The following is a 72,089-nucleotide window of genomic DNA, read 5'->3' on the forward strand; positions in this document are numbered from 1 at the left end:
ATATATATATCTTAACCACGCCCCTAACCACGCCCCCAACCACGCCCCCCGATCACGCCCCCCACCCCCACCCCCCACCTCCCGAAATCGGAGGTCTCAAGGTTGGCAAGTATGAACTAGTATATCATAGAAAAGTGCAGATCCAACCATTGAAAAATACTTTGTATAGTTCAAGACTTCCCGTAATTTGAAAACATCATAATGGCAGCTACAGTTTCCATCTTAAAGTTCTAAAAAAAAGATTGAAAAGCTTAACGGGCCGTTTGTGGCCCCCGGGCCTTAATTTGCCCAGACCTGCTATAGTTATTATCAATTGTGCTGAAGTGGTATTTTTCTTTGTCTGTGCAAAGCTGGCAATCCAAAAGATTGCAAGCCAGTCTGCGTCCAGCTGACTGCCAAGGCTGAACACCGCCGTGACACAGACAGAGCAGAGACAAGGCGATATCACCAGTGTCAACACATTTGTATAATCATATATTGTGTCTAACTGGAGCTGTCGAGATTACCCCCTTCCCTCAGCGACAGCTTCAGTGATGTAACCAGGGACTTCCCAAATAAATAGAGGAAGCACGTGGGCTAGACTTTAGAGCAAAGTTTGGATCTGTAACTCGAGTACAGCCCAAATAACCTCAATTGAGCAAAATGTAACTCTGTCTCTGCATGATTCCTTGCTTCTCGTCTGTTTAATAGATGTCATCAGTGTTTGAACCTGACAATTGTTAGTTTTTAAATCTCTTAACGGATTAGCTCCACAATATATGTCAGACCTTTTAAAAATGTACCTCAAGGTCTCTGAGGTCAGCTGATCAGTTTCTTCTTGTGGTCCCAAAAACCCATTTAAAATCCAGAGGTGATCTTGCATTTTCTGCTGTGGCTCCAAAACTTGGGAACAATATTCCTCTTGCTATTCGTACGCCTCCTTCTTTAATGACTTTTGAATCACGTCTTAAAACATATTTTAACTCTTTGGCTTTGATTGAGATTGATTGAGACTTTTAATAGTAGATTGCACAGTACAGTACATATTCCGTACAATTGACCACTAAATGGTAACACCCCAATAAGTTTTTCATCTTGTTTAAGTCGGGGACCACTTAAATTGATTCATGGTACAGATATATACTAGAATCATAATACAGTCATCACACAAGATAATCATCAGAGTATATACATTGAATTATTTACATTATTTACAATCCGGGGTGTGGGGTGTGGAGGGGTGGGGGTAGGTTTGGTTGGTATCAGCACTTCAGTCATCAACAATTGAGAACAGAGAAATGGATATCGAAACAGTGTAGGTCTGACTTGGTAGGATATGTACAGCAAGTAGTGGACATAGAGAGAGAGATCAGAAAGTATAAGAATAAGTGGCTACATTTCATTGTTTACATTTGATTATTTACAATCCGGGGAGGTGAGATGTGGAAGGGAGGGTGTTAGTTTAGGGTTGAAGTTGCCTGGAGGTGTTCTTTTAGTGCGGTTTTGAAGGAGGATAGAGATGCACTTTCTTTTACACCTGTTGGGAGTTTATTCCATATTGATGTGGCATAGAAAGAGAATGAGTTAAGACCTTTGTTAGATGGGAATCTGGGTTTAACGTGGTTAGTGGAGCTCCCCCTGGTGTTGTGGTTATGGCGGTCATTTACGTTAAGGAAGTAGTTTGACATGTACTTCGGTATCAGGGTGTCAGAGTTTGTAGGTGCCGAACCCCAAGATGCAGAGAAGGCTGAAGGCATTGTACGAGAAAACATGATTTAATTAAACACTAAGGCAAAACACTATACTCTATACTCTCGGCAGGGTCCTTGAGGGTGCATGGGAGTTTGCCCAACCAGTCTACATGTGTTTTGTGGACTTGGAGAAGGCATTCGACCGTGTCCCTCGGGAAGTCCTGTGGGGAGTGCTCAGAGAGTATGGGGTATCGGACTGTCTGATTTTGGCGGTCCGCTCCCTGTATGTTCAGTGTCAGAGCTTGGTCCGCATTGCCGGCAGTAAGTCGGACACGTTTCCAGTGAGGGTTGGACTCCGCCAAGGCTGCCCTTTGTCACCCATTCTGTTCATAACTTTTATGGACAGAATTTCTAGGCGCAGTCAAGGCGTTGAGGGGATCTGGTTTGGTGGCTGCAGGATTAGGTCTCTGCTTTTTGCAGATGATGTGGTCCTGATGGCTTCATCTGGCCAGGATCTTCAGCTATCGCTGGATCGGTTCGCAGCCGAGTGTGAAGCGACTGGGATGAGAATCAGCACCTCCAAGTCCGAGTCCATGGTTCTCGCCCGGAAAAGGGTGTAGTGCCATCTCCGGGTTGGGGAGGAGATCTTGCCCCAAGTGGAGGAGTTCAAGTACCTCGGAGTCTTGTTCACGAGTGAGGGAAGAGTGGATCGTGAGATCGACAGGCGGATCGGTGCGGCATCTTCAGTAATGCGGACGCTGTATCGATCCGTTGTGGTGAAGAAGGAGCTGAGCCGGAAGGCAAAGCTCTCAATTTACCGGTCGATCTACGTTCCCATCCTCACCTATGGTCATGAGCTTTGGGTTATGACCGAAAGGACAAGATCACGGGTACAAGCGGCCGAAATGAGTTTCCTCCGCCGGGTGGCAGGGCTCTCCCTTAGAGATAGGGTGAGAAGCTCTGTCATCCGGGGGGAGCTCAAAGTAAAGCCGCTGCTCCTCCACATCGAGAGGAGCCAGATGAGGTGGTTCGGGCATCTGGTCAGGATGCCACCCGATCGCCTCCCTCGGGAGGTGTTTAGGGCACGTCCGACGGTAGGAGGCCACGGGGAAGACCCAGGACACGTTGGGAAGACTATGTCTCCCGGCTGGCCTGGGAACGCCTCGGGATCCCCCGGGAGGAGCTGGACGAAGTGGCTGGGGAGAGGGAAGTCTGGGCTTCCCTGCTTAGGCTGCTGCCCCCGCGACCCGACCTCGGATAAGCGGAAGAAGATGGATGGATGGATGGACTAAGGCAAAACAACAAACGAAAGGGTAACAACAAAAGGCGCGCACAAGGCGGAGAACAAACTTGGTTATGAACTAAAATAGCACAGAGGCTAACTTTGGACAAGAAACAAAAACACTTACTGTGACACGAAGGAACTAGGACATGAGCAGAGTGAAACAAAAGTAGACAGAGCTACAACGACAAGTGTTAAGAAAGGTAGTAATGACAATGACAATGACAATAATCCAGCACAGGGGAAGGCAGGTTTAAATAGCAGCTGGCTGATTGACACCAGGTGTGGCCAGGTGCCAATCAGCCACAGCTGAGGGGAAGCAGCACTCAGGGAGACAATCAGGAATTGAAGACAAAATAAAAAGCGCTGACAGAAAACAGACAAACGCAGAGGAAAAACTAAAACACAGTCAAGCTGTCAGGGACAAGCCTGACACAGGGAGGTGTAGCAGATTTTATAGACTAGGCTCAGTGCAAGTTGTTTGACTCAAACCAGCATGAGAGTTGTGTGATTGTAGTCTATTTTGTTTTCTCTATTTATTCTATTATAGTTAAATGTTTCATATTACTGACTCTCCTAGTATGGTGTGTCTCAACTTCTGTGCAGCACTTTGTGAAACTTCTATTGTTTTATAAATAAAGTGGATTGGATTGGATTACATGTCATGACCTGAATATTGCAATATTCCAGGAATGTAGGCTTACACAACTTCTCTCTCTGTCTTGTCTTTAATGCACAACGCAACCACACAACGAACACCAGTGTGCGTCTCCTCTGTTTTCCCGGCAATACTCGTCACTTCAATAAACGTCACTTCCCTCCCCCTCGCCAAAGCCATTAAATAAAACCGCAAAGCCGGCCGTTACATAATTAGCCAAATATCAGTGACTTAGTTATTATAAGAGCCATCCAAATGCAGCTGGGATCGGCTCCAGCACCCCCCCAATAGAATCGAATTCTGCTAAGGGCGCCAATTCAATTTGGCCTCGGGGGGCCTGAGTTCATTAAAGGTGAAGGTCGAAATCACCTGCCTCTGTTGACGTTCCCATACACACATCCATCCTGTCCGAGCTTAATACTTGGACGAGGGCGCTGTGAAAACTTGACTTGGCCGTACTCCACCTCCACCTCTTGTCTGGCTTTTATCTGCTGCCGCGGCTGTGTCATGATCCTGACGTCAGCGTACGTCAAATCCTGTTCATCTACTTATCAAAGACAAAAAAGGGCAAATATGAAATCCTGTAGCGCAAAAAAGGCTTGAAAAAAAATTATTTTCTACCTTCACGTGTGTCGCTTCGCTTTTTCTTCAGAGATAAGACAGTCGCCACGGAAACCACGAGGAGGAGGAAGAGTGCTGAGAGGACGCCGCCCATTACAAGCAGAAAGTTCTTACTTTGAGGGGCACCGATTCCTTTGATTTGCTCATCATCGCACAAACTTCTATTGGTTTCAGGCAACCACTGAGATATGAGAGTCCCGTTTGAGGTGCAGTTGATGAAAACTAGACACAAACAGAATGAGCATTAGCGTATTACCCAGCAGGCCCGAGACGTTGATACAACGTTGATTATACATGCGTGTTCTTTAAAACTGACTTTGAAACAACATTGTAAAATAGTTATGTTTGTTAACTGAGACAACGTTGACGTCCAACGCTGGATCCACGTTGTTGGTTGGGAAATGACCCAAATTCAATGGTACTAATCAACCTTACATTGAATAAACGTCGTCAAAAGGCTTGTTGTTTCAACGTTGTATTTGTGTTGTAGAATTTTGGTTGGGAAATGACCAAAATTCAATGGTCAAATCAACGTCACAACCCAACATTGATTAAACGTTGTCAAGAAGCATGTTGTTTCAACGTCCTATTTTTGCTGTAGAATTTTGGATGGGAAATGACCAAAATTCAATGGTAAAATCAACATCAGAACCCAACATTGGTTATACGTCATCAAAAAGTATGTTGTTTCAACGTCGTATTTGTGTTGTAGAATTTTGGTTGGGAAATGACCAAAATTAAATGGTCAAATCAAAGTCACAACCTAACATTGATTAAACGTTGTCAAAAAGCATGTTGTTTCAACGTCATATTTTTGTTGTAGAATTTTGGTTGGGAAATGACCAGAATTTATGGTCAAATCAACCTTTCAATCTGACATTGATTATAAGTCGTCAAAAAGCATGTTGTTTCAACGTTATGTTTGAGTTGCTCAACGTCCTAATTGAATGGTCAAATCAAAGTCACAACCCAACATTGATTAAACGTTGTCAGAAAGCATGTTGTTTCAACGTCATATTTTTCTTGTAGAATTTTGGTTTGGAAATGACCAAAATTCAATGGTCAAATCAACCTTCCAATCTGACATTGAATAAACGTCGTCAAAAAGTATGTTGTTTCACGTTATATTTGTGTTGTAGAATTTTTGTTTGGAAATGACCAAAATTCAGAGGTCAAATCAACCTTTCAACCTGACATTGATTATACGTCGTCAAAAAGTATGTTGTTTCACGTTATATTTGTGTTGTAGAATTTTGGTTGGTAAATGACCAAAATTCAATGGTTAAATCAACCTTTCAACCCAACATTGAATAAACGTCGTCAAAAAGTATGTTGTTTCACGTTATATTTGTGTTGTAGAATTTTGGTTGGTAAATGACCAAAATTCAATGGTCAAATCAACCTTCCAATCTGACATTGAATAAACGTCGTCAAAAAGTATGTTGTTTCACGTTATATTTGTGTTGTAGAATTTTGGTTGGGAAATGACCAAAATTCAGAGGTCAAATCAACCTTTCAACCTGACATTGATTATACGTCGTCAAAAAGTCTGTTGTTTCACGTTATATTTGTGTTGTAGAATTGTGGTTGGTAAATGACCAAAATTCAGAGGTCAAATCAACCTTTCAACCCAACATTGATTAAACGTTGTCAAAAAGCATGTTGTTTCAATGTTGTGTTTGTGTTGTAGAATGTTGGTTGGGAAATGACCAGAATTTAATGGTCAACCTTTCAATCCGACATTGATTATAAGTCGTCAAAAAGCATGTTGTTTCAACGTTATGTTTGAGTTGTTCAACGTCCTAATTGAATGGTCAAATCAAAGTCACAACCCAACATTGATTAAACGTTGTCAGAAAGCATGTTGTTTCAACGTCATATTTTTGTTGTAGAATTTTGGTTTGGAAATGACCAGAATTCAATGGTCAAATCAACCTTTCAATCTGACATTGAAGAAACGTCGTCAAAAAGTATGTTGTTTCAGGTTATATTCGTGTTGTAGAATTTTGGTTGGGAAATGACCAACATTAAATGGTCAAATGAAAGTCACAACCCAACATTGATTAAACGTTGTCAAAAAGCATGTTGTTTCAACGACCTATTTTTGTTGTAGAATTTTGGTTGGGAAATGACCAAAATTCAATGGTCAAATCAACCTTTCAATCCGACATTGATTATAAGTCGTCAAAAAGCATGTTGTTTCAACGTTATGTTTGAGTTGCTCAACATCCTAATTGAATGGTCAAATCAAAGTCACAACCCAACATTGATTAAACGTTGTCAGAAAGCATGTTGTTTCAACGTCATATTTTTCTTGTAGAATTTTGGTTTGGAAATGACCAAAATTCAATGGTCAAATCAACCTATCAATCTGACATTGAAGAAACGTCGTCAAAAAGTATGTTGTTTCACGTTATATTTGTGTTGTAGAAGTTTGGTTGGGAAATGAACAAAATTCAAAGGTCAAATCAAAGTCACAACCCAACATTGATTAAATGTTGTCAAAAAGCATGTTGTTTCAACGTCATATTTTTGTTGTAGAATTTTGGTTGGGAAATGACCAGAATTTAATGGTCAACCTTTCAATCTGACATTGATTATAAGTCGTCAAAAAGCATGTTGTTTCAACGTTATGTTTGAGTTGTTCAACGTCCTAATTGAATGGTCAAATCAAAGTCACAACCCAACATTGATTAAACGTTGTCAAAAAGCATGTTGTTTCAACGTCCTATTTTTGTTGTAGAATTTTGGTTGGGAAATGACCAGAATTCAATGGTCAAATCAACCTTTCAATCTGACATTGATTATAAGTCGTCAAAAAGCATGTTGTTTCAACGTTATGTTTGAGTTGCTCAACGTCCTAATTGAATGGTCAAATCAAAGTCACAACCCAACATTGATTAAACGTTGTCAGAAAGCATGTTGTTTCAACGTCATATTTTTCTTGTAGAATTTTGGTTTGGAAATGACCAAAATTCAATGGTCAAATCATCCTTCCAATCTGACATTGAAGAAACGTCGTCAAAAAGTATGTTGTTTCAAAGTTGTATTTGTGTTGTAGAACTTTGGTTGGTAAATGACCAACATTAAATGGTCAAATGAAAGTCACAACCCAACATTGATTAAACGTTTTCAAAATGTGTGTTGTTTCAATGTTGTGTTTGTGTTGTAGAATTTTTTTGGTAAATGACCAAAATTCAATGGTCAAATCAACCTTTCAATCTGACATTGAAGAAACGTCGTCAAAAAGTATGTTGTTTCACGTTATATTCGTGTTGTAGAATTTATGTTTGGAAATGACCAAAATTCAGAGGTCAAATTAACCTTTCAACCCAACATTGATCAAACGTTGTCAAAAAGTATGTTGTTTCAATGTTGTGTTTGTGTTGTAGAATTTTGGTTGGGAAATGACCAACATTCAATAGTCAAATCAAAGTCACAACCCAATATTGATTAAACGTTGTCAAGAAGCATGTTGTTTCAACGTCGTATTTTTGCTGTAGAATTTTGGTTGGGAAATGACCAAAATTAAATGGTCAAATCAAAGTCACAACCTAACATTGATTAAACGTTGTCAAAAAGCATGTTGTTTCAACGTCATATTTTTGTTGTAGAATTTTGGTTGGGAAATGACCAGAATTCAATGGTCAAATCAACCTTCCAATCCGACATTGATTATAAGTCGTCAAATAGCATGTTGTTTCAACGTTATGTTTGAGTTGCTCAACGTCCTAATTGAATGGTCAAATCAAAGTCACAACCCAACATTGATTAAACGTTGTCAGAAAGCATGTTGTTTCAACGTCATATTTTTCTTGTAGAATTTTGGTTTGGAAATGACCAAAATTCAATGGTCAAATCAACCTTCCAATCTGACATTGAAGAAACGTCGTCAAAAAGTATGTTGTTTCAAAGTTGTATTTGTGTTGTAGAATTTTGGTTGGTAAATGACCAAAATTCAAAGGTCAAATCAAAGTCACAACCCCACATTGATTAAACGTTGTCAAAAAGCATGTTGTTTCAACGTCCTATTTTTGTTGTAGAATTTTGTTTTGGAAATGACCATAATTCAATGGTCAAATCAACCTTTCAATCTGACATTGATTATAAGTCGTCAAAAAGCATGTTGTTTCAACGTTATGTTTGAGTTGTTCAACGTCAGGACCTAATTGAATGGTCAAATCAAAGTCACAACCCAACATTGATTAAATGTTGTCAGAAAGCATGTTGTTTCAACGTCATATTTTTCTTGTAGAATTTTGGTTTGGAAATGACCAAAATTCAATGGTCAAATCAACCTTCCAATCTGACATTGAAGAAACGTCGTCAAAAAGTATGTCGTTTCAACGTTGTATTTGTGTTGTTGAATTTTGGTTGGTAAATGACCAAAATTAAATGGTCAAATCAAAGTCACAACCCAACATTGATTAAACGTCGTCAAAATGTGTGTTGTTTCAATGTTTTGTTTGTGTTGCAGAATTTTGTTTGGTAAATGACCAAAATTCAATGGTCAAATCAACCTTTCAATCTGACATTGAAGAAACGTCATCAAAAAGTATGTTGTTTCACGTTATATTTGTGTTGTAGAATTTTGGTTGGGAAATGAACAACATTCAATGGTCAAATCAACGTCACAACCCAACATTGATTAAACGTTGTCAAGAAGCATGTTGTTTCAACGTCTTATTTTTGCTGTAGAATTTTGGTTGGGAAATTACCAAAATTCAATGGTCAAATCAACATCAGAACCCAACATTGGTTATACGTCATCAAAAAGTATGTTGTTTCAACGTTGTATTTGTGTTGTAGAATTTTGGTTGGGAAATGACCAAAATTCAAAGGTCAAATCTAAGTCACAACCCCACATTGATTAAACGTTGTCAAAAAGTATGTTGTTTCAACGTCCTATTTTTGTTGTAGAATTTTGGTTGGGAAATGACCAGAATTCAATGGTCAAATCAACCTTCCAATCTGACATTGAAGAAACGTCGTCAAAAAGTATGTTGTTTCAAAGTTGTATTTGTGTTGTAGAATTTTGGTTGGTAAATGACCAAAATTCAAAGGTCAAATCAAAGTCACAACCCCACATTGATTAAACGTTGTCAAAAAGCATGTTGTTTCAACGTCCTATTTTTGTTGTAGAATTTTGGTTTGGAAATGACCATAATTCAATGGTCAAATCAACCTTTCAATCTGACATTGATTATAAGTCGTCAAAAAGCATGTTGTTTCAACGTTATGTTTGAGTTGTTCAACGTCAAGACCTAATTGAATGGTCAAATCAAAGTCACAACCCAACATTGATTAAATGTTGTCAGAAAGCATGTTGTTTCAACGTCATATTTTTCTTGTAGAATTTTGGTTTGGAAATGACCAAAATTCAATGGTCAAATCAACCTTCCAATCTGACATTGAAGAAACGTCGTCAAAAAGTATGTCGTTTCAACGTTGTATTTGTGTTGTTGAATTTTGGTTGGTAAATGACCAAAATTAAATGGTCAAATGAAAGTCACAACCCAACATTGATTAAACGTCGTCAAAATGTGTGTTGTTTCAATGTTTTGTTTGTGTTGCAGAATTTTGTTTGGTAAATGACCAAAATTCAATGGTCAAATCAACCTTTCAATCTGACATTGAAGAAACGTCATCAAAAAGTATGTTGTTTCACGTTATATTTGTGTTGTAGAATTTTGGTTGGGAAATGACCAACATTCAATGGTCAAATCAACGTCACAACCCAACATTGATCAAACGTTGTCAAAAACTATGTTGTTTCAATGTTGTGTTTGTGTTGTAGAATTTTGGTTGGGAAATGACCAACATTCAATAGTCAAATCAACGTCACAACCCAACATTGATTAAACGTTGTCAAGAAGCATGTTGCTTCAACGTCGTATTTTTGCTGTAGAATTTTGGATGGGAAATTACCAAAATTCAATGGTCGAATCAACATCAGAACCCAACATTGGTTATACGTCATCAAAAAGTATGTTGTTTCAACGTTGTATTTGTGTTGTAGAATTTTGGTTGGGAAATGACCAAAATTCAATGGTCAAATCAACCTTCCAATCTGACATTGAATAAACATCGTCAAAAAGTATGTTGTTTCACGTTATATTTGTGTTGTAGAATTTTTGTTTGGAAATGACCAAAATTCAGAGGTCAAATCAACCTTTCAACCTGACATTGATTATACGTCGTCAAAAAGTATGTTGTTTCACGTTATATTTGTGTTGTAGAATTTTGGTTGGGAAATGACCAAAATTCAGAGGTCAAATCAACCTTTCAACCTGACATTGATTATACGTCGTCAAAAAGTATGTTGTTTCACGTTATATTTGTGTTGTAGAATTTTGGTTGGGAAATGACCAAAATTCAGAGGTCAAATCAACCTTTCAACCCAACATTGATTAAACGTTGTCAAAAAGCATGTTGTTTCAATGTTGTGTTTGTGTTGTAGAATGTTGGTTGGGAAATGACCAGAATTTAATGGTCAACCTTTCAATCCGACATTGATTATAAGTCGTCAAAAAGCATGTTGTTTCAACGTTATGTTTGAGTTGTTCAACGTCTTAATTGAATGGTCAAATCAAAGTCACAACCTAACATTGATTAAACGTTGTCAGAAAGCATGTTGTTTCAACGTCATATTTTTGTTGTAGAATTTTGGTTTGGAAATGACCAGAATTCAATGGTCAAATCAACCTTTCAATCTGACATTGAAGAAACGTCGTCAAAAAGTATGTTGTTTCACGTTATATTCGTGTTGTAGAATTTTTGTTTGGAAATGACCAAAATTCAGAGGTCAAATTAACCTTTCAACCCAACATTGATCAAACGTTGTCAAAAAGTATGTTGTTTCAATGTTGTGTTTGTGTTGTAGAATTTTGGTTGGGAAATGACCAACATTCAATAGTCAAATCAAAGTCACAACCCAATATTGATTAAACGTTGTCAAGAAGCATGTTGCTTCAACGTCGTATTTTTGCTGTAGAATTTTGGATGGGAAATGACCAGAATTCAATGGTCCAATCAACCTTTCAATCTGACATTGATTATAAGTCGTCAAAAAGCATGTTGTTTCAACGTTATGTTTGAGTTGCTCAACGTCCTAATTGAATGGTCAAATCAAAGTCACAACCCAACATTGATTAAACGTTGTCAAAAAGCATGTTGTTTCAACGTCATATTTTTCTTGTAGAATTTTGGTTTGGAAATGACCAAAATTCAATGGTCAAATCAACCTTCCAATCTGACATTGAATAAACGTCGTCAAAAAGTATGTTGTTTCACGTTATATTTGTGTTGTAGAATTTTTGTTTGGAAATGACCAAAATTCAGAGGTCAAATCAACCTTTCAACCTGACATTGATTATACGTCGTCAAAAAGTATGTTGTTTCACGTTATATTTGTGTTGTAGAATTTTGGTTGGTAAATGACCAAAATTCAATGGTTAAATCAACCTTTCAACCCAACATTGAATAAACGTCGTCAAAAAGTATGTTGTTTCACGTTATATTTGTGTTGTAGAATTTTGGTTGGTAAATGACCAAAATTCAATGGTCAAATCAACCTTCCAATCTGACATTGAATAAACGTCGTCAAAAAGTATGTTGTTTCACGTTATATTTGTGTTGTAGAATTTTTGTTTGGAAATGACCAAAATTCAGAGGTCAAATCAACCTTTCAACCTGACATTGATTATACGTCGTCAAAAAGTATGTTGTTTCACGTTATATTTGTGTTGTAGAATTTTGGTTGGTAAATGACCAAAATTCAATGGTTAAATCAACCTTTCAACCCAACATTGAATAAACGTCATCAAAAAGTATGTTGTTTCACGTTATATTTGTGTTGTAGAATTTTTGTTTGGAAATGACCAAAATTCAGAGGTCAAATCAACCTTTCAACCTGACATTGATTATACGTCGTCAAAAAGTATGTTGTTTCACGTTATATTTGTGTTGTAGAATTTTGGTTTGTAAATGACCAAAATTCAGAGGTCAAATCAACCTTTCAACCCAACATTGGTCAAACGTTGTCAAAAAGTATGTTGTTTCAATGTTGTGTTTGTGTTGTAGAATTTTGGTTGGGAAATGACCAACATTCAATAGTCAAATCAAAGTCACAACCCAATATTGATTAAACGTTGTCAAGAAGCATGTTGTTTCAACGTCGTATTTTTGCTGTAGAATTTTGGATGGGAAATTACCAAAATTCAATGGTCAAATCAACATCAGAACCCAACATTGGTTATACGTCATCAAAAAGTATGTTGTTTCAATGTTGTATTTGTGTTGTAGAATTTTGGTTGGTAAATGACCAAAATTCAGAGGTCAAATCAACCTTTCAACCCAACATTGATTAAACGTTGTCAAAAAGCATGTTGTTTCAACGTCGTATTTTTGTTGTAGAATTTTGGTTGGTAAATGACCAAAATTCAATGGTTAAATCAACCTTTCAACCCAACATTGATTAAACGTTGTCAAAAAGCATGTTGTTTCAACGTTATGTTTGAGTCGTTCAACGTCAGGACCTAATTCAACAAGTTCTCAACGTTGTTTCAATGACTTGTGCCTGCTGAGTAGTCAGCATATTTAGCATCACTTAGATTTCTCTCACCACAAGTCCATATCCACTTTTCTTCCAAGAAACGACTGACATTATTTTCCACATGGCAGCTCAGCTGTCCTGCCTCGTGCTGCTTCAGGGTGACGTTTGCTTGAAACCTTCCAGAGAGGAGTTCAGTGACCTGCAGTGGTTTTCCGGCCAGAGTCCATTTGTACCGAGGATTGTCCCCTCCTACAGCTGAGCAAGACACCTGCTGCTCTCCCTGGGATAGACACTTGGACGCAATCTGGACGGAAATGACAGGAGCTGCGAGAAACAAGGAAAACTTTGAACAAAAAGTTGGTTTTAAGTCTGATGGTCCCCTCCTGACCAAGGCCAGATTTACTATCCTGTGGTGTGAGGTTTGAAAAATGATATCGTCTTGTAAATGCTGGTTCAACATTTGCACAGAAAAAAAATCATGTGGAGCAGAGGTTAATTGGTTAATTTGAAGAATATCTACAAACACAAAGAATGTTAATTGAAAAAACAACCCATCCATCCATCCATCCATCTTCTTCCGCTTATCCGAGGTCGGGTCGCGGGGGCAGCAGCCTAAGCAGGGAAGCCCAGACTTCCCTCTCCCCAGCCACTTCGTCCAGCTCCTCCCGGGGGATCCCGAGGCGTTCCCAGGCCAGCCGGGAGACAAAGTCTTCCCAACGTGTCCTGGGTCTTCCCCGTGGCCTCCTACCGGTCGGACGTGCCCTAAACACCTCCCGAGGGAGGCGTTCGGGTGGCATCCTGACCAGATGCCCGAACTACCTCATCTGGCTCCTCTCCATGTGGAGGAGCAGCAGCTTTACTTTGAGCTCCTCCCGGATGACAGAGCTTCTCACCCTATCTCTAAGGGAGAGACCCGCCACCCGGTGGAGGAAACTCATTTGGGCCGCTTGTACCCGTGATCTTGTCCTTTCGGTCATAACCCAAAGCTCATGACCATAGGTGAGGATGGGAACGTAGATCGACCGGTAAATCGAGAGCTTTGCCTTCTGGCTCAGCTCCTTCTTCACCACAATGGATCGATACAGCGTCCGCATTACTGAAGACACCGCACCGATCCGCCTGCCGATCTCACGATCCACTCTTCCCTCACTCGTAAACAAGACTCCGAGGTACTTGAACTCCTCCACTTGGGGCAAGATCTCCTCCCCAAACCGGAGATGGCACTCCACCCTTTTCCGGGCGAGAACCATGGACTCGGATTTGGAGGTGCTGATTCTCATCCCAGTCGCTTCACACTCGGCTGTGAACCGATTCAGTGAGAGCTGAAGATCCTGGCCAGATGAAGCCATCAGGACCACATCATCTGCAAAAAGCAGAGACCTAATCCTGCAGCCACCAAACCAGATACCCTCAACGCCCTGACTGTGCCTAGAAATTCTGTCCATAAAGGTTATGAACTTAATCGGTGACAAAGGGCAGCCTTGGCGGAGTCCAACCCTCACTGGAAACGTGTCCGACTTACTGCCGGCAATGCGGACCAAGCTCTGACACTGATCATACAGGGAGCGAACCGCCACAATCAGACAGTCCGATACCCCATACTCTCTGAGCACTCCCCACAGGACTTCCCGGGGGACACGGTCGAATGCCTTCTCCAAGTCCACAAAGCACATGTAGACTGGTTGGGCAAACTCCCATGCACCCTCAAGGACCCTGCTGAGAGTATAGAGCTGGTCCACAGTTCCACGACCAGGACGAAATCCACACTGTTCCTCCTGAATTTGAGGTTCGACTATCCGGTACACCTGAATATACCTTACCGGGAAGGCTGAGGAGTGTGATTCCACGATAGTTGGAACACACCCTCCGGTTCCCCTTCTTTAAGAGAGGAACCACCAGCCCGGTCTGCCAATCCAGAGGTACCGCCCCCGATGTCCACGTGATGCTGCAGAGTCTTGTCAACCAAGACAGCCCTACAGCATCCAGAGCCTTAAGGAACTCCGGGCGGATCTCATCCACCCCCGGGGCCTTGCCACCGAGGAGCTTTTTAACTACCTCAGCAACCTCATCCCCAGAAATAGAAGAGCCTACCACAGATTCCCCAGGCACTGCTTCCTCATAGGAAGACGTGTTGGTGGGATTGAGGAGGTCTTCCAAATATTCCCTCCACGGATCCACAACATCCGCAGTCGAGGTCAGCAGAACACCATCCTCACCATACACGGTGTTGACAGTGCACTGTTTCCCCTTCCCGAGGCGGCGGATGGTGGTCCAGAATTGCTTCGAAGCCGTCCGGAAGTTGTTTTCCATGGCTTCTCCGAACTCCTCCCATGTCCGAGTTTTTGCCTCCGCAACCGCTGAAGCCGCACACCGCTTGGCCAGTCGGTACCTGTCCGCTGCCTCAGGAGTCCTATGAGCCAAAAGAACCCGATAGGACTCCTTCTTCAGCTTGACGGCATCCCTCACCGCCGGTGTTAAAGCTTTCCAGTTGGAACATGAAATATCTTGTGTTTGCAGTCTATTCAATTGAATATAAGTTGAAAAGGATTTGCAAATCATTGTATTCTCTTTTTATTTACCATTTACACAATGTGACAACTTCACTGCTTTTGGGGTTTTTAAATGATCTATATCTGCTGTGTGGAATTACTTTAGAAAAGAGAAGCGTGGGATACTTCTATTGTTGCCTTATTTGTATTTGACTTCATTAAAAGTTTGGGTAGAATTTAATAAACAAAACCAGTATTATTTTAGTTACTATATAAACGTGCATCCATCCATCCATTTTCTACCGCTTGTCCCGTTCATGGTGGCGGGGGATGCTGGAGCCTATCTCAGCTGCATTCGTGTTTATCTATTTTATGGAGGAATGTAGTTAATCATAGAACTGGTACCCAATGTTATTTAAAAAGTATGAATTTTGAATCGATAATAGTTCTGAATCGAGAATCGATTTTGAATCGAATCCTTACCTCAAAGATTCGAATCGAATGATATCGAATCAAATGGTGTGGTGCCCAAAGATTCACAGCCCTAGTAACATTGCATTTCACTCATGCAAAATCACATTAGATTTATTTGGTTGATTTGTATCTCATACATATTTTATGTATTGTTTGTATTTCTAAATAAACAAAAATCTGGTGCTCTTGTGGACCACAAGTTGTAATTATACCCTCATTTGAGACAAAAAAAAATAGGGCATTTCATCTGGAAAGACTTTGTCTACTGTGTATCCTTGCAATTAAAACAAAACAAATACCAAAATCAAATATGAGTTAAGATATTTACCTTCAACAAACAACTGTAGAGTCCGATTGATGATCAGTTTCCCATTCTTGTCATAAATGTATAAAGTATATTTGTCGCCATCTTTCCTCTCCAACTTTTTTATCTTCATCAGTCCTTCTTCTGGGGTGAAGCTAAATCGTTTTTCTGATAGATTCACATCACCACCTATTCTCCCTGTCATCAGTTTAGTTGTGGCATTCCCCCATCTATATCGGTATAATCCAAAGGCATTGTCCATCAAGCGGAGTAACATTGGCTCTCCCAGCTTTCCGTAACACTGAACACCATCTTTTCTGCCATCACAAGACTTTTCTTCAGCTGGAAGAAAAAAGGAAAGACAATGAACATTTTTTTAACAGCAAATCTACAATAGTCATTCAGACTAATATATCTCTGAAGACACAAATACACATGTAGTCATTGTTGCAATTTAAGCGTGAAAAGTCTGACCGTGACAAACTGTGAGGAGCAACACCAATAGTCCAGCTGTCGCTTTCATTTCTCTCATCTTCTGCTCAGCTTCTTCACAAATGATGTGCCGAATTTGGCCCATTTGTTTTTAGTATACAGTAGGCAGAGAGGAACAGGAAGTTCTACTTCTCCTTTTAAAGGGGAACATTATCACAATTTCAGAATGGTTAAAACCATTAAAAATCAGTCCCCGGTGGCTTATTATATTTCTCGAAGTTTTTTTCAAAATTTAACCCATCACGCAATATCCCTAAAAAAAGCTTCAAAGTGCCTGATTTAAACCACCCGTCCATTTTCCTGTGACGTCACATAGTGAAGCCAACACAAACAAACATGGCGGATAGAACAGCAAGGAATAGCGACATTAGCTCGGATTCAGACTCGTATTTCAGCGGCTTAAGCGATTCAACAGATTACGCATGTATTGAAACGGATGATTGTAGTGTGGAGGCAGGTAGCGAAAACCAAATTGAAGAAGAAACTGAAGCTATTGAGCCATATCGGTTCGAACCGTATGCAAGCGAAACCGACGAAAACGACACGACAGCCAGCGACACAGGAGAAAGCGAGGACGAATTTGACGATCGCCTTCTAACCAACGATTGGTATGTGTTTGTTTTAAGGCTGAAATGACGCGTCGACATAGTCGACGTCATCGGTTACGTAAATACGTCGACGCCGTTTTTGTGCGTCGGCGCGTCGCATATTTACGTCACTCTACTTTACTGTCATGGCGGAGCGCAAAGCAGACGATGCGAGCGAGGGGAAAAAAGCACGCCAAAAGTCGTCAAAAGTGTGGGAGTATTTCAATAAACGGCCTAATAATGTTGTTGTATGCACACTGTGTCGAGCGGAAATGGCCTATCATAGCAGCACAACGGCTATGAACGAACATTTGAAAAGAAAACCCCCGACAGCGTTCTTGCCATCACCATCAACTAGTCAATCGTCCGCGTGAGTATACGTTGTCATCATTACACAAAAACATGAATGTGTCATTTGTATCTGCGTTGTAAATTCATAAACTAAAGCACCGTTTCGCTCTGAGAGGAGCGTTTGGCGTGCCTGTTCAGTGTTTACAAAGACGCGCTCCTCTTTAACGCTAACGTTAATTAGTTGTGCAAATACCTTTTACAACATTAACAATGACGTATACTATGTACAAACGAACAATTAACTTTTACTTTAATCATACTATCATTGTTGTGTTATTAAGCAAAATAAGCAAAAGTTTTACTTTTGTTGAAATGTTTACACTGTTGTTACAGAATATTTCGTTTTGCACTTTTTTGTATTGGATGTTTATCTTTATTTTTGCACATTTTAGCAAATAAGCAATACTTTTACTTTTGTTGAAATGTTTACACTGTTGTTACAGAATATTTCCGTATTGCACTTTTTTGAATTGGATGTTTATCTTTATTTTTGCACATTTTAAAGCAAAATAAGCAATACTTTTACTTTTGAAATGCTTATACTATTGCAGAATATTAAGATTTGCACTGGATGTTTACTTTTATATTTGCACATTAAAAGCAAATAAGCTACTTTTAATTTTGTTAAATGTTTACATTGTTACAGAATATTTTGTCATGTTGTTGTCAATGTTGACTGAGTGGCCATACTTTTTTTTTTGTAAATAAAAGCCATGCCTTTTGAAAAAACTGGCCTACATTTATTTTTTCATCTTCATTTTAAATAAAAAAAATAATCGGTAAAAGGAAAAATAATCTATAGATTAATCGAAAAAATAATCTATAGATTAACCGATTAATCGAAAAAATAATCTATAGATTAATCGATAGAAAAATAATCGTTAGCTGCAGCCTTACTATTGAGCCATATCGGTTTGAACCGTATGCAAGCGAAACCGACAAAAACGACACCACATTCAGCGACACGGGAGAAAGCGAGGACGAATTCGACGATCGCCTTCTAACCAACGATTGGTATGTGTTTGTTTGGCATTAAAGGAAACTAACAACTATGAACTAGGTTTACAGCATAGGAAATACATTTGGCAACAACATGCACTTTGAGAGTGCAGACAGCCCAATTTTCATCAATTAATATATTCTGTAGACATACCCTCATGTCAGCAGGCCAGGGAAGCTAGGGTCGATATTCTTCTCTTGATCATCTTGGGACGGTGTGAGCCAAGACATCCAGGGGGTTTAGCTCGCTCGTCTGCGGGAGCAAACTGCCGCCATTGCTTGCCGTGCTACCGAGGTCCTTTGTCCCTGAATTATTCACACACTCCGGCAGAGTCAATGGGGGTCTGGCGGCAGATTTCTTTGACTTTATCGTTGGAAATGCATCTGCTTTGAGTGTCGCAGGATACCCACACATTCTTGCCATCTCTGTCGTAGCATAGCTTTCGTCGGTAAAGTGTGCGGAACAAACGTCCAATTTCTTGCCACTTTCGCATCTTTGGGCCACTGGTGCAACTTGAATCCGTCCCTGTTGGTGTTGTTACACCCTCCGACAACACACCGACGAGGCATGACGTCTCCAAGGTACGGAAAACAGTCGAAAAAACGGAAAATAACAGAGCTGATTTGACTCGGTGTTTGAGAAAATGGCGGATTGCTTCCCGATGCGACGTCACGTTGCGACGTCATCGCTCCGAGAGCGAATATTTAATTCGCCAAAATTCCCCCATTTAGAGTTCGGAAATCGGTTAAAAAAATATATGGTCTTTTTTCTGCAACATCAAGGTATATATTGACGCGTGCATAGGTCTGGTGATAATGTTCCCCTTTAACAACACAACTTGAAACATTCATTGTTTTAATATTAGCCAGCTCAAAAGACAACATTCACTCCTAAAAAAAACCTACCTTTTCATCCAGTTTTCAACCCCAGGTGTAAATATAGTTGAAATAGGCCAGAGGTCGGCAACCCAAAATGTTGAAAGAGCCACATTGGACCGAAAAGTAGAAGCATTTAAGTCCCATCTTAAAACTCATTTGTATACTCTAGCCTTTAAATAGCCCCCCTGTTAGACCAGTTGATCTGCCGTTTCTTTTCTTTTCTCCTCTGCTCCCCTTTTCCTTGAGGGGGGGGGGGCACAGGTCCGGTGGCCATGGATGAAGTGCTGGCTGTCCAGAGTCGGGACCCGGGGTGGACCGCTCGCCTGTGCATCGGCTGGGAACATCTCTGCGCTGCTGACCCGTCTCCGCTCGGGATGGTGTCCTGCTGGCCCCACTATGGACTGGACTCTTACTATTATGTTGGATCCACTATGGACTGGACTCTCACAATATTATGTCAGACCCACTCGACATCCATTGCTTTCGGTCTCCCCTAGAGGGGGGGGGTTACCCACATATGCGGTCCTCTCCAAGGTTTCTCATAGTCATTCACATCGACGTCCCACTGGGGTGAGTTTTTCCTTGCCCGTATGTGGGCTTTGTACCGAGGATGTCGTTGTGGCTTGTGCAGCCCTTTGAGACACTTGTGATTTAGGGCTATATAAATAAAGATTGATTGATTGATTGAAATACAAAAAATAAATCTGTCTGGAGCCTCAAAAAATTAAAAGCCATATTACATACAGATAGCGTGTCATGAGATATAAATTGAAGTAAGAGGACTTAAAGGAAACTAAATGAGCTCAAATATAGTTAAAAACGAGGCATAATGATGCAATATGTACATATAGCTAGCCTAAATAGCATGTTAGCATCGATTAGCTTGCAGTCATGCAGTGACCAAATATGTCTGATTAGCACTCCACACAAGTCAATAACATCAACAAAACTCACCTTTGTGCATTCGCGCACAACGTTAAACGTTCGATGGACAAAATGAGACAGAAAAAGAAGTGGCATAAAACACGTCCTAGAAAGTCGGAGAAAGTTCTACATGTAAACAAATTATGGTGAGTTCAAGGACCGCCAAAATTAGTAGGACAAAACGGCGCTCGCCAAATACTCGAATCAGTGAAGCAGAGGTGGGACCAAGTCATTGTTTTGCAAGTCACAAGTAAGTCTCAAGTCTTTGCCCTCAAGTCCGAGTCAAGTCCCGAGTCAAGACAGGCAAGCCCCGAGTCAAGTCCAAAGTCAAGACTGGAAAGTCTCAAGTCAAGTCCTATAAGTCCTGCATTTTGAGTTTCGAGTCCTTTCAAGTCCTTTTAACCACAGACTAATATATTAACACAGATTGTGTATGCTTTTCAAACGCTGTATTTATTTATTAAAACAAGTGCATTTTAAATTGCAGGATAGAAAATTGTGCTGACATTGCACTTCATAATAGCACTATTAACCAGTCATTTTAAACATTAACTCATTCCTTTACAGAACAAACACATTGAAAAATAAAGTGCAAATGTACTTATTTGTACAAAAGTGTTAACATTGAAAAAACATGACATATACGTGAACATAACACAAAAGTTGTACTTTTTATATGTCAGGGCCCTATGCTGCATTGCATTTGCAAAAGACCAAATTAGCCAAGAGTCTGTCAGTCATTTGTGCACGATGGGGGCGTAGTATGATGCCACCATGGCTGAAAACTCGCTCCACTGGAGCACTGGAGGCAGGCACTGCCAAGACTCTCATGGCCACTCGGAACAGTGAAGGAAGAGTCTTCATGTTCAATGCCCAGAACAAAAGGGGGGAGAGAGTTTTTTGGGGTTGGTGCACTACTTGTAAGTGTATCTTGTGTTTTTTATGTTGATTTAATTAAAAAAAGAAAAATATATATATATATATATATTTCTTGTGCGGCCCGATACCAATCGATCCACGGACCAATAGCGGGCCGCGGCCCGGTGGTTGGGGACCACTGAGGTAAACAACCAACAGTATGTCAGAAAGCTAGCTAAAACGGTACACATATTCATAATATAGTATACATTTTAACTGACCTTTATTTTACTATTTTTGTCTTTTTTTAGGTGGCTAAAATACGCGGTGCTGCTGACCGCCGTCTAACGTTACGTGTGATATATTGACTAACCCTGCTTAAAAAAAATCACTGAACAAAAAGTATGAATAAGGTAGTGAACTGCAACAGATTCCCGTGTTTGCAATAACGTTATAACGTTAGCAGTGAGTTTACAGCCTCACTGATTTAACTACACAGCAAATAAAAGTCACGTTACTTAGCCAATAAACGTTAGCTTACATTCAAAACTTACCGTTCTTTGTGCAACTTCAAATGCCGGACGAAGTTGGAAGTTGTTTCCTCTCCATCAGTCATTTTCGAACCGCATGTGTTGCATACTGCAAACCGTTTTGTGTTGACCACCTCGTAATTTTTATACCCAAACAACATTATTTTAGGTATCATTTTTTGTTCACTGGCGTGTGCTTTGGACATGTCTTCTTCGTTGGTTGTCCTGCAATTTGATTGGATGAATGCTGTGTGATGAAAACAAAGTAGATCTAATTTGATTGGCTGTTGTACTGAGAGCACACCAGCTGACACACGCAACGCTGATAGACAAGTACACAATGAAAAATACGGAGCGCTCCCGAATAACTTTTTCATCTTTGGGTTTTGGGGAAAGTAGCAAGTCATGTCAAGTCATGTCAATTCAAAAGGCTCAAGTCCAAGTGAAGTCACAAGTCATTGATGTTAAAGTCTAAGTCGAGTTGCAAGTCTTTTTACATTTTGTCAAGTCGAGTCTAAAGTCATCAAATTCATGACTCGAGTCTGACTCGAGTCCAAGTCATGTGACTCAAGTCCACACCTCTGATAAACAGTGTGCTTTGTAACAATTAGGGAGGTTTGTGTCATGTTTGTCCTCCTACAGAAACCATATTAACTCAAAAAGTATATATTTTTCCCCTCATCTTTTTCTATTTTTCATACATTTTTGAAAAAGCTCCAGAGAGCCACTAGGGCGGCGCTAAAGAGCCGCGGGTTGCCGACCCCCGAAATAGGCCATGCATTAAATGTACTAAATGAGTTAACAGTGTCATCTAGTGGCTAAAGACATACTTGCATTATGGGAAATCCTCAATCTCCAGTATGATGGATTTGCTGGAAGAAAAACTCTCTGGACAGATACAGAGGGGGAAGGTTCTAGTTGTTATATCGGGGGGGGTGTGCAAACTTTTTCCACCAAGGGCCACATAACAAAAAGTCAAAGTATGCATAGGGCCATTTTTGATATTTTATTTTGTAAAAAAAAAAAAAAAACTATGCTAAAGACAGACACATATTATATACAGGTAAAAGCCAGTAAATTAGAATATTTTGAAAAACTTGATTTATTTCAGTAATTGCATTCAAAAGGTGTAACTTGTACATTATATTTATTCATTGCACACAGACTGATGCATTCAAATGTTTATTTCATTTAATTTTGATGATTTGAAGTGGCAACAAATGAAAATCCAAAATTCCGTGTGTCACAAAATTAGAATATTACTTAAGGCTAATACAAAAAAGGGATTTTTAGAAATGTTGGCCAACTGAAAAGTATGAAAATGAAAAATATGAGCATGTACAATACTCAATACTTGGTTGGAGCTCCTTTTGCCTCAATTACTGCGTTAATGCGGCGTGGCATGGAGTCGATGAGTTTCTGGCACTGCTCAGGTGTTATGAGAGCCCAGGTTGCTCTGATAGTGGCCTTCAACTCTTCTGCGTTTTTGGGTCTGGCATTCTGCATCTTCCTTTTCACAATACCCCACAGATTTTCTATGGGGCTAAGGTCAGGGGAGTTGGCGGGCCAATTTAGAACAGAAATACCATGGTCCGTAAACCAGGCACGGGTAGATTTTGCGCTGTGTGCAGGCGCCAAGTCCTGTTGGAACTTGAAATCTCCATCTCCATAGAGCAGGTCAGCAGCAGGAAGCATGAAGTGCTCTAAAACTTGCTGGTAGACGGCTGCGTTGACCCTGGATCTCAGGAAACAGAGTGGACCGACACCAGCAGATGACAAGCTTCTCAGGTGGAATTCTTTCCCATTCTTGCTTGATGTACAGCTTAAGTTGTTCAACAGTCCGGGGGTCTCGCTTGTGCTATTTTAGGCTTCATGTCAACGTTTATTTATATAGCCCTTAATCACAAGTGTCTCAAAGGGCTGCACAAGCCACAACGACATCCTCGGCTCAGATCCCACATCAGGGCAAGATAAAACTCAACCCAATGGGATACAATGAGAAAACTTGGAGGGGACCGCAGATGTGGGGAAAACTGGAGACTGAGCTGCCATTTTTTTTTTTCTCACAGTGATAAGGAAAGCGAAATATTAGAAGACGGCTCTTGGTGGATTTACAACCACGATAATAAACATATTCACATGAATATTGAATACATGTGCAAAAATTTATTAAATCTCATTAAATGGAGCGAGTATTCCTAAAGTTGCAATGTATAATATACAGTGTTGGCAGTGACGTGCGGTCACTAGAGGCAGGTGAGGCGGGGCCTCACGTGCCATCATGGAAAGAAAAAAAATGTAAAAAGAAAAAAAAATAATTAAATTGTTATATGTATCCAGTGATTATACTATAAAGTTATTTTCCATTTAACTTCACCAGTTTTAGATTATTTTTATTCAAAATCGCTGAATTTTCACATTTGCCGTTCAAATACTGAGAAGAGACGGTGCGGTGATCAGCAGCCAGTTGAGGCACGTCACTCAGTGCCTCAACATGGATTGCGGACTCGGCTAACTGCTGGCCTGCTGTGCAGTGAGACCGTATTGCTATATGAATTATATTATACATTTCCATAGTTTAGTTAGCTGAGGTATATAATGTTAAAGTTAAAGTTAAAGTACCAATGATTGTCACACACACACTAGGTGTGGTGAAATTTGTCCTCTGCATTTGACCCATCCCCTTGTTCACCCCCTGGGAGGTGAGGGGAGCAGTGGGCAGCAGCGGTGCCGCGCCCGGGAATCATTTTTGGTGATTTAACCCCCAATTCCAACCCTTGATGCTGAGTGCCAAGCAGGGAGGTAATGGGTCCCATTTTTTTTATAGTCTTTGGTATGACTCGGCCGGGGTTTGAACTCACAACCTACCGATCTCAGGGCGGACACTCTAACCACTAGGCCACTGAGTAGGTGTACAGTGTATTTTGTCAACAACTGTATGTGTGTAACGTATTTCTTGTGCTGAGCAATCATAAAACTGCTGCGAAGACGCTCTGTGTGAGGCTCGCAGTAATCCCGCCTCCTGGTGCCGGTTAATGCACCCCCGCCGCAGAATGCACCCCCCCGACGAGAGCGCCACACCAACCAAAGCCCACACCCAAACCCTCCACGTGCAAGACCGAATCCACCCAAAAAAAGTCACTTAACAAGAAGCCAAAAAGTGCTAAAACAACAATGCTCGCGCCGGAGGAGCCGTGAACGACTGCAGGGACACAACATTAGGTACACCTGCAGACTGCAGCACGGATTTCATATTTCATTCATTCACAACTCCTCCAACACCAACACCACTGTTCCCGCACTTATAAGTAAAGGTAAGACCATAATAACGTTTTTTTAATTAAATGTGCTTTTTTGTGTGCTACAGTTTGTATGTATATGGAACCAGTTCTCTTGACAGGGGCTGGACTCTCTTCCACTCTGGCGTTGCCAGCAATGAGAGGCGACGGGCTGGGGTGGCAATTCTTGTTTCCCCTCGGCTCAAAGCCTGCACGTTGGAGTTCAACCCGGTGGACGAGAGGGTAGCCTCCCTCCGCCTTCGGGTGGGGGGACGGGTCCTGACTGTTGTTTGCGCTTACGCGCCCAACGGCAGTTCAGATTACCCACCCTTTTTGGATTCACTCGAGGGAGTACTGGAGAGTGCTCCCCCGGGTGATTCCCTCGTTCTACTGGGGGACTTCAACGCTCATGTTGGCAACGACAGTGAAACCTGGAGAGGCGTGATTGGGAAGAATGGCCGCCCGGATCTGAACCCGAGTGGTGTTTTGTTATTGGACTTTTGTGCTCGTCACGGATTGTCAATAACAAACACCATGTTCAAACATAAGGGTGTCCATATGTGCACTTGGCACCAGGACACCCTAGGCCGCAGTTCCATGATCGACTTTGTAGTTGTGTCATCGGATTTGCGGCCTCATGTTTTGGACACTCGGGTGAAGAGAGGGGCGGAGCTTTCTACCGATCACCACCTGGTGGTGAGTTGGCTGCGATGGTGGGGGAGGATGCCGGACAGACCTGGCAGGCCCAAACGCATTGTGAGGGTTTGCTGGGAACGTCTAGCAGAGTCTCCTGTCAGAGAGAGTTTCAATTCCCACCTCCGGAAGAACTTTGAACATGTCACGAGGGAGGCGCTGGACATTGAGTCCGAGTGGACGATGTTCCGTACCTCTGTTGTCGGGGCGGCCGATTGGAGCTGTGGCCGCAGGGTAGTTGGTGCCTGTCGTGGCGGTAATCCTAGAACCCGTTGGTGGACACCGGCGGTGAGGGATGCCGTCAAGCTGAAGAAGGAGTCCTATCGGGTTCTTTTGGCTCATGGGACTCCTGACGCAGCAGACAGGTACCGACAGGCCAAGCGGTGTGCGGCTTCAGCGGTCGCGGAGGCAAAAACTCGGACATGGGAGGAGTTCGGTGAGGCCATGGAAAAAGACTTCCGGACGGCTTCGAAGCAATTCTGGACCACCATCCGCCGCCTCAGGAAGGGGAAGCAGTGCAGTGTCAACACCGTGTATGGTGGGGATGGTGCTCTGTTGACCTCGACTGCGGATGTTGTGGATCGGTGGAGAGAATACTTCGAAGACCTCCTCAATCCTACCAGCACGTCTTCCTATGAGGAAGCAGGGCCTGGGGAATCTGTGGTGGGCTCTCCTATTTCTGGGGCTGAGGTTGCCGAGGTAGTTAAAAAGCTCCTCGGTGGCAAGGCCCCGGGGGTGGATGAGATCCGCCCGGAGTTCCTTAAGGCTCTGGATGTTGTGGGGCTGTCTTGGTTGACAAGACTCTGCAACATCGCGTGGACATCGGGGGCGGTACCTCTGGATTGGCAGACCGGGGTGGTGGTTCCTCTCTTTAAGAAGGGGAACCGGAGGGTGTGTTCCAACTATCGTGGGATCACACTCCTCAGCCTTCCCGGTAAGGTCTATTCAGGTGTACTGGAGAGGAGGCTACGCCGGATAGTCGAACCTCGGATTCAGGAGGAACAGTGTGGTTTTCGTCCTGGTCGTGGAACTGTGGACCAGCTCTATACTCTCGGCAGGGTCCTTGAGGGTGCATGGGAGTTTGCCCAACCAGTCTACATGTGCTTTGTGGACTTGGAGAAGGCATTCGACCGTGTACCCCGGGAAGTCCTGTGGGGAGTGCTCAGAGAGTATGGGGTAACGGACTGTCTTATTGTGGCGGTTCGCTCCCTGTATAATCGGTGTCAGAGCTTGGTCCGCATTGCCGGCAGTAAGTCGGACACGTTTCCAGTGAGGGTTGGACTCCGCCAGGGCTGCCCTTTGTCACCGATTCTGTTCATAACCTTTATGGACAGAATTTCTAGGCGCAGTCAGGGCGTTGAGGGTATCTGGTTTGGTGGCTGCAGGATTAGGTCTCTGCTTTTTGCAGATGATGTGGTCCTGATGGCTTCATCTGGCCAAGATCTTCAGCTCTCACTGGATCGGTTCGCAGCCGAGTGTGAAGCGACTGGGATGAGAATCAGCACCTCCAAATCCGAGTCCATGGTTCTCGCCCGGAAAAGGGTGGAGTGCCATCTCCGGGTTGGGGAGGAGATCTTGCCCCAAGTGGAGGAGTTCAAGTACCTCGGAGTCTTGTTCACGAGTGAGGGAAGAGTGGATCGTGAGATCGACAGGCGGATCGGTGCGGCATCTTCAGTAATGCGGACGCTGTATCGATCCGTTGTGGTGAAGAAGGAGCTGAGCCAGAAGGCAAAGCTCTCGATTTACCGGTCGATCTACGTTCCCATCCTCACCTATGGTCATGAGCTTTGGGTCATGACCGAAAGGACAAGATCACGGGTACAAGCGGCCGAAATGAGTTTCCTCCGCCGGGTGGCGGGGCTCTCCCTTAGAGATAGGGTGAGAAGCTCTGCCATCCGGGGGGAGCTCAAAGTAAAGCCGCTGCTCCTCCATATCGAGAGGAGCCAGATGAGGTGGTTCGGGCATCTGGTCAGGATGCCACCCGAACGCCTCCCTCGGGAGGTGTTTCGGGCACGTCCGACCGGTAGGAGGCCACGGGGAAGACCCAGGACACGTTGGGAAGACTATGTCTCCCGGCTGGCCTGGGAACGCCTCGGGATCCACCGGGAGGAGCTGGACGAAGTGGCTGGGGAGAGGGAAGTCTGGGCTTCCCTGCTTAGGCTGCTGCCCCCGCGACCCGACCTCGGATAAGCGGAAGAAGATGGATGGAGTTTGTATGTGTAAAGTTAAAGTTAAGTTAAAGTACCAATGATTGTCACACACACACTAGGTGTAATGAAATTTGTCCTCTGCATTTGACCCATTCCCTTGATCACCCCCTGGGAGGTGAGGGGAGCAGTGGGCAGCAGCGGCGCCGCGCCCGGGAATCATTTTTGGTGATTTAACCCCCAATTCCAAGCCTTGATGCTGAGTGCCAAGCAGGGAAGAATGCTGGTATGAGCTTTTAAACATAACCCGTTAACTGCTGCCAATCAAATGGTGAATAAGATACTCTTTAGGGTTCATATGTTTGCAAATCTGACTGTGATGAAGTCAGTGCCTCACCAGCCATCAACCTCACCGCACGTCACTGAGTGTTGGGTTAGTTACTGAAAATCAGTAACTAGTTACTTTATTTCAAAAGTAACTCAGTTACTAACTCAGTTACTTACACCAAAAAGTAATGTGTTACTGTGAAAAGTAACTATTTGGTTACTTCTTTTTTTCTTCTTTTTCCCCCCCTTTTTTTTAGGCTCCCATTAATGCCCTTTAAGCCTTCATGTCAGTACTGTTATTGCACTGGAGAATAATACAATGTGTTGATCAACTTGACATGCATTTGCATCACTCAACTCAGAAAGCAATGTGGTCTACATACAACACACAAACAACGTGCTCTACATACAACACACAAACAATGTGCTCTACATACAACACACAAACAATGTGCTCTACATACAACACACAAACAATGTGCTCTACATACAACACACAAACAATGTGCTCTACATACAACACACAAACAATGTGCTCTACATACAACACACAAAGACAAAGATGTGTTTCAAAAAGCCAATTTATTTCAGGCCACGACAAATTGACAAACTATTTTAAATAGCTGCAACATAATGGCACTTTAACTTTAACTTTAAGTAGATAGGATCTTTGATCCAAGACACAACTTACATTGAACTAAAATGTTATTTTTTTTGTGCTCGACAAAAGAAAAGTATTGAGAATGTCTCCATGTTAAGAAACTCGACTTCTGGCTTCTCCATGATGTCTTGTTAGTTGTTATGAGAGTATGTGTGTGTGTGTGTGTGTGTGTGTGTGTGTGTGGCCCTTTAAGATATGACAGCATGTGAGGTGAGTGACGTCAGTGAGTGAGTGGGCGAGAGAGGTGAGCGAGCAGCAACAGTGAGTGCGTGCAGGTGCTCTAGCTTGGTGAATGGCTGCGTCCAATAAAGTCACAAAATTGCAACAAACCGCCGGCCTCGTCATTCGCCCTCAGCTGTAAAGACCCACTTCCGGGTAAAGTGAAGGTTGTTAGCCCCAAAGTACATAGGCCCTGGAGGAACGTCTCCCTGCGCCCCTCAACTACGGTCTGGGAGCCCCTGCCCCCACCCACAGAAAGCACGCCTTTTCTTTTCCACCGCAGCGCTCCAATAAAACACACTCAGATCTTCTGTTTCTAGCCGATACTACATAAAAAATAACGTAAAATAACGCAGTAACGCATCATGTAACTGAGTTACTGAATATAAAAAATAACGCGTTAGATTACTAGTTACCGCCGAAACTAACGGCGTTACAGTAACGCGTTAGTCCCAACACTGATAATATAGTATAGAAAACTGTACAGATTTATGATCGTTAAGTGAGAAGGATCCAAAATTATTGTTGGGATGTTGTGTCACTCTGTGGCGTTGATATCTGCTGGAAAATGACCTGTTGGAGGAGGACCTGGTTACTTCACTGCAACATCATGACTAACATATTTATCACAATGGCAAATAGTCATCATCAACATCATGTAAAGACCAAATCTGTCTTTGGTCTGGAGTTCCAATGAAGCTTTTCATGTTACAGTATTGCCAAAAACTACCCGAGACTAAAGAATTGCATTTTAGTTTGTAGGCATAAAGCCAAAAGTCATCACAAGATTGTCTAATTGAGGACTCTTTCAGTGAAGTAAAATAGCAAAATATGTAAAGTAAACCAAGTAGGAACAAACTACAGTAGTACCTCAATTTAAGAGCTTGTTTGGTTCTGTGACGGAGCTCTTTAAATGTACAGAAATAAACAGCACAATTTGAACACGTAACAAGCTTTTTAAAAAGAAAAACTTTAAGATAAGAAATAAAAATAAAACTATAGACTGTACTACTAACAATTACAATAGTTTTATGAAGTTGTGTAATGATCATGTACAGCATTGGAGAGTGGATTTTTACAGCATCTCCTTCCAGCTGCTTTCCCGTCAAACACACCATCAGCAGCTTTTCTATAATGTCATGGATAAATGTGCGCCATTTCGACTTTACTTTAACATTCTTGGCTGGCGTTGAGGCTCATTCTGCTTCAGCATGGTGCAGACTGACAGTGATGTGCACAAACTGCTTCGCCAACTTGACTATACGCTCCGCCATGCTTTTGATGAGCACCGTCCTTAACACTCACACTGCAAAAAGTCAGTGTTCAAAAACAAGAAAAAAAAAATACAAAAGTTAGGGGTAATTTACTTGAACTAAGCAAAAATAATCTGCCAATAGATCAAGAACATTTGGCTTGTCAAGACTTTCCAAAACAAGTCAAATTAGCTAACCTCAATGAACCCAAAAATAGCTTAAAATAAGTATATTCTCACTAATAACAAGTGCACTTTTATTGGTAGAAAAAAAAAGAGACCTTTTTGCTCAATATGTCCCAATACTTTTGTCAAGTTGTAGTACTAAGTGTCCCAATACTTTAGTCCAGTGTAGGTGTCCCAATACTTTTGTCCAGTGGTAGTCCTAAGTGTCCCAATACTTTTGTCAAGTTTAGGCGTAAGTGTCCCAATACTTTTGTCCAGTGGTAGTCCGAAGTGTCTCAATACTTTTGTCAAGTTGTAGTCCTAAGTGTCCCAATATTTTTGTCCAGTGTAAATGTCCCAATACTTTTGTCCAGTGTAAGTGTCCCAAAACTTTTGTCCAGTGGTAGTCCTAAGTGTCTCAATACTTTTGTCAAGTTGTAGTCCTAAGTGTCCCAATACTTTTGTCCAGTGGTAGTCCGAAGTGTCTCAATACTTTTGTCAAGTTGTAGTCCTAAGTGTCCCAATACTTTTGTCCAGTGTAAATGTCCCAATACTTTTGTCCAGTGTAAGTGTCCCAAAACTTTTGTCCAGTGGTAGTCCTAAGTGTCTCAATACTTTTGTCAAGTTGTAGTCCTAAGTGTCCCAATACTTTTGTCCAGTGTAAGTGTCCCAATACTTTTGTCCAGTGTAAGTGTCCCAAAACTTTTGTCCAGTGGTAGTCCTAAGTGTCCCAATACTTTTGTCAAGTTTAGGCGTAAGTGTCCCAATACTTTTGTCCAGTGGTAGTCCGAAGTGTCTCAATACTTTTGTCAAGTTGTAGTCCTAAGTGTCCCAATACTTTTGTCCAGTGTAAGTGTCCCAATACTTTTGTCCAGTGGTAGTCCGAAGTGTCTCAATACTTTTGTCAAGTTGTAGTCCTAAGTGTCCCAATACTTTTGTCCAGTGTAAGTGTCCCAATACTTTTGTCCAGTGGTAGTCCGAAGTGTCTCAATACTTTTGTCAAGTTGTAGTCCTAAGTGTCCCAATACTTTAGTCCAGTGTAGGTGTCCCAATACTTTTGTCCAGTGGTAGTCCTAAGTGTCCCAATACTTTTGTCAAGTTGTAGTCCTAAGTGTCCCAATACTTTTGTCCAGTGGTAGTCCGAAGTGTCTCAATACTTTTGTCCAGTGGTAGTCCAAAGTGTCCCAATACTTTTGTCCAGTGTAAATGTCCCAATACTTTTGTCCAGTGTAAGTGTCCCAAAACTTTTGTCCAGTGGTAGTCCTAAGTGTCTCAATACTTTTGTCAAGTTGTAGTCCTAAGTGTCCCAATACTTTTGTCCAGTGTAAGTGTCCCAATACTTTTGTCCAGTGTAAGTGTCCCAAAACTTTTGTCCAGTGGTAGTCCTAAGTGTCCCAATACTTTTGTCCAGTGTAAGTGTCCCAATACTTTTGTCCAGTGGTAGTCCGAAGTGTCTCAATACTTTTGTCAAGTTGTAGTCCTAAGTGTCCCAATACTTTTGGCCAGTGTAAGTGTCCCAAAACTTTTGTCCAGTGGTAGTCCTAAGTGTCTCAATACTTTTGTCAAGTTGTAGTCCTAAGTGTCCCAATACTTTTGTCCAGTGTAAGTGTCCCAATACTTTTGTCCAGTGTAAGTGTCCCAAAACTTTTGTCCAGTGGTAGTCCTAAGTGTCCCAATACTTTTGTTCAGTGTAAATGTCCCAATACTTTTGTCCAGTGGTAGTCCGAAGTGTCTCAATACTTTTGTCAAGTTGTAGTCCTAAGTGTCCCAATACTTTTGTCCAGTGGTAGTCCTAAGTGTCTCAATACTTTTGTCAAGTTGTAGTCCTAAGTGTCCCAAAACTTTTGTCCAGTGGTAGTCCTAAGTGTCTCAATACTTTTGTCAAGTTGTAGTCCTAAGTGTCCCAATACTTTTGTCCAGTGTAAGTGTCCCAATACTTTTGTCCAGTGTAAGTGTCCCAAAACTTTTGTCCAGTGGTAGTCCTAAGTGTCCCAATACTTTTGTCCAGTGTAAGTGTCCCAATACTTTTGTCCAGTGGTAGTCCGAAGTGTCTCAATACTTTTGTCAAGTTGTAGTCCTAAGTGTCCCAATACTTTTGGCCAGTGTAAGTGTCCCAAAACTTTTGTCCAGTGGTAGTCCTAAGTGTCTCAATACTTTTGTCAAGTTGTAGTCCTAAGTGTCCCAATACTTTTGTCCAGTGTAAGTGTCCCAATACTTTTGTCCAGTGTAAGTGTCCCAAAACTTTTGTCCAGTGGTAGTCCTAAGTGTCCCAATACTTTTGTCCAGTGTAAGTGTCCCAATACTTTTGTCCAGTGGTAGTCCGAAGTGTCTCAATACTTTTGTCAAGTTGTAGTCCTAAGTGTCCCAATACTTTGGTCCAGTGTAAATGTCCCAATACTTTTGTCCAGTGTAAGTGTCCCAAAACTTTTGTCCAGTGGTAGTCCTAAGTGTCCCAATACTTTTGTCAGGTTTAGGCGTAAGTGTCCCAATACCTTTGTCCAGTGGTAGTCCGAAGTGTCTCAATACTTTTGTCCAGTGGTAGTCCAAAGTGTCCCAATACTTTTGTCCAGTGTAAATGTCCCAATACTTTTGTCCAGTGTAAGTGTCCCAAAACTTTTGTCCAGTGGTAGTCCTAAGTGTCTCAATACTTTTGTCAAGTTGTAGTCCTAAGTGTCCCAATACTTTTGTCCAGTGGTAGTCCGAAGTGTCTCAATACTTTTGTCAAGTTGTAGTCCTAAGTGTACCAATACTTTTGTCCAGTGTAAATGTCCCAATACTTTTGTCCAGTGTAAGTGTCCCAAAACTTTTGTCCAGTGGTAGTCCTAAGTGTCTCAATACTTTTGTCCAGTGTAAGTGTCCCAATACTTTTGTCCAGTGGTAGTCCGAAGTGTCTCAATACTTTTGTCAAGTTGTAGTCCTAAGTGTCCCAATACTTTTGTCCAGTGTAAGTGTCCCAATACTTTTGTACAGTGTAAGTGTCCCAAAACTTTTGTCCAGTGGTAGTCCTAAGTGTCCCAATACTTTTGTCCAGTGTAAGTGTCTCAATACTTTTGTCCAGTGGTAGTCCGAAGTGTCTCAATACTTTTGTCAAGTTGTAGTCCTAAGTGTCCCAATACTTTTGTCCAGTGTAAGTGTCCCAATACTTTTGTCCAGTGGTAGTCCTAAGTGTCCCAATACTTTTGTCCAGTGGTAGTCCGAAGTGTCTCAATACTTTTGTCAAGTTGTAGTCCTAAGTGTCCCAATACTTTTGTCCAGTGTAAGTGTCCCAAAACTTTTGTCCAGTGGTAGTCCTAAGTGTCTCAATACTTTTGTCAAGTTGTAGTCCTAAGTGTCCCAATACTTTTGTCCAGTGTAAGTGTCCCAATACTTTTGTCCAGTGTAAGTGTCCCAAAACTTTTGTCCAGTGGTAGTCCTAAGTGTCCCAATACTTTTGTCCAGTGTAAGTGTCCCAATACTTTTGTCCAGTGGTAGTCCGAAGTGTCTCAATACTTTTGTCAAGTTGTAGTCCTAAGTGTCCCAATACTTTTGGCCAGTGTAAGTGTCCCAAAACTTTTGTCCAGTGGTAGTCCTAAGTGTCTCAATACTTTTGTCAAGTTGTAGTCCTAAGTGTCCCAATACTTTTGTCCAGTGTAAGTGTCCCAATACTTTTGTCCAGTGTAAGTGTACCAATACTTTTGTCCAGTGTAAGTGTCCCAATACTTTTGTCCAGTGTAAGTGTCCCAAAACTTTTGTCCAGTGGTAGTCCGAAGTGTCTCAATACTTTTGTCAAGTTGTAGTCCTAAGTGTCCCAATACTTTTGTCCAGTGTAAGTGTCCCAATACTTTTGTCCAGTGTAAGTGTCCCAATACTTTTGTCCAGTGTAAGTGTCCCAAAACTTTTGTCCAGTGGTAGTCCTAAGTGTCCCAATACTTTTGTCTACTAAGTAAATGCTAGTGCCATTATCTTGACAAAATGATATGCGCTCACCATCATGATTTTTCTTTTCATGCTTGAAGTAAAAAATGATTTCTTTAAAAAAGTAGTTTTATCCTTGTGAGTGTTGATGACACAGCTTTGCAACACTTGATATTCTAGTTCCAACATGTTTTACTCAATATACAGGTAAAAGCCAGTGAATTAGAATATTTTGAAAAACTTGATTTATTTCAGTAATTGCATTCAAAAGGTGTAACTTGTACATTATATTTATTCATTGCACACAGACTGATGCATTCAAATGTTTATTTCATTTAATTTTGATGATTTGAAGTGGCAACAAATGAAAATCCAAAATTCCGTGTGTCACAAAATTAGAATATTACTTAAGGCTAATACAAAAAAGGGATTTTTAGAAATGTTGGCCAACTGAAAAGTATGAAAATGAAAAATATGAGCATGTACAATACTCAATACTTGGTTGGAGCTCCTTTTGCCTCAATTACTGCGTTAATGCGGCGTGGCATGGAGTCGATGAGTTTCTGGCACTGCTCAGGTGTTATGAGAGCCCAGGTTGCTCTGATAGTGGCCTTCAACTCTTCTGCGTTTTTGGGTCTGGCATTCTGCATCTTCCTTTTCACAATACCCCACAGATTTTCTATGGGGCTAGGGTCAGGGGAGTTGGCGGGCCAATTTAGAACAGAAATACCATGGTCCGTAAACCAGGCACGGGTAGATTTTGCGCTGTGTGCAGGCGCCAAGTCCTGTTGGAACTTGAAATCTCCATCTCCATAGAGCAGGTCAGCAGCAGGAAGCATGAAGTGCTCTAAAACTTGCTGGTAGACGGCTGCGTTGACCCTGGATCTCAGGAAACAGAGTGGACCGACACCAGCAGATGACATGGCACCCCAAACCATCACCCAACCATGCAAATTTTGCATTTCCTTTGGAAATCGAGGTCCCAGAGTCTGGAGGAAGACAGGAGAGGCACAGGATCCACGTTGCCTGAAGTCTAGTGTAAAGTTTCCACCATCAGTGATGGTTTGGGGTGCCATGTCATCTGCTGGTGTCGGTCCACTCTGTTTCCTGAGATCCAGGGTCAACGCAGCCGTCTACCAGCAAGTTTTAGAGCACTTCATGCTTCCTGCTGCTGACCTGCTCTATGGAGATGGAGATTTCAAGTTCCAACAGGACTTGGCGCCTGCACACAGCGCAAAATCTACCCGTGCCTGGTTTACGGACCATGGTATTTCTGTTCTAAATTGGCCCGCCAACTCCCCTGACCTTAGCCCCATAGAAAATCTGTGGGGTATTGTGAAAAGGAAGATGCAGAATGCCAGACCCAAAAACGCAGAAGAGTTGAAGGCCACTATCAGAGCAACCTGGGCTCTCATAACACCTGAGCAGTGCCAGAAACTCATCGACTCCATGCCACGCCGCATTAACGCAGTAATTGAGGCAAAAGGAGCTCCAACCAAGTATTGAGTATTGTACATGCTCATATTTTTCATTTTCATACTTTTCAGTTGGCCAACATTTCTAAAAATCCCTTTTTTGTATTAGCCTTAAGTAATATTCTAATTTTGTGACACACGGAATTTTGGATTTTCATTTGTTGCCACTTCAAATCATCAAAATTAAATGAAATAAACATTTGAATGCATCAGTCTGTGTGCAATGAATAAATATAATGTACAAGTTACACCTTTTGAATGCAATTACTGAAATAAATCAAGTTTTTCAAAATATTCTAATTTACTGGCTTTTACCTGTAGGTCATCAAATATCAGCAACAAGCTGTAATATCTTACTGAGATCATTTAGGAGCAAAACACTTCAAACAAGTAAAACACTCTAACATAACATCTGCTTAGTGAGAAAAATGATCTTATCAGACAGAAAATAAGCAAATATCACCCTTATTTGACATATTTCATCTTACTTAGATTTCACTTTTTGCAGTGCGGGATGTGCGATACCAATCATTTTCTTTCCGATGTGATACCGAGTAAAATTCAGGCTGCTATCTGCGATACCGATCCGATACCTAATGTGTCTGCTAAAATTCAAAAAAGTTGTGTGTTTGCAAATATTAACATCCAACCATCCATTTCTACCGCTTATTCTTTTATAACATATCTAGAATAACAACAGTAAAAATGTAAGAAAAATCGGAATGTAATGATAAAAAGCTGACATTTTTAAACTAAGAATTAACAGTAATAATATACGGTAACACTTTAGAATGAGGAACATATTCTAAGTAACAAAAACTTAATTTAGAGTTATTTGGACACTAGGGCAACATACTCTAAGTAACAAAGACTTAAGGGTTAGGGTTAGGGTTATTGTAGTTTGTTTTTTTTTTTTTGGCCCTGTGGTGTGGTGGCGACTTGTCCAGGGTGTACGACGCCTTCCACCCGAATGCAGCTGAGATAGGCTCCAGTACCCCCCGTGACCCCAAAAGGGACAAGCAGTAGAAAATGGATGGATGGATGTGTTTTGTTATGTAACAGACCATATTAATTAAGAGGTATTAAAGGGAGAATCATATACAATAACTTTCTTACTTAGTACTAATAAGCAATCAATAATTCAGGGAAGTTATTCAGGGAAGACTCTTAGTTAATGGCTTACTGGTTGTATAATAAGGCCATGCAGAATAAGGCATTAATAAGTACTTAATAATGACTAATTAAGAGCCAATATGTTACTAATTTGCATGTTAATAAGCAACTAATTAATGGTGAATATGCTCCCCATACTAAAGTGTTACCTAATATACTTAGTCAGAGTTTTAGTACAGAGTTTTGTCTTTAAATATATCATATCTGTTTTGTTGCGTTTTGGACCAGTTGTTCCTCGCAGGGAATTCAAGTCACAATTCGCTCCCAAGCTCTTTACGACACTTAAAGCTGAGTTGAAAAACCACCAGAGACAGAATAGGTATTTTGTTGTATATTTTCAAAGCTTTGCAAATATACTTTTTGAGACCAGTCTAACCATAGAACATTCTATTGCGCCGCCAAAAATGGTCTGTGTTCCCAACGCCAAAAACCCCTCTTTCCTTCCCCCTCCCTAGCCATAATACATTCCAAAGAACTCAAGGTTAACACACACAGTTTACTTGCAGACAAAGCAGCAAGAGAAGAAATGGAAAACACGAGCTGTTTTCAAATATGACTACGAAATAAAAGAAGTACAACTTAAATTCGGATATATGTAAATATCTTCCTCCGACAGTTTATAACATTTAAAAAATGTCAAAATGACCCCACCATACTTAACTTTTCAGTATGCGTGAAAAAAGCGTAGACATCCCTGATCTAAAATATTAAAAGCGCTCAAAATATTAATAAAATATACTTCAAATATAAACAAAGTTTAGTTAGTCAATTTGAAACACAATAGCAACCTATAAATTACTTATTTTTTTAAATTACATCAACAATAATAAACACTTAAATATGTAACTGAATATTCATATTTTCATACAGGCAGAATTTTGGGCAGAATGTAATATTTTTTATTCTATTCTAAAAGCTGAAATATTGTAATTTGTAACTAATAATTCATAATAATATACCAATAACAGACAATTAAATATGTAACTGAATATTCATATTTTCATACAGGCAGAATTTTGGGCAGAATGTAATATTTTTTATTCTATTCTAAAAGTTGAAATATTGTAATTTGTAACTAATAATTAATAATAACATACCAATAACAGACAATTAAATACGTAACTGAATATTCATATTTTCATACAGGCAGAATTTTGGGCAGAATGTAATATTTTTTATTCTATTCTAAAAGCTGACATATTGTAATTTGTAACTAATAATTCATAATAATATACCAATAACAGACAATTAAATATGTAACTGAATATTCATATTTTCATACAGGCAGAATTTTGGGCAGAATGTAATATTTTTTATTCTATTCTAAAAGCTGAAATATTGTAATTTGTAACTAATAATTCATAATAATATACCAATAACAGACAATTAAATATGTAACTGAATATTCATATTTTTATACAGGCAGAATTTTGGGCAGAATGTAATATTTTTTATTCTATTCTAAAAGCTGACATATTGTAATTTGTAACTAATAATTCATAATACTATACCAATAACAGACAATTAAATATGTAACTGAATATTCATATTTTCATACAGGCAGAATTTTTGGCAGAATGTAATATTTTTTATTCTATTCTAAAAGCTGACATATTGTAATTTGTAACTAATAATTCATAATAATATACCAATAACAGACAATTAAATATGTAACTGAATATTCATATTTTCATACAGGCAGAATTTTGGGCAGAATGTAATATTTTTTATTCTATTCTAAAAGCTGACATATTGTAATTTGTAACTAATAATTCATCATAATATACCAATAACAGACAATTAAATATGTAACTGAATATTCATATTTTCATACAGGCAGAATTTTTGGCAGAATGTAATATTTTTTATTCTATTCTAAAAGCTGAAATATTGTAATTTGTAACTAATAATTCATAATAATATACCAATAACAGACAATTAAATATGTAACTGAATATTCATATTTTCATACAGGCAGAATTTTTGGCAGAATGTAATATTTTTTATTCTATTCTAAAAGCTGACATATTGTAATTTGTAACTAATAATTCATAATAATATACCAATAACAGACAATTAAATATGTAACTGAATATTCATATTTTCATACAGGCAGAATTTTTGGCAGAATGTAATATTTTTTATTCTATTCTAAAAGCTGACATATTGTAATTTGTAACTAATAATTCATAATAATATACCAATAACAGACAATTAAATATGTAACTGAATATTCATATTTTCATACAGGCAGAATTTTTGGCAGAATGTAATATTTTTTATTCTATTCTAAAAGCTGAAATATTGTAATTTGTAACTAATAATTCATAATAATATACCAATAACAGACAATTAAATATGTAACTGAATATTCATATTTTCATACAGGCAGAATTTTTGGCAGAATGTAATATTTTTTATTCTATTCTAAAAGCTGAAATATTGTAATTTGTAACTAATAATTCATAATAATATACCAATAACAGACAATTAAATATGTAACTGAATATTCATATTTTCATACAGGCAGAATTTTGGGCAGAATGTAGTATTTTTTATTCTATTCTAAAAGCTGAAATATTGTAATTTGTAACTAATAATTAATAATAATATACCAATAACAGACAATTAAATATGTAACTGAATATTCATATTTTCATACAGGCAGAATTTTGGGCAGAATGTAATATTTTTTATTCTATTCTAAAAGCTGAGATATTGTAATTTGTAACTAATAATTAATAATAATATACCAATAACAGACAATTAAATATGTAACTGAATATTCATATTTTCATACAGGCAGAATTTTGGGCAGAATGTAATATTTTTTATTCTATTCTAAAAGCTGAAATATTGTAATTTGTAACTAATAATTAATAATAATATACCAATAACAGACAATTAAATATGTAACTGAATATTCATATTTTCATACAGGCAGAATTTTGGGCAGAATGTAATATTTTTTATTCTATTCTAAAAGCTGAAATATTGTAATTTGTAACTAATAATTAATAATAATATACCAATAACAGACAATTAAATATGTAACTGAATATTCATATTTTCATACAGGCAGAATTTTTGGCAGAATGTAATATTTTTTATTCTATTCTAAAAGCTGACATATTGTAATTTGTAACTAATAATTCATAATAATATACCAATAACAGACAATTAAATATGTAACTGAATATTCATATTTTCATACAGGCAGAATTTTGGGCAGAATGTAATATTTTTTATTCTATTCTAAAAGCTGAAATATTGTAATTTGTAACTAATAATTAATAATAATATACCAATAACAGACAATTAAATATGTAACTGAATATTCATATTTTCATACAGGCAGAATTTTGGGCAGAATGTAATATTTTTTATTCTATTCTAAAAGCTGAAATATTGTAATTTGTAACTAATAATTAATAATAATATACCAATAACAGACAATTAAATATGTAACTGAATATTCATATTTTCATACAGGCAGAATTTTGGGCAGAATGTAATATTTTTTATTCTATTCTAAAAGCTGAAATATTGTAATTTGTAACTAATAATTCATAATAATATACCAATAACAGACAATTAAATATGTAACTGAATATTCATATTTTCATACAGGCAGAATTTTGGGCAGAATGTAATATTTTTTATTCTATTCTAAAAGCTGACATATTGTAATTTGTAACTAATAATTCATAATAATATACCAATAACAGACAATTAAATATGTAACTGAATATTCATATTTTCATACAGGCAGAATTTTGGGCAGAATGTAATATTTTTTATTCTATTCTAAAAGCTGACATATTGTAATTTGTAACTAATAATTCATAATAATATACCAATAACAGACAATTAAATATGTAACTGAATATTCATATTTTCATACAGGCAGAATTTTTGGCAGAATGTAATATTTTTTATTCTATTCTAAAAGCTGAAATATTGTAATTTGTAACTAATAATTCATAATAATATACCAATAACAGACAATTAAATATGTAACTGAATATTCATATTTTCATACAGGCAGAATTTTGGGCAGAATGTAATATTTTTTATTCTATTCTAAAAGCTGACATATTGTAATTTGTAACTAATAATTCATAATAATATACCAATAACAGACAATTAAATATGTAACTGAATATTCATATTTTCATACAGGCAGAATTTTGGGCAGAATGTAATATTTTTTATTCTATTCTAAAAGCTGACATATTGTAATTTGTAACTAATAATTAATAATAATATACCAATAACAGAAAGCTGACACAGTTTATGTCTTTAAATAAATATATTATCTTTTTTCAGCATTTAAAAAAATTCAAAAAAAAAGATTAATATAGCCACAGTATTTGACTTTTTAGGATACGGCCTTTGTTGAAGGTTTGGACACCCCTGAAATAAATGATCAAAAAGGTATCGATACTTTGATTTGAGAATTGATATTAGAGCATAAAATTCTGGTATTGATATTTCAGTATCGATCCGCACACTCAAATTCTTCCTTCCAATTTTTAGAAAACAAAGTTATGTCCATCTCTAGCTATATGTTTGGAACTCAAAGCTTTACAATTACAGGTAAAAGCCAGTAAATTAGAATATTTTGAAAAACTTGATTTATTTCAGTAATTGCATTCAAAAGGTGTAACTTGTACATTATATTTATTCATTGCACACAGACTGATGCATTCAAATGTTTATTTCATTTAATTTTGATGATTTGAAGTGGCAACAAATGAAAATCCAAAATTCCGTGTGTCACAAAATTAGAATATTACTTAAGGCTAATACAAAAAAGGGATTTTTAGAAATGTTGGCCAACTGAAAAGTATGAAAATGAAAAATATGAGCATGTACAATACTCAATACTTGGTTGGAGCTCCTTTTGCCTCAATTACTGCGTTAATGCGGCGTGGCATGGAGTCGATGAGTTTCTGGCACTGCTCAGGTGTTATGAGAGCCCAGGTTGCTCTGATAGTGGCCTTCAACTCTTCTGCGTTTTTGGGTCTGGCATTCTGCATCTTCCTTTTCACAATACCCCACAGATTTTCTATGGGGCTAAGGTCAAGGGAGTTGGCGGGCCAATTTAGAACAGAAATACCATGGTCCGTAAACCAGGCACGGGTAGATTTTGCGCTGTGTGCAGGCGCCAAGTCCTGTTGGAACTTGAAATCTCCATCTCCATAGAGCAGGTCAGCAGCAGGAAGCATGAAGTGCTCTAAAACTTGCTGGTAGACGGCTGCGTTGACCCTGGATCTTAGGAAACAGAGTGGACCGACACCAGTAGATGACATGGCACCCCAAACCATCACCCAACCATGCAAATTTTGCATTTCCTTTGGAAATCGAGGTCCCAGAGTCTGGAGGAAGACAGGAGAGGCACAGGATCCACGTTGCCTGAAGTCTAGTGTAAAGTTTCCACCATCAGTGATGGTTTGGGGTGCCATGTCATCTGCTGGTGTCGGTCCACTCTGTTTCCTGAGATCCAGGGTCAACGCAGCCGTCTACCAGCAAGTTTTAGAGCACTTCATGTTTCCTGCTGCTGACCTGCTCTATGGAGATGGAGATTTCAAGTTCCAACAGGACTTGGCGCCTGCACACAGCGCAAAATCTACCCGTGCCTGGTTTACGGACCATGGTATTTCTGTTCTAAATTGGCCCGCCAACTCCCCTGACCTTAGCCCCATAGAAAATCTGTGGGGTATTGTGAAAAGGAAGATGCAGAATGCCAGACCCAAAAACGCAGAAGAGTTGAAGGCCACTATCAGAGCAACCTGGGCTCTCATAACACCTGAGCAGTGCCAGAAACTCATCGACTCCATGCCACGCCGCATTAACGCAGTAATTGAGGCAAAAGGAGCTCCAACCAAGTATTGAGTATTGTACATGCTCATATTTTTCATTTTCATACTTTTCAGTTGGCCAACATTTCTAAAAATCCTTTTTTTGTATTAGCCTTAAGTAATATTCTAATTTTGTGACACACGGAATTTTGCATTTTCATTTGTTGCCACTTCAAATCATCAAAATTAAATGAAATAAACATTTGAATGCATCAGTCTGTGTGCAATGAATAAATATAATGTACAAGTTACACCTTTTGAATGCAATTACTGAAATAAATCAAGTTTTTCAAAATATTCTAATTTACTGGCTTTTACCTGTACAGCTCTTATCTCAAAACACTCTTAAGTTAAGGCACTTCTGAGCTGAGGTACCTCTTTATATTATATGGAATATTATTTGTCATGATATGTGTCGTTGATCTGTGTCGTGTTCACACTTAAAACAAGTACACTAAACCGCACCAGACTTCACTTGCAAGTGGATTGAAACCGGCTTGTTTGGTCCACACCAGTGTTCAAAAGCTCGCCTTCACAACGGACCGTACTAGCAGAGTTTGTTTGCACCGGACCAAACATGACAAGTGCACTGCAAAAAGTGAAATCTAAGTAAGATGAAATATGTCAAATGTTGGAATAATTGTTTGTAAGTTATCACAAAAGAAACGTATTATGAATGCTGTCTTTCGAGGCCTAACAAGAGGAAGAAGGCTCGTAAAACTCCACTGTGATTTCAACACGGACAGATGGCAGGATCTGCTCAACTTCCAGAGGAACTCTCTTTGAAGTGTTAAACAAACTCTCTCTGAAGTATTTCACAAACTCTCTTCCAACAGTTTGGTGACCGAGGTCAACGCTGTTTACGACCCGCTGCCCTCTTGAAGTCACTGTGGTCAGGAGACGGGAGGGGTTATCCATTGTCCTCCAACACCTGCCCCAGCTGGATCCAGGAAGAGCCCAAGCCCGAGAAATCCCACTTCTTGGTCTTCAAAGCGACCGAAAACAATGACTGTTTTACATACTCCCCATTCCTGCTGAGACATGTGTTGGTGCGTGAACATTGAATATTGTAATAAAGAGGAGACGAAAACCTTCTTTGTCAGAGCGTGGTGCAGGACTGTACAGAGAGTGCAGTGGCCATGTCTCTCCTCAATATTGAGTCCAAATTGAATTCTGTCTCTGTTTGATTCCTTGCCTTTTGTCTTGTTTAATAGATGTCCTCAGTGTTTGAACGTGACACAAATAAGGGTGATATTTGCTTATTTTCTGTGTGATAAGATCATTCTTCTAACTAAGCAGATTTTATGTTAGAGTGTTTTACTTGTTTTAAGTGTTTTGCTCCTAAAATGATCTCAGTAAGATACTACAGCTTGTTGCTGAGATGTGATGACCAATATTGAGTAAAACATGCTTGAAACTAGAATATCAAGTGTTGCAAAGCTGTGTCATCAACACTCACAAGTATAAAACTACTTTTTTAAAGTCGTCATTTTTTATTTCAAGCATGAAAAAAATGGTGACAAAATTGTGTCTCATAATTAAAACAGATGACAGCCAAATGCTGTTTTATTTTCAATGAAACAATAGAAAATAGGTACTCATATAGTAGTACAGTTGGCACAGTACAGTAAACTGACAGTTAATATTTAAACATTTAACATGTGACATTTCTAACTAGTTTGAACAGAAATAGTTCATGCACATTCAAGTAAATTCTTCAATATTACAATTTAAAAAAAAGTTGGCCGGGGGCCGGGCTGTATATATGCGCTTGCCTTGTTGCCTTTCCATTAAGAACAATACATTATAAGTTTGCTGGTTTCAAGAAATGTAATGCCCAGCACATATCATTATGTCAAGATAATGGCACTAGCATTTACTTATTTAAGAATATTTTTCAACATATTGAGCAAAAAGGTCTCTTTTTTTTTCTACCAAGAAAAGTGCACTTGTATTAGTGAGAATATACTTATTTTAAGTAGAGATGTCCGATAATATCGGCCAATAAATGCGTTAAAATGTAATATCGGAAATTATCGGTATCGTTTTTTTTTTATTATTGTTGTTGGAATAATTGTAAGTTATCACAAAAGAAACGTTGTATTATGAATGCTGTCTTTCGAGGCCTAACAAGAGGAGGAATGCTCGTGAAACGCCACTGTGATTTCAACACGGACAGATGGCAGGATCTGCTCAACTTCCAGAGGAACTCTCTTTGAAGTGTTAAACGAACTCTCTCTGAAGTATTTCACAAACTCTCTTCCAACTGTTTGGTGACCGAGGTCAACGCTATTTACGACCCGCTGCCCTCTTGAAGTTGCTGTGGTCAGGAGACGGGAGGGGTTATCCATTGTCCTCCAACACCTGCCCCAGCTGGATCCAGGAAGAGCCCAAGCCCGAGAAATCCTCTTCTTGGACTTCAATGAGACCGAAAACAATGACTGTTTTACATACTTCCCATTCCTGCTGAGACATGTGTTGGTGCGTGAACATTGAACATCTGAATAAATGAGGAGACGAAAACCTTCTTCGTCAGAGCGTGGTGCAGGACTGTACAGAGAGTGCAGTGGCCATGTCTCTCCTCAATTGAGTCCAAATTGAATTCTGTCTCTGTTTGATTCCTTGCCTTTTGTCTTGTTTAATAGATGTCCTCAGTGTTTGAACGTGACAATTGTATCTTTTTTTTTTTTTTTTTTTTTTTAATAAATCAACATAAAAAACACAAGATACACTTACAATTAGTACACCTCCCTCCCCCATTCACACTCATTCACACAAAAGGGTTGTTTCTTTCTGTTATTAATATTGTGGTTCCTACATTATATATCAATATATATCAATACAGTCTGCAGGGATACAGTCCGTAAGCACACGTGATTGTGCGTGCTGCTGCTCCACTAATAGTACTAACCTTTAACTGTTCATTTTACTCATTTCCATTAATTACTAGTTTCTATGTAACTGTTTTTATATTGTTTTACTTTCTTTTTTATTCAGGAAAATGTTTTTAATTTATTTATCTTATTTTATTAATTTAAAAAAAAAGGACCTTATCTTCACCATACCTGGTTGTCCAAATTAGGCATAATAATGTGTTAATTCCACGACTGTATATATCGGTTGATATCGGTATCGGTTGATATCATCCATCCATCCATCCACCCATCTTCTTCCGCTTATCCGAGGTCGGGTCGCGGGGGCAGCAGCCTAAGCAGGGAAGCCCAGAATTCCCTCTCCCCAGCCACTTCGTCCAGCTCTTCCTGTGGGATCCCGAGGCGTTCCCAGGCCAGTCGGGAGACATAGTCTTCCCAACGTGTCCTGGGTCTTCCCCGCGGCCTCCTACCGGTCGGACGTGCCCTAAACACCTCCCTAGGGAGGCGTTCGGGTGGCATCCTGACCAGATGCCCGGACCACCTCATCTGGCTCCTCTCCATGTGGAGGAGCAGCGGCTTTACTTTGAGCTCCTCCCGGATGGCAGAGCTTCTCACCCTATCTCTAAGGGAGAGACCCACCACCCGGCGGAGGAAACTCATTTCGGCCGCTTGTACCCGTGATCTTGTCCTTTCGGTCATAACCCAAAGCTCATGACCATAGGTGAGGATGGGAACGTAGATCGACCGGTAAATTGAGAGCTTTGCCTTCCGGCTCAGCTCCTTCTTCACCACAACGGATCGATACAGTGTCCGCATTACTGAAGACGCCGCACCGATCCGCCTGTCGATCTCACGATCCACTCTTCCCTCACTCGTGAACAAGACTCCGAGGTACTTGAACTCCTCCACTTGGGGCAAGATCTCCTCCCCAACCCGGAGATGGCACTCCACCCTTTTCCGGGCGAGAACCATGGACTTGGACTTGGAGGTGCTGATTCTCATCCCAGTCGCTTCACACTTGGCTGCGAACCGATCCAGCGAGAGCTGAAGATCCTGGCCAGATGAAGCCATCAGGACCACATCATCTGCAAAAAGCAGAGACCTAATCCTGCAGCCACCAAACCAGATACCCTCAACACCTTGACTGCGCCTAGAAATTCTGTCCATAAAAGTTCAGAACAGAATGGGTGACAAAGGGCAGCCTTGGCGGAGTCCAACCCTCACTGGAAACGTGTCCGACTTACTACCGGCAATGCGGACCAAGCTCTGGCACTGAGCATACGGGGAGCGGACTGCCACAATCAGACAGTCCGATACCCCATACTCTCTGAGCACTCCCCACAGGACTTCCCAAGTGACACGGTCGAATGCCTTCTCCAAGTCCACAAAACACATGTAGACTGGTTGGGCAAACTCCCATGCACCCTCAAGGAACCTGCTGAGAGTATAGAGCTGGTCCACAGTTCCACGACCAAGACAAAAACCACACTGTTCCTCCTGAATCCGAGGTTGGACTATCCGGCGTAGCCTCCTCTCCAGTACACCTGAATAGACCTTACCGGGGAGGCTGAGGAGTGTGATCCCACGATAGTTAGAACACACCCTCCGGTTCCCCTTCTTAAAGAGTTGATTTCGGTATCGGTAATCAAAGAGTTGGATATCGGCAAAAAGCAATTATCGGACATCCCTAATTTTAAGGTATTTTTGGGCAGAGGTGTGGACTCGAGTCACATGACTTGGACTCGAGTCAGACTCGAGTCATGAATTTGATGACTTTAGACTCGACTTGACAAAATGTAAAAAGACTTGCAACTCGACTTAGACTTTAACATCAATGACTTGTGACTTCACTTGGACTTGAGCCTTTTGAATTGACATGACTTGACATGACTTGCTACTTTCCCCAAAACCCAAAGATGAAAAAGTTATTCGGGAGCGCTCCGTATTTTTCATTGTGTACTTGTCTATCAGCGTTGCGTGTGTCAGCTGGTGTGCTCTCAGTACAACAGCCAATCAAATTAGATCTACTTTGTTTTCATCACACAGCATTCATCCAATCAAATTGCAGGACAACCAACGAAGAAGACATGTCCAAACCACACGCCAGTGAACAAAAAATGATACCTAAAATAATTTTGTTTGGGTATAAAAATTACGAGGTGGTCAACACAAAACGGTTTGCAGTATGCAACACATGCGGTTCGAAAATTACTGATGGAGAGGCAACAACTTCCAACTTCGTCCGGCATTTGAAGTTGCACAAAGAACGGTAAGTTTGGAATGTAAGATAACGTTTATTGGCTAAGTAACGTGACTTTTATTTGCTGTGTAGTTAAATCAGTGAGGCTGTAAACTCACTGCTAACGTTATAACGTTATTGCAAACACGGGAATCTGTTGCAGTTCACTACCTTATTCATACTTTTTGTTCAGTGATTTTTTTCAAGCAGGGTTACGTTAGTCAATATATCACACGTAACGTTAGACGGCGGTCAGCAGCACCGCGTATTTTAGCCACCTAAAAAAAGACAAAAATAGTCAAATAAAGGTCAGTTAAAATGTATACTATATTATGAATATGTGTACCGTTTTAGCTAGCTTTCTGACATACTGTTGGTTGTTTACCTCAGTGGTCCCCAACCACCGGGCCGTGGCCCGGTACTGGTCCGTGGATCGATTGGTATCGGGCCGCACAAGAAATAATTTTTTTTTTTCTTTCTTTTTTTAATTAAATCAACATAAAAAACACAAGATACACTTACAAGTAGTGCACCAACCCAAATAAACTCTCTCCCCCTTTTGTTCTGGGCATTGAACATGAAGACTCTTCCTTCACTGTTCCGAGTGGCCATGAGAGTCTTGGCAGTGCCTGCCTCCAGTGCTCCAGTGGAGCGAGTTTTCAGCCATGGTGGCATCATACTACGCCCCCATCGTGCACAAATGACTGACAGACTCTTGGCTAATTTGGTCTTTTGCAAATGCAATGCAGCATAGGGCCCTGACATATAAAAAGTACAACTTTTTTGTTATGTTCACGTATATGTCATGTTTTTTCAATGTTAACACTTTTGTACAAATAAGTACATTTGCACTTTATTTTTCAATGTGTTTGTTCTGTAAAGGAATGAGTTAATGTTTAAAATGACTGGTTAATAGTGCTATTATAAAGTGCAATGTCAGCACAATTTTCTTTCCTGCAATTTAAAATGCACTTGTTTTAATAAATAAATACAGCGTTTGAAAAGCATACCCAATCTGTGTTAATATATTAGTCTGTGGTTAAAAGGACTTGAAAGGACTCGAAACTCAAAATGCAGGACTTAGGACTTGACTTGAGACTTTCCAGTCTTGACTTTGGACTTGACTCGGGGCTTGCCTGTCTTGACTCGGGACTTGACTCGGACTTGAGGGCAAAGACTTGAGACTTACTTGTGACTTGCAAAACAATGACTTGGTCCCACCTCTGTTTTTGGGTCCATTGAGGTTAGCTAATTTGACTTGTTTTGGAAATTCTTGACAAGTCAAATGTTCTTGTTCTATTGGCAGATCATTTTGCTTACCGTATTTTCCGCACTATAAGGCGCACCGGATTATTAGCCGCACCTTCAATGAATGGCATATTTCATAACTTTGTCCACCAATAAGCCGCCCCGGACTATAAGCCGCGCCTACGCTGCGCTAAAGGGAATGTCAAAAAAACAGTCAGATAGGTCAGTCAAACTTTAATAATATATTGAAAACCAGCGTTCTAACAACTCTGTCCCAAAATGTACGCAAATGTGCAATCACAAACATAGTAAAATTCAAAATAGTGCAGAGCAATAGCAACATAATGTTGCTCGAACGTTAATGTCACAACACACAAAATAAACATAGCGCTCACTTTCTGAAGTTATTCTTCATTCGTAAATCCTTCGTCTTCGGTGTCCGAAGTGAAAAGTTGGGCAAATGTGAGATCCAAAATGGACGGTTCCGTCTCGTCGAAGTCATCGGAGTCAGTGTCACTGTTATCCAGCAGTTCTGTGAATCCTGCCTTCCGGAAAGCTCGGACCACAGTTGTGACCGAAATATCTGCCCAGGCATTTACGATCCACTGGCAGATGTTGGCGTCGTCTGGCGCTGCCTCCGTCTTAGTGAATGTGTGTTCGCCTTCTGTCATCCATTGTTCCCACGCAGTTAGCAGTCTAGCTTCGAATGCCCTGTTGACACCAATATCTAGCGGCTGGAGGTCTTTTGTCAATCCACCCGGAATGACGGCGAGTATTGAATTAAGCGCGTAAGCGTGTCTCTTACTGTGATGTTATGAGCTAGCAAATATAACAACTACACTACCCAGCATGCAACGATAGTTACGAGCATGCGCGGTAGCCCTGAGAAGCGTTGTTGTATGCTGGCAGTTAGAATGTGGTTATGAGCATGCTGTGAGTAAACGTTGAGAACTCAGTTAACACGCCTCGTCTGCATTATTTATAATTAGACAGACAACACACTTAATAGGAGCCATTTTGGGGTCTTTACATAAACACACAAATGGAAATGAAACGTCACATATCCCAGCATGCACCGCGCGCTTCTTCTACGGGGAAAAAAGATGGCGGCTGTTTACCGAAGTTGCGAGACCGAAACTTTATGAAAATGAATCTTAATATTTATCCATATATAAAGCGCACCGGGTTATAAGGCGCACTGTCAGCTTTTGAGAAAATTTGTGGTTTTTAGGTGCGCCTTATAGTGCGGAAAATACGGTAGTTCAAATAAAATACCCCTCATTTTTGTATTTTTTTTCTTCTTGTTTTTGAACACTGACTTTTTGCAGTGTGTAAACGCGCCCGCAGCTCCTTAGGTGTATTTTCCACTGGTAATTTAGATGCTTACCTGAGTGTTTGTGGATTTGAGAGCCAGGCGGGCCACGGCTGACAAGAAGATGAGAAGCACCGCCACGCACGCAGAGAAGGTGAACAAAATGCATTCCGTGGCAAAAAGTTGCATCTAAACAGGAGGAGAGAGATGTGTATTTCAAGCACAGTGCAAATGTGTTGAGTGTAAAATGTCCTTCACCACTTCGCTGTAGCCCCACTGTGAGTCCACTAAGGGTTGGCGGGAGATGTAGGCATAGAAAACAAAGCAGTGTATCCTATAACAGCAAGACACCATGACTCCCAGGATGGACATCACATACATGGACAGACAAACGGTCACCTGCGGGGGAAATATATCACAATTTATACTTGCTGCCACTGGCATAATCACATGTGCTCAACAATATACTACCATCTTTTTGGATGGACATGCTCCCGTGTAGACAGACAAGATTCCACAGGTGAGAAACTAAAAGAAATGAGAGCAAAAACAAAGCCACATGTGTACACTTACAGTATCAGCTAATAACGTATCAAAGTGATATGCTTAGTTCATTTTATTTGATTGCACTCAGTGGTGGTCCAACAATGCACTCCAGCCCCGCACGTGCTGGGTTCAAACCAAGGAGCCCCCAAATATCCACCCATGGAAAGATGTTGGAGCAGTGCTAGCCAATGAGCTACATCACCAATGATCCCTCTCATTTTTCATGTGTGTGAGCAAACGCAAAAACTCCTTGAGCATTCAGTGGAGCACATCGTCAGACGTGCACACCTGCAGCACACCTGTCCCAAACCTGACTAATTAACAACTTATTGTTATGATCTAACGACAGCAGAGATTATTTTCTAATAATAATGTTTTGGCCCACTTACAATGACAATAACAAAAAATAATGTTTTCCATGAGCTGTGTCCTTGTATTGTACAGTACAGGCCAAAAGTTTGGACACACCTTCTCCTCATTCAATGCTTTTTCTTTATTTTCACGACTATTTACATTGTAGATTGTCACATCTAAACTATGAATGAACACGTGGAGTTATGTACTTAACAAAAAAAAAGGTGAAATAACTGAAAACATGTTCTGTGTCATGTCTGTGTAATCATGTTTTGTTTTAAGTCATGATTTGTTTAGTTATAGGACTCTTTAGTTTGTCTTTTCACTCCCTTGTCTTGTTTCCATGATTACCCCATTAGTTTCACCTGTTCCACGTTTGGACTCATTGTGCACTCTTGATTGTCACCATAGCAACCCATTAGTTTTCACCTGTCACGTCACGCACCTGTTTCACGTCTTGAGTCACGCACCTGTTTTCGTTAATCATGTCTGTAGTATTTAAGTTCAGTGTTTTTCAGTTTGTCTTTCTGACGACCTCACCACATTTATGTTCTGTCCATGCCTGATACTTCTTTCCATGTCCATTCTTCATGCAACTATTTTTGTCCAAGCCAAGTAAGTTTTTGTTCCATGTTTATAGTCTTTTTGTTTTTCATAGTTTGTTCTCCGCCACTGTGCGTGCTTTTCATTTGTACTTTTTTGCTATAGTCTTTTGGTTTCATAGTTTATTCTCCGCCACTGTGCGCGCCTTTCGTTTATTCCTTTTTTTTTGATAATAATAAATAAATCATGTACCTTCATTCCCGTCTCGCCCGAGCCAACTTTCCGTTGCATCCCGGAAAAGCAAACACCCAAGACCAAGTCTTGACATTCTGTATTCTAAGTTCTTCCAAATAGCCACCCTTTGCTATAATTCCTTTTTTGCACACTCTTGGCATTCTCTCAATGAGCTTCAAGAGGTAGTCACCTGAAATGGTTTCCACTTCACAGGTGTGCTTGAAGCTCATCAAGAGAATGCCAAGAGTGTGCACAGCAGCTTCAAACTAGACATTTTAGCAGGGTAATGCCCACAATCTGTCCCGACTCCCGACAAAAACATTGCTGCGTAACTTTACAAATACATTTGGCTAATCGACCTCAGGTCGGTTGGGGAGGAGATCTTGCCCCAAGTGGAGGAGTTCAAGTACCTCGGAGTCTTGTTCACGAGTGAGGGAAGAGTGGATCGTGAGATCGACAGGCGGATCGGTGCGGCGTCTTCAGTAATGCGGACGCTGTATCGATCCGTTGTGGTGAAGAAGGAGCTGAGCCGGAAGGCAAAGCTCTCAATTTACCGGTCGATCTACGTTCCCATCCTCACCTATGGTCATGAACTTTGGGTTATGACCGAAAGGACAAGATCACGGGTACAAGCGGCCGAAATGAGTTTCCTCCGCCGGGTGGCGGGGCTCTCCCTTAGAGATAGGGTGAGAAGCTCTGTCATCCGGGGGGAGCTCAAAGTAAAGCCGCTGCTCCTCCGCATCGAGAGGAGCCAGATGAGGTGGTTCGGTCATCTGGTCAGGATGCCACCTGAGCGCCTCCCTAAGGAGATGTTTAGGGCATGTCCGACCGGTAGGAGGCCACGGGGAAGACCCAGGACACGTTGGGAAGACTATGTCTCCCGGCTGGCCTGGGAACGCCTCGGGATCCCCCGGGAGGAGCTGGACGAAGTGGCTGGGGAGAGGGAAGTCTGGGCTTCCCTGCTTAGGCTGCTGCCCCCGCGACCCGACCTCGGATAAGCGGAAGAAGATGGATGGATGGATGGATAATCGACCTCAGCAAAATGTGGTATAATTACTTAGTAAACCATCTTGCAAGAAGCATAAAGAAGAGAAACCTACAGCGTAAGACTCGTCGATTGCCATTTGAAGTTCCTTGCAGTAGGATTGGGATTCGGCTGTGTGTCTGGCAACCTCAGCCAAGGAGGTTGGGAGGGGACTACAGAATTTTGACCGTGATTGCAGTACTATTTCTGGCCACATCTCCACATGGAGAGGAGCCAGATGAGGTGGTTCGGGCCAGGTTCTGGTCAGGATGCCACCCGAACGCCTCCCTCGGGAGGTGTTTAGGGCACGTCCGACCGGTAGGAGGCCACGGGGAAGACCCAGGACACGTTGGGAAGACTATGTCTCCCCGCGACCCGACCTCGGATAAGCGGAAGACGATGGATGGATGGCACATTTAATGGAGAGTAACCTGTAGCTTAGTTTACTACATTTTCCAAGTAGCTTGCCCATCACTGGCACCTCAGCACTGCGAATGAGTGTTGCATACCAGAGCTCCCTGACAGAAAGGAACGTAGATGTCGCTGGAGTTTGTCACGGTTTGCCTGAACAAGATGCATCCCATGATCAGCTCTGCACAGCCACAGATCCCGATGACAACCTGGTGGTGAGAAGAGCATCTGATCTGCATGCACTATTTACCACAGCTTGAGACTGACTTTAAGGGATGTATTACACCGAGACTCTGGGGCTCCTTTTGGAGAAAGCGATGAAGAGGTTTGCTGGACGGCGACGCCTTAAAGTCTGCATTGTGTTGTCCTCTTGTGACCTCCGCAGTGGTGGTTGGTGTTGTCGTCCTGTCATCCATGGTGGGGAAGCTGTGGGAAAAACATTGTTAGTCCAAGCAGATGTGCATTCCAAAGCCCTTGTTTTATTCACCACGCTTCCAGCAGGGAAGGTACACAATAAAAGTTCCCACATCCAACTGTAAGGAATAGAAAGGTGTGAAATAAAAAATATGCTTACCAGGCTTAGTCTTTCATGGAGAGATGCAATACGGGGAATAACGGTTTAGGAATGTGGGCGGTAGGAAGAGAGAGGGAAGAGAAATTTGAGACTTTTTTTTTTATATTAAGAGGAGGAGCTCAGAAATGTTGGTGACGCAGTGGAAGAAGATTTGCATGTTTTCCTACAACCACATTGTCTCTCAGTGGCCTAGTGGTTAGAGTGTCCGCCCTGAGATGGGTAGTGTCGGAGGCAGATATTTACATATATCCGAATTTAAGTTGTACTTCTTTCATTTCTTAGTCATATTTGAAAACAGCTCGTGTTTTCCATTTCTTCTCTTGATGCTCTGTCAGCAAGCATACTGTGTGTGTTAACCTTGAGTTCTTTGGAATGTGTTTTGACTAGCATTTGTTTTGTCTACAGAGATGGGACGAGAGAGAGGGTGGTGGGATCGGGAGGACAGACCATTTTTGGGAGGCGCGATAGAATGTTCTAGGGTTAGACTGGTCTCAATCAATGTATATTGGCAAAGCTTTGAGAATATACAACAAAATACCTATTCTGTCTCTGGTGGTTTTTCAACTCAGCTTTAAGTGTCGGAAAGAACTTGGGAGCGAATTGTGACTTGAATTCCCTGGGAGGAACAACTGGTCCAAAACGCAACAGTAGGTTGTGAGTTCGAGTCATACCAAAGACTATAAACATGGGAGCCATTACCTCCCTGCTTGGCACTCAGCATCAAGGGTTGGAATTGGGGGTTAAATCACCAAATATGATTCCCGGGCGCGGCCACCGCTGCTGCCCACTGCTCCCCTCACCTCCCAGGGGGTGATCAAGGGTGACGGGTCAAATGCAGAGAATAATTTCGCCACACTAAGTATGTGTGTGTGACAATCATTTGTACTTTAACTTGAATTATCAGGGTTTCTGTGGGGCATTACAATGCATTACATATCATTACATGGATTTTGCTCAAATTAAGGTCTTAAAAAGCATTAAATGGGGTGTCCAGAGGTATTAAAAATGTATACAATTGTAGGACTTGGCCGATAGTCAATACATCAATCCATCAAATATTAATAATAATAATGTATAAAAGGTGGTTTCAAATGAAAGAACAAATAAACAGATAATACAGTAATTCCAATTAAGATAACGTATGCACCAATACTACTATGACTGCAAAGTAGGGGTGAAATGATCCCTCCAGTTACTTCAATACAAAAAGATTATCCAACAGCCTTTCAGGAAGCCTCAAGACCGAGAAGACTGCTGCCATTATAAACAAAAAAGGCTAGAACGTTTTTTTAATGAGCATTTTGAACTCTTCTTATGTTCCAAATGTTTATGCTGTCATTTTCTATTTCATTAACTAGTATTATTACTCTACTGCCTGTAATGGTACAGGGGAGAAGAAGACGGCACTGAGGCAGGGACGTCGTTTAGCCTTAGGCGTATTCATTATCAATATAATATGGCGTGTGTAATTAAACAGAATACATGGTGCGAGACTATGTGATGCGTCTAACTGGAGAGTGTTACCGGCAAAGAATCTGGGTATTATCTTCGACCCAACTCTCTCCTTTGAATCACACATTAAGAGTGTTACTAAAACGGCCTTCTTTCATCTCCGTAATATCGCTAAAATTCGTTCCATTTTGTCCACTAGCGACGCTGAGATCATTATTCATGCGTTCGTTACGTCTCGTCTCGACTACTGTAACGTATTATTTTCGGGTCTCCCTATGTCTAGCATTAAAAAATTACAGTTGGTACAAAATGCGGCTGCTAGACTTTTGACAAGAACAAGAAAGTTTGATCATATTACGCCTATACTGGCTCACCTGCACTGGCTTCCTGTGCACTTAAGAAGTGACTTTAAGGTTTTACTACTTACGTATAAAATACTACACGGTCTAGCTCCGTCCTATCTTGTCGATTGCATTGTACCATATGTCCCGGCAAGAAATCTGCGTTCAAAGAACTCCGGCTTATTAGTGATTCCCAGAGCCCAAAAAAAGTCTGCGGGCTATAGAGCGTTTTCTATTCGGGCTCCAGTACTATGGAATGCCCTCCCGGTAACAATTAGAGATGCTACCTCAGTAGAAGCATTTAAGTCCCATCTTAAAACTCATTTGTATACTCTAGCCTTTAAATAGCCCCCCTGTTAGACCAGTTGATCTGCCGTTTCTTTTCTTTTCTCCTCTGCTCCCCTTTTCCTTGAGGGGAGGGGGGCACAGGTCCGGTGGCCATGGATGAAGTGCTGGCTGTCCAGAGTCGGGACCCGGGGTGGACCGCTCGCCTGTGCATCGGCTGGGAACATCTCTACGCTGCTGACCCGTCTCCGCTCGGGATGGTGTCCTGCTGGCCCCACTATGGACTGGACTCTCACACTATTATGTTGGATCCACTATGGACTGGACTCTCACAATATTATGTCAGACCCACTCGACATCCATTGCTTTCGGTCTCCCCTAGAGGGGGGGGGTTACCCACATATGCGGTCCTCTCCAAGGTTTCTCATAGTCATTCACATCGACGTCCCACTGGGGTGAGTTTTTCCTTGCCCGTATGTGGGCTTTGTACCGAGGATGTCGTTGTGGCTTGTGCAGCCCTTTGAGACACTTGTGATTTAGGGCTATATAAATAAAGATTGATTGATTGATTGAAGTGTTGAAAGGAATGCGGAAGTCCAACGAGGGTGAAGCTGGCTTGGAAGTCCGTGGGCAGGCGAGAGGTAGAGGGCAGGAGAGAGGCGTCAAGGTCCGTGGGCAGACGAGAGGTAGAGGGCAGGAGAGAGGCATCAAGGTCCGTGGGCAGACGAGAGGTCGAGGGCAGGAGAGAGGCGTCAAGGTCCGTGGGCAGACGAGAGGTTGAGGGCAGGAGAGAGGCGTCAAGGTCCGTGGGCAGACGAGAGGTCGAGGGCAGGAGAGAGGCATCAAGGTCCGTGGGCAGACGAGAGGTTGAGGGCAGGAGAGAGGCATCAAGGTCCGTGGGCAGACGAGAGGTTGAGGGCAGGAGAGAGGCGTCAAGTTCCGTGGGCAGACGAGAGGTCGAGGGCAGGACAGAGGCATCAAGGTCCGTGGGCAGACGAGAGGTCGAGGGCAGGAGAGAGGCGTCAAGGTCCGTGGGCAGACGAGAGGTTGAGGGCAGGAGAGAGGCGTCAAGTTCCGTGGGCAGACGAGAGGTCGAGGGCAGGAGAGAGGCATCAAGGTCCGTGGGCAGAGGTCGAGGGCAGGAGAGAGGCGTCAAGGTCCGTGGGCAGACGAGAGGTCGAGGGCAGGAGAGAGGCGTCAAGGTCCGTGGGCAGACGAGAGTTCGAGATCCGGGGAAGCAGCAAGAAGTCCAAGGGAAGTCCAGGGGAAGTCCGGGGAGACGAGACACACATCTCGAATCCAGGGAACAGAGGAATGCTGCAGGACGACGAAACAGGACACAACACGGTGAGCACAGAGGTGGGGAAACACAACGAGCGAGAAGGCACATGAAGAGGAGCTAAAGACGTGCGGGCTTACTGTACTATACAGATGGCTACGTTCTGGCACTGGAACGCAGGACGCGCTGGACTAAGTAGTGTGTTGCGTCCTCATCCGCGTCAGGTGTGTTGATTTGTGAGTAAGAGCAGCCATGGGTGTGTCCAGAGGCGCGCTCACAGGAGTGCACTGAAGAATGCGCAGCGGCATGCGCTCGAGCCGTAACAGTGCCCCCCTCTTTATGCGAGACTCCCGACGAGCGTTGGGGCACATCAGGGTTAGCCCGGTAGAAGTCGGTACCCACTGTGCAATCTACTAATAAAAGTTTCAATCAATCAGGATCGGTCCTTCGGTCCATAACCCTCCCAGTCGACCAAGTAATGGAACCCCCTGCCCTGTCGCCAAACTTTTGAGGATCTCTTTTACTGTCCAAACAGGGTCACCATTCTCGAGAACCCTCGATGGAGGAGGAGCAGGGACAGGGGGCGAGAGGGGGCAGACTGCCACAGGCTTGAGCTGGGATACGTGGAACACGGGGTGCATCTTCATATATCAGCGTCAGGTGCGCCCGCGGCTGGAGAAGAACGCCCGTGGCCGTGTCCAGAGCCGCGCTCAGAGGAGCGCACTGAAGAATGCGCAGCGGCATGCGCTAAAGCCGTAAGAGTACCCCCCCCCCCCCCTCCTTATGCCAGTCTTTTGAACGGCTTTTTTAAAGGAATGGCTCCTCAAAATCCGTCCCTTTCAAAGAGCCATAAACCCATAAACTGGATTAGACATATGTGGAGGGAGGTGTGGCCACCAAGGTCTCCACCTCTGTCTGTGGGGCTGAGGACGAGCTCTATCGGATGGGGGCGGGGCATGTGCTGACGGCGAGACACAGCTGACAGGTGATTAGATTTCCCAGGTGGTACGTGTTTTGTTTTGTTTTTGTTGTTTTTTTTTTTTTTTCATGTATATATTCATTTCACACCATATTCATTGCACTTCTACATTTTTTATATTTTTATATATTTGCACATTGTTTTTCTAGCATGCACACATCGCACTGTATGGAATGGCCTCAATCTCGTTACCTTGCGTAATGACAATAAAGCTGTTTCTGATTCTGATTAATCTAATCATCCGTTGTCTTTAACAGTAGGCGGCCGAGAGCAGGGGGGGGGAGAGAGGATACGGACGTGATTGAAAAGTCACATTCTGCTGGAGAAAGACTTTGACAAAAAACTTTGTTAAAACTGCACACTTGGCTCCTGTGCCGTGTCTACGGTGGAACTGCTAGGAAGCAACTTCTACAACATAGAATAGATATAGATGAATAAAATACTATTAGACATAGAATAGATATAGATGCAGGGCCGGCCCGTGGCATAGGCCGTATAGGCAAATGCTAAGGGCGCCGTCCATCAGGGGGCGCCACGCCAGTGCCACAAATGTTGGAGAAAAAAAGAAAAAGAAAAAAAAGTTGGTACTATTATTTCTAAATACAAAAAATAATCCCACGTTAATTAAAATGCAAAGTAAAGCCTATTTAATAGAAATATTATTTGTTACAACATTACGCGCCCCCCCCCCCCCCCTCCCCCCGCACGATGCGCCCCCTCCCTTCCCGTATCATGACTCTTTTTGGACGTCACCACATCAAAAAATCAACACAAGATGTCAAAACGGCCAAAACTGTCAGGTGCCCAGGGAAGAAAAAAGAGAAAAGAAGAGGAGGAGAAACGAGAAAAGACAGAGGTAGCAGGTAGGTAACGTTAGCCTACATGAAATTATTTGTCTGTCACAGAATGTGATAGTAGCTGGCTTTTTAGCATTAAGCTAATGTTACATGATTCGGCAATTGCTAATCAATAAATAGCTAGTTCTGTTTTAACGTCGGGTTAATATTGTGGAGGGGGCTAAATTGTTATGGAAAATAATAATGTAACGTTAGGTAATTACAGTACTCCCACCTTACATTCCTCAGGGACATTTGTATTAGATCTTTTAAGCAGGTGTTTTTTGTTTACATTGTTATTGCCTTCTGGTTAGCTAATGTTTGCCCTGCAGGTAATAGTCACTTTTCCACCCCTTTATATATTAGGTATAGTTGTAAGTAAAAAAAAAAAGGTCAAAGACAAAGCTATTCAGTTTCTTGTGAGTATATACACTTCACTGCCGATGTGGGGGGGCGCCACCTAAAATCTTGCCTAGGGCGCCAGATTGGTTAGGGCCGGGCCTGTATAGATGAATACAGCATTTTCATCTACAACATCCACCCATCCATCCATTTTCTACCGTTTATCCCTTTCGAGGTCGCGGGGGTGCTGGAGCCTATCTCAGCTACAACAACAATGTGCAATATGTCGTGCGAAAGGCTGATAGAAGCAGCCTTTTAAAAGACTGTTCTGTATCAATCCCACAGTGGGCAGGTGTACCTATTGTTGTGATCGGGTGAATCTTTATACTGTTTAGCGGTGATATTTGTCTTAAAGCTACATATTTGATAGTGTACAGCAGCGTTTCTCAAAGTGTGGGGCGCGCCCCACTGGTGGGAAATAGAGACATGACAGGTGGGGCGCGAGGAACGGGAGGAAATTTCACTTTAAATTTTTTTTTTAATTATTATATTTTTAGATTATTTTTTTTACTATGCTTTCATTTTCTATACACACTGTAAATCACTTTGTGATTCTGTCTGTGAAATCCGCTATATAAATAAATGGAAATTACCGGTACTTATTTTTACTGTAGGCTTTATATTTCTCGGTAGGAGTGAAAGTTTGACAGACATAGCAACAGTAACTAATGGGGGCGGGGCTAAGCGGAACAAACTTTCGAGCGGATGGGTAGCAGGCTAATGTGTGGATCACAATTACACAAATATATACATTTGTGACTCACACCTCAAAGGTCGTTGAGCCAGAGCCAGCGCCTGCAGAGAAACAAAAATGTGACGGGCACGCACTGTGTCATTCACCGGGAAGCACTCGCGTCAAGGCAGCTCAGCCCCGAACTCAATGAGGTTTTAACATGTTGTGAGCGCGGTAAATTTGATCAAAACACGACCACTGAAAGTGCGACTGTTCTCTGCACTGTGTGAGGAAATGGGAGCTGATCATACAGCCGTGCTGTTTCACAGTGAAGCAAGGTGGCTCTCCTGGGGCAAAGTGCTGTCACTTGCCCTGTCTTGCCAAATGCATAGCTCCTCCTTTTTTTTTTGCAAACATTGCAAAGTGGCACTTTTATTGTATTTATTATTGAACTTGATGCAAGTTATTTGATTTATTATTGAACTTGATGCAAGTTATAACACTTTTTTTGATTTATTATTGAACTTGATGCAAGTTATAACACTTTTTTTGATTTATTATTGAACTTGATGCAAGTTATAACACTTTTATTTGATTTATTATTGAACTTGATGCAAGTTATAACACTTTTTTGATTTATTACTGAACGTGATGCAAGTTATAACACTTTTTTGGATTTATTATTGAACTTGATGCAAGTTATAACAGTTTTTTTATTTTTTATTATTGAACGTGATGCAAGTTATAACACTTTTTTGATTTATTATTGAACTTGATGCAAGTTATAACACTTTTGTTTTATTTATTATTGAACTTGATGGAAGTTATTTTATTTATTATTGAACTTGATGCAAGTTATACCACAGCTGCACAGTTATTTTATTTATTATTGAACTTAATGTTATTTTATGTTATTGAGTTCGAATGTATACAACTTGATGTTCAATAAATTTGAAAATGTTAAAGCTTGGCATTAGCGCTCTGTTGGGGCGATGGGGGCAGGTGGGGCTTGAAAACTCCCCCTTGTCCAAAGTGGGGGATGACAAAAAAAGTTTGAGAACCACTGGTGTACAGTTAAAAAAGATACATTTTAATCTTTTTGTAATGTGTGAACGCCTCCACACACCAACCTTTGGCAGAAATACGCAGAAAGTAGGTTAAAAACGGGACAATGGAGCAAAATGTATGCAATATTTACACCAAAACATATTCAATTTGTATTATGTAGGCCACAGAGAATTGTTTTAAATGCATAGGTCCCCTTTAAGTTGTCAGGAGTACATCCCTTTGTGGCGAAGTCAACAATGTTAAAATCTCCAAAGATCTATCACCAATCTTCTACAATTTGTCGTTTTTCACCGTTTCTCTTGGTGGAAAAAGTCTGATAGTCATAGTTGTCTCCTTGAAAAGGCCCTATGAGAGATCATCGTCGACTTCAGGAGGAGCAGCACCGACCCTGTCCCCCCCCTACATCAACGGCGAGCGTGTAGAGAGGGTCCACACCTTCAGGTACCTTGGAGTCCACATCTCTAATGACTTCTCCTAGACAGTCAACACCACATCAATCATGAAGAAGGCTCAGCAGCGGCTACACTTCCTTAGAGTCCTCGGGAAGTACAACCTGAAGCCTGACCTGCTGCTGACCTTCTACCGCTCGTCCATCGAGAGCCTGCTGACCTACTGTATTACGGTATGGTACGGCAGCTGCACTGCAGCAGACAGGGAGAGGCTGCAAAGAGTGGTCAAGACGGCTCAGAAGATCATCGGCCGCCCTCTCCCCTCTCTGACGGACATCTACACCTCCCGCTGCCTCAACAGAGCCAGTGCCATCATCAAGGACAGCACCCACCCTGGCTCTGACCTGTTCCACCTGCTGCCCTCTGGGAAGCGCTACAGGTGCATTAAAACCAAAACAAACAGGCTAAAGAACAGCTTCTTCCCCAGGGCCATAACCATCCTGAACGGACTGCCCCATTGTCCCTCATAACTGCCTTCTCTTCGGTGCAATAACCCATTCCACCAACCACCCTGTTTTTGTTTTGTTTTTTCATGTATATATTCATTTCACACCATATTCATTGCACTTCTACATTTTTTAAATTTGTATATATTTGCACATTGTTTTTCTAGCATGCACACATCGCACTGTATGGAATGGCCTCAATCTCGTTACCTTGCGTAATGACAATAAAGCTGATTCTGATTCTATGGTAATTAGACTGTCCACAAAGCGAAACCAGCGATTGATCTCCCGTCTAACTTGTCTGTTCATATATTTACATTTATTATATGACAACAATTATTATGTTATGTTATTATTATTACAGAATTACTGTATTATTTAAGTATTTATTATTCTTTTGTTGTTATTGTGATGCATGCAGATAACGAGTAGCTGGGAGCAGGACTCACCATAAACGTCATTTGACGACCGGACAAAAACTAGACAGCAGACTGAGAGCTCCATACACAGACTAATTAGAAGACTCAATACACCTGGACTGGACAGAAGATGAAGGAGAGAGCTGATTGGAGGAAACGAGGGTCAGGGCAAGACACAGTTGCAACTCAGGGCACAAATGAGCATGGATCATGACAGTTGTCCTCTCTAGCTTTCTCCTTTCTCCCTTGTTTTAACCCATACTGTTTTCGTCCACATACCCCAAAGGTTAATTCAGCATAATATAACGTTAAATAAAATGTATGTGTATTTTTTTTTAAATTTCATTTACATTATACTTTGGTAGAGAATTTTACAGTATAGAAGTCAAAATTAACCCTATGATGCACTTTTAAATTTCCCAAAATTAAATAAAAACAAATATATTTTTTTATAGTATACAAGCCCAAATTAACCATATGATGCACTATTAAATTTCCCAAAGTTAAATAAAAACAAATAAAACATTTTACAGTATACAAGTCAAAATTAACCCTATGCACTTTAAAATGTCCCCAAGTTGAATAAAAACAAATAAAAAAATGTACAGTATACAGGTCAAAATTAACCCTATGGTGCACTTTCAAATTTCCCAAAGTTAAATAAAAACAAAACATTTTACAGTGAAGAAGTCAAAATCAACCATGATGCACTTTTAAATTCACCAAAGTTAAAAAAAATAATAATTAAAAAAATGTATAGTATACAAGTCAAAATTAACCCTATGATGCACTTTTTAAATTTCCCAAAGTTAAATAAAAACAATTAAAAAAATTTACAGTATACAAGTAAAAAAAAAAAAATGATGCAATTTTAAAATTCCCAAAGTAAAAAAAAAAACAAATAAAACATTTTACAGTATGGAAGTCAAAATTGACCCTATGATGCACCTTTAAGTTTCCCAAAGTTAAATAAAAACAAATACACATTTTACAGTATACAAGTCAAAATGAACCCTGTGATGCACTATTACATTTCCTAAAGTTTAATAAAAACAAATAAAACATTTTACAATATACAAGTCAAAATTAACCCTATGATGCACTTTTAAATTTCCCAAAATTAAATAAAAACAAATATATTTTTTTTATAGTATACAAGCCCAAATTAACCATATGATGCACTATTAAATTTCCCAAAGTTAAATAAAAACAAATAAAACATTTTACAGTATACAAGTCAAAATTAACCCTATGCACTTTAAAATGTCCCCAAGTTGAATAAAAACAAATACAAAAATGTACAGTATACAAGTCAAAATTAACCCTATGGTGCACTTTCACATTTCCCAAAGTTAAATAAAAACAAAACATTTTACAGTGAAGAAGTCAAAATCAACCATGATGCACTTTTAAATACACCAAAGTTAAAAAAAATAATAATTAAAAAAATGTATAGTATACAAGTCAAAATTAACCCTATGATGCACTTTTTAAATTTCCCAAAGTTAAATAAAAACAAATAAAAAAAATTACAGTATACAAGTAAAAAAAAAAAATGATGCAATTTTAAATTTCCCAAAGTAAAAAAAAAACAAATAAAACATTTTACAGTATAGAAGTCAAAATTGACCCTATGATGCACCTTTAAGTTTCCCAAAGTTAAATAAAAACAAATACACATTTTACAGTATACAAGTCAAAATGAACCCTGTGATGCACTATTACATTTCCTAAAGTTTAATAAAAACAAATAAAACATTTTACAATATACAAGTCAAAATTAACCCTATGATGCACTTTCAAATTTCCCAAAGTTAAATAAAAACAAATAAAACATTTTACAGTGAAGAACTCAAAATCAACCATGATGCACTTTTAAATTTACCAAAGTTAAAAAATAAAAACAATTCTAAAAATGTATAGTATACAAGTCAAAATTAACCCTATGATGCACTTTTTAAATTTCCCAAAGTTAAATAAAAACAAATAAATATTTTTACAGTATACAAGTAAAAAAAAAAAATGATGCAATTTTAAATTTCCCAAAGTAAAAAAAAAACAAATAAAACATTTTACAGTATAGAAGTCAAAATTGACCATATGATGCACCTTTAAGTTTCCCAAAGTTAAATAAAAACAAATACACATTTTACAGTATACAAGTCAAAATGAACCCCGTGATGCACTATTACATTTCCTAAAGTTTAATAAAAACAAATAAAACATTTTACAATATACAAGTCAAAATTAACCCTATGATGCACTTTTAAATTTCCCAAAGTTAAATAAAAACAAATAAAACATTTTACAGTGAAGAACTCAAAATCAACCATGATGCACTTTTAAATTTACCAAAGTTAAAAAATAAAAACAATTCTAAAAATGTATAGTATACAAGTCAAAATTAACCCTATGATGCACTTTTTAAATTTCCCAAAGTTAAATAAAAACAAATAAACATTTTTACAGTATCCATCCATCCATCCATTTTCTACCGCTTATTCCCTTTGGGGTCGCGGGGGGCGCTGGAGCCTATCTCAGCAAAAAACCTATGATGCAATTTTAAATTTCCCAAAGTAAAAAAAAAACAAATAAAAAATTTTACAGTATAGAAGTCAAAATTAACCCGATAATGCACTTTTAAATTTCCCAAAGTTAAATAAAAACAAATAATTTTTACAGAATACAAGTCAAAATTAACCTTATGATGCACTTTTAAATTTCCCAAAATTAAATAAAAACAAATTAAAAAATGTACAGTATACAAGTCAAAATTAATCATATGATGCACTATTACATTTCCCAAACTTAAATAAAAACAAATAAAACATTTTACAGTATACAAGTCAAAATTAACCCTATGATGCACTTTAAAATTTCCCCAAGTTAAATAAAAACAAATTAAAAAAATGTACAGTATACAAGTCAAAATTAACCCAATGGTGCACTTTCAAATTTCCCAAAGTTAAATAAAAACTAATAAAATATTTTACAGTGAATAAGTCAAAACCAACCACGATGCACTTTTAAATTTACCAAAGTTAAATAAAAACAAATAAAACATTTTACAGTGAAGAAGTCAAAATCAACCATGATGCACTTTTAAATTTCCCAAAATTAAATAAAAACAAATATATTTTTTTATAGTATACAAGCCCAAATTAACCATATGATGCACTATTAAATTTCCCAAAGTTAAATAAAAACAAATAAAACATTTTACAGTATACAAGTCAAAATTAACCCTATGCACTTTAAAATGTCCCCAAGTTGAATAAAAACAAATAAAAAAATGTACAGTATACAGGTCAAAATTAACCCTATGGTGCACTTTCAAATTTCCCAAAGTTAAATAAAAACAAAACATTTTACAGTGAAGAAGTCAAAATCAACCATGATGCACTTTTAAATTCACCAAAGTTAAAAAAAAATAATAATAAAAAAAATGTATAGTATACAAGTCAAAATTAACCCTATGATGCACTTTTTAAATTTCCCAAAGTTAAATAAAAACAAATAAACATTGTTACAGTATACAAGTAAAAAAAAAAAAATGATGCAATTTTAAATTTCCCAAAGTAAAAAAAAAACAAATAAAACATTTTACAGTATAGAAGTCAAAATTGACCCTATGATGCACCTTTAAGTTTCCCAAAGTTAAATAAAAACAAATACACATTTTACAGTATACAAGTCAAAATGAACCCTGTGATGCACTATTACATTTCCTAAAGTTTAATAAAAACAAATAAAACATTTTACAATATACAAGTCAAAATTAACCCTATGATGCACTTTTAAATTTCCCAAAGTTAAATAAAAACAAATAAAACATTTTACAGTGAAGAACTCAAAATCAACCATGATGCACTTTTAAATTTACCAAAGTTAAAAAATAAAAACAATTCTAAAAATGTATAGTATACAAGTCAAAATTTACCCTATGATGCACTTTTTAAATTTCCCAAAGTTAAATAAAAACAAATAAATATTTTTACAGTATACAAGTAAAAAAAAAAAATGATGCAATTTTAAATTTCCCAAAGTAAAAAAAAAAACAAATAAAACATTTTACAGTATAGAAGTCAAAATTGACCCTATGATGCACCTTTAAGTTTCCCAAAGTTAAATAAAAACAAATACACATTTTACAGTATACAAGTCAAAATGAACCCTGTGATGCACTATTACATTTCCTAAAGTTTAATAAAAACAAATAAAACATTTTACAATATACAAGTCAAAATTAACCCTATGATGCACTTTTAAATTTCCCAAAGTTAAATAAAAACAAATAAAACATTTTACAGTGAAGAACTCAAAATCAACCATGATGCACTTTTAAATTTACCAAAGTTAAAAAATAAAAACAATTCTAAAAATGTATAGTATACAAGTCAAAATTAACCCTATGATGCACTTTTTAAATTTCCCAAAGTTAAATAAAAACAAATAAACATTTTTACAGTATACAAGTTAAAAAAAAAACTATGATGCAATTTTAAATTTCCCAAAGTAAAAAAAAAACAAATAAAAAATTTTACAGTATAGAAGTCAAAATTAACCCGATAATGCACTTTTAAATTTCCCAAAGTTAAATAAAAACAAAAAAATTTTACAGAATACAAGTCAAAATTAACCCTATGATGCACTTTTAAATTTCCCAAAATTAAATAAAAACAAATTAAAAAATGTACAGTATACAAGTCAAAATTAATCATATGATGCACTATTACATTTCCCAAACTTAAATAAAAACAAATAAAACATTTTACAGTATACAAGTCAAAATTAAGCCTATGATGCACTTTAAAATTTCCCCAAGTTAAATAAAAACAAATAAAAAAATGTACAGTATACAAGTCAAAATTAACCCTATGGTGCACTTTCAAATTTCCCAAAGTTAAATAAAAACTAATAAAACATTTTACAGTGAAGAAGTCAAAATCAACCATGGTGAACTTTTAAATTTACCAAAGTTAAAAAAAAAAAAAAATTAAAACAATGTACAGTATACAAGTCAAAATTAACCCTATGATGCACTTTTTAAATTTCCCAAAGTTAAATAAAAACAAATAAACATTTTTACAGTATACAAGTTCAAAAAAAAAACTATGATGCAATGTTAACTTTCCAAAAGTAAAAAAAAAAACTAATAAAACATTTTACAGTATAGAAGTGAACATTAACCCTATGATGCACTTTTAAATTTCCCAAAGTTAAATAAAAACAAATAAAACATTTTACAGTGAAGAAGTCAAAATCAACCATATGATGCAATTTTAAATTTACCAAAGTTAAAAAAGAAAAACAGTATAGAATACAAGTAAATATTAACCCTATGATGCAATTTTAAAATTTCCAACCGTTAAATAATAACAAATAAACATTTTTTTACAGAATACAAATCGAAATGAACCCTGTAATGCACTTTTAAATTTCCCAAAGTTAAATAAAAACAAATAAAAAATGTTACAGTACAGAAGTCAAATCAACCCAATGATGCACTTTTAAATTTCCCAAAGTTAAATAAAACCAAATAAAATCTAAAGCTCAGTTATTGTTCATTGTCATGTGTAATCAGCTGCACACAAAAATATACACATTTTTTTTTACTCTTGTTGAGGTTGAACTAAAGGGCAAATCACCAACGCTGCCTATTAATTTAGCATTTAAAGTCCACATTCCTTTTAGAGGCTCTGAAAGGCTAACTTGTTGGTGCTCTTCCCCTTTCTTAAGATGCATTTGTTTCCCTTGAAACATTAACATACGTCAATACTGTCATGACTTGGTCCGGGGTGTGTGCTTTTCCAGGATGCAACGGAAAGTTGGCACGGGCGAGACGGGAATTAAGGTACATGATTTATTTATTAACTATAAATACAAAAAAAAAGGATCAAACAAAAGGTGCGCACAGTGGCGGAGAATAAACTATGAACAATTAAACAAAACTTGCAAACTATGGCTTGAATAAAGAAAACTTACTTGGCATGGACAAAAAAGGAGCAGCGTGAACATGGACATGAAAAAATGGACAGAGCATAAATGTGGTGTGAGGTCGTCAGGACGAACAACAGAAAATGAATGAACTTAAATACTATGGACATGATTAGTGAAAGCAGGTGCGTGACGTGACAGGTGAAAACTAATGGTTGCTATGGTGACAAACAAGAGTGCACAATGAGCCCTCTTGGCCAGGTCTCCCTTGGAAAAGAGATCTTTGATCTCAATGGGATTTTACTGTCAAGACTTTGTCCGGGGTGTTTGCTTTTCCGGGATGCAACGGAAAGTTGGCTCGGGCGAGACGGGAATGAAGGTACATGATTTATTTTAATATATCAAAAAAAAAGTGCAAACGAAAAGCGCGCACAGTGGCGGAGAATAAACTATGAAACCAAAAGGACTATAGCAAAAAAGTACAAACGAAAAGCACGCACAATGGCGGAGAACAAACTATGAAACCAAAAAGACTATAAACATGGAACAAAAAACTTACTTGGCTTGGACAAAAATAGTAGCATGAAGGATGGACATGGAAAGAAGTGTCAGGAATGGACAGAGCATAAATGTGGGGATGTCGTCAGAAAGACAAACTGAAAAACACTGAACTTAAATACTACAGACATGATTAACGAAAACAGGTGCGTGACTCAAAACGTGAAACAGGTGCGTGACGTGACAGGTGAAAACTAATGGGTTGCTATGGTGACAATCAAGAGTGCACAATGAGTCCAAACGTGGAACAGGTGAAACTAATGGGGTAATCATGGAAACAAGACAAGGGAGTGAAAAGACAGAAACTAAAGAGTCCTATAACTAAACAAAAACATGACTTAACACAAAACATGATTACACAGACATGACAAATTCCTGGTCTTCCTTAGCTGCGGAAAAGGTGAAACAGAAATATATAAAATAATTTATGCCTGCACATTCATTGTAAAAATAAATGAACAGTAAAAGATAAAGTGGTAGTTTGTGTTTTCAAATAATCAACCAACTATAGTGTTTTTTATCACTTGTGGATACAACTTCTATTTAATCCTCTCCCCAAAAGCCCCTCAAATAAATCAATCATGTTTGATCCATGAGGAAAAAGAATGAGAAATTGCACCTCTGTGTCTCTTGCTTAGCTTTTTCTTCAGAGCGAAAAAGATCATTACCACGATCATTACCAGGATTGTTGGTGTCACTCTTACCTACTCAGTGGCCTAGTGGTTAGAGTGTCCGCCCTGAGATCGGTAGGTTGTGGGTTCAAACCCCGGCCGAGTCATACCAAAGACTATAAAAATGGGACCCATTACCTCCCTGCTTGGCACTCAGCATCAAGGGTTGGAATTGGGGGGTTAAATCACCAAAAATGATTCCCGGGCGCGGCCACCGCTGCTGCCCACTGCTCCCCTCACCTCCTAGGGGGTGATCAAGGGTGATGGGTCAAATGCAGAGAATAATTTCGCCACACCTAGTGTGTGTGTGACAATCATTGGTACTTTAACTTTAACTTTAACTTTAAAAGGCCGTTCCGTATTATCAGCCAGTAATCTGTTTTGAATCAACAGAAAGCACAGTAGTATTGAAATGGAGAAATACATCCATCCCTTTTATACCGCTTGATAGACAACATTCACACACTCGGGCCAATTACAGGTAAAAGCCAGTAAATTAGAATATTTTGAAAAACTTGATTTATTTCAGTAATTGCATTCAAAAGGTGTAACTTGTACATTATATTTATTCATTGCACACAGACTGATGCATTCAAATGTTTATTTCATTTAATTTTGATGATTTGAAGTGGCAACAAATGAAAATCCAAAATTCCGTGTGTCACAAATTTAGAATATTACTTAAGGCTAATACAAAAAAGGGATTTTTAGAAATGTTGGCCAACTGAAAAGTATGAAAATGAAAAATATGAGCATGTACAATACTCAATACTTGGTTGGAGCTCCTTTTGCCTCAATTACTGCGTTAATGCGGCGTGGCATGGAGTCGATGAGTTTCTGGCACTGCTCAGGTGTTATGAGAGCCCAGGTTGCTCTGATAGTGGCCTTCAACTCTTCTGCGTTTTTGGGTCTGGCATTCTGCATCTTCCTTTTCACAATACCCCACAGATTTTCTATGGGGCTAAGGTCAGGGGAGTTGGCGGGCCAATTTAGAACAGAAATACCATGGTCCGTAAACCAGGCATGGGTAGATTTTGCGCTGTGTGCAGGCGCCAAGTCCTGTTGGAACTTGAAATCTCCATCTCCATAGAGCAGGAAGCATGAAGTGCTCTAAAACTTGCTGGTAGACGGCTGCGTTGACCCTGGATCTCAGGAAACAGAGTGGACCGACACCAGCAGATGACATGGCACCCCAAACCATCACCCAACCATGCAAATTTTGCATTTCCTTTGGAAATCGAGGTCCCAGAGTCTGGAGGAAGACAGGAGAGGCACATGATCCACGTTGCCTGAAGTCTAGTGTAAAGTTTCCACCATCAGTGATGGTTTGGGGTGCCATGTCATCTGCTGGTGTCGGTCCACTCTGTTTCCTGAGATCCAGGGTCAACGCAGCCGTCTACCAGCAAGTTTTAGAGCACTTCATGCTTCCTGCTGCTGACCTGCTCTATGGAGATGGAGATTTCAAGTTCCAACAGGACTTGGCGCCTGCACACAGCGCAAAATCTACCCGTGCCTGGTTTACGGACCATGGTATTTCTGTTCTAAATTGGCCCGCCAACTCCCCTGACCTTAGCCCCATAGAAAATCTGTGGGGTATTGTGAAAAGGAAGATGCAGAATGCCAGACCCAAAAACGCAGAAGAGTTGAAGGCCACTATCAGAGCAACCTGGGCTCTCATAACACCTGAGCAGTGCCAGAAACTCATCGACTCCATGCCACGCCGCATTAACGCAGTAATTGAGGCAAAAGGAGCTCCAACCAAGTATTGAGTATTGTACATGCTCATATTTTTCATTTTCATACTTTTCAGTTGGCCAACATTTCTAAAAATCCCTTTTTTGTATTAGCCTTAAGTAATATTCTAATTTTGTGACACACGGAATTTTGGATTTTCATTTGTTGCCACTTCAAATCATCAAAATTAAATGAAATAAACATTTGAATGCATCAGTCTGTGTGCAATGAATAAATATAATGTACAAGTTACACCTTTTGAATGCAATTACTGAAATAAATCAAGTTTTTCAAAATATTCTAATTTACTGGCTTTTACCTGTAAGTGTTGCCAATCAATACAAATGTTACATAAAATGACAAAAGGATGTGTTGTATTACG

The 72,089-nt window shown here is 39.9% G+C and overlaps 1 protein-coding gene across 5 annotated transcripts; it reads right to left on the bottom strand.

Annotated features, from left to right (window-relative positions):
• Positions 1-3,815: 3,815 nt before the first annotated feature.
• Positions 3,816-54,235, bottom strand: LOC133576971 (uncharacterized). 5 transcript variants are annotated; one of them, XM_061930420.2, is made up of 7 exons: positions 54,179-54,235; positions 53,889-54,030; positions 53,703-53,813; positions 50,964-51,020; positions 50,751-50,891; positions 50,568-50,681; positions 16,178-16,394 (listed from the first exon to the last, which is right to left on the bottom strand). In XM_061930420.2, the coding sequence occupies exons 2-7, from the start codon at positions 54,018-54,020 to the stop codon at positions 16,314-16,316; spliced, it is 636 nt and encodes a 211-aa protein (XP_061786404.1). In that variant the 5' UTR covers positions 54,021-54,030; positions 54,179-54,235; the 3' UTR covers positions 16,178-16,313. The 5 variants fall into 5 exon arrangements, with proteins under 5 accessions (XP_061786402.1, XP_061786401.1, XP_061786400.1 ...); XM_061930421.2 differs by lacking the exon at positions 16,178-16,394 and adding an exon at positions 28,701-29,570; XM_061930418.1 differs by lacking the exons at positions 50,568-50,681; positions 50,751-50,891; positions 50,964-51,020; ... (1 more) ...; positions 53,889-54,030; positions 54,179-54,235 and adding exons at positions 3,816-4,157; positions 4,232-4,453; positions 12,855-13,109; positions 20,315-20,410 and having other exon boundaries at positions 16,077-16,394.
• Between the last annotated feature and the right edge of the window lie 17,854 nt (positions 54,236-72,089).

This window comes from Nerophis lumbriciformis, linkage group LG36, assembly GCF_033978685.3.
Source record: "Nerophis lumbriciformis linkage group LG36, RoL_Nlum_v2.1, whole genome shotgun sequence".
NCBI lineage: Eukaryota > Metazoa > Chordata > Actinopteri > Syngnathiformes > Syngnathidae > Nerophis > Nerophis lumbriciformis.

Coding starts and splice junctions, on each gene's coding strand:
- LOC133576971 (XM_061930416.1), bottom strand. CDS start 16,584: ATGAGAGAAATGAAAGCGACAGCTGGACTATTGGTGTTGCTCCTCACA. Junction 13,110..16,076: donor TCTACAGTTGTTTGTTGAAG/GTAAATATCTTA, acceptor TGTTTCTCGCAG/CTCCTGTCATTTCCGTCCAG. Junction 4,158..4,231: donor GCGAAGCGACACACGTGAAG/GTAGAAAATAAT, acceptor GTCTTTGATAAG/TAGATGAACAGGATTTGACG.